Source organism: Cryptomeria japonica, chromosome 8, assembly GCF_030272615.1.
Source record: "Cryptomeria japonica chromosome 8, Sugi_1.0, whole genome shotgun sequence".
Classification (NCBI taxonomy): domain Eukaryota; kingdom Viridiplantae; phylum Streptophyta; class Pinopsida; order Cupressales; family Cupressaceae; genus Cryptomeria; species Cryptomeria japonica.
Window position 1 is genome coordinate 502,366,718 of NC_081412.1, and position 72,089 is coordinate 502,438,806.

A 72,089-nucleotide genomic window follows, 5' to 3' on the forward strand; every position below is an offset into this window, starting at 1 on the left:
TAAACATCAAAACTACCAATAATCTCCCCCTTTGGCATTGATGGCAACATTTAGGAAAATAAAAATTTTGACATCTAAGTGTTTTACAACAAAATCATGCCATTAGCAAAATTGCTCCCCCTAAGCATATACACTATCCCTTTAACAATACAATGTATAGCACTTTTGCATATAGAGCATAAACATTGAGATATTCAGAGCATATAATCAAAATTTTGATTACCAGATACTTCTCCAAATAGAATTCTTCTCCCCCTTTGCCAACAATGACAAAGTACAGCTGAACAACCCTATTTTCATTTGATATTAAAAATAATAAAAGTTTATGACAACAAGGAATGATACTTGTCAAAAATAGATTTAAAGTCCTGCAAGAATTATTTCATCAACAAAGACCATGACTCAAGTAGGGAGGTGGCTACTTCTTGCTCTGTTTGCATCTGGGAGACCTGTTCTTCCATGGCATCAATTGTGCTCATCTATTGTGTAACTGTTAAGGCATCCAGGTTCAGATAGCACTTCTGAAGAATTTGCAATTGTGGGAGTAGAACCAGTTGTAGCTCCTACAAATCTCTAGACTGAGTGCTGATCTCGTGCTCCATTTTTGTTGACTGGATGTGAAACCAGTGAACAGTTTGCCCATAAGTTGTAAAGGAATCACAAGGTGGCTTGAATGTGCTCAAGTAGGACTGCAAGTCCGTTTCAAGTTTTTGCTTTTGAGCTAGCACATCATCATAGAACAGATGGGGTTGGCAGATCTTGCTGAGTAGCAGATTCCCCTCATCTAGAGCGTCCCTTATATCCTTTTGTTCTTTCTTCAATTCAATCCAGAGCTCATTCAACTTCTTCACCAGAGCTATATTAAGAGCTTTTTGATGCTCCTTCTTGACATTAGCCTATGCTGCCTCTTCAAGGCTCTGCACCTGATCATCCACTACTGTGCATAGGAGCTTGAGTTTAGCTAGTGATGAATCAGTGTTGGGAAGATTTGTACCGGGTATTAAACCAGTAAGCGTATCCATAACCACTTGAATTACATCCTGCTCCTTCTTCCATCGAATGATTTCAAGGCGCTCTTGAGCTACCTTGATGCTCTGCATTAGCTCTATTTCACTTGCAGACTAGAGATTGATAGGACTGGAGAGATCGCCTAGTTTGGCTTGACTCCCAGTTGCCTTCGGAGTCTCCATCTGGGTGCTCTTCTCCGCTTCTCCTGCCTTGTCCTCTTCTGCTTTCTTCTTCTCCGCTTCCTTATCCTCCTTTTCCTTCTTCCTTTTCTCTGCTTCTCTCCTCTTTTTCTCTTCTTTTTCTTCCTCTTCCTTCTTTTTCTTCTCTGCTTCCTTCTTCTTCTCCTGTTCCTTATCTTCTTCTTCCTTCTTTTTCTTTTCATCTTCTTGCTTCTTTTTCTCTTCTTCATCCTTCTTCTTCTCCTCTTCATCTTTCTTCTTCTTCTCTTCTTCATCCCTTTTCCGCTTCTCTTCTTCATCCTTTTTCTTCTGCTCTACCTCTTCCTTTGCTGCTTCCTGTCTGTCCTTGACTTGCTTATCAACCTATTTAGCCTGTTGCTTCTATCCTATTGCATCAAATGGTGTTTCCTGAGTAACATCCTCAACGTCCAGAGCATCGACATCAATGGTGTCGATCAGTTAAACAACCGGATTTCCTTCATCATCAAATACTTCATCCGGTTTGGATATAACCAGTTCTTTTTTAGCTTGTCGGTTGGCTAGACGTGCTTTGTGAGTCTGGACAATGGTTCTCATATATAGATGAGTGTCTTTCTCGACATCATCAACTCTACCTTCTAACAGCCAGAGTCTTCTTCTTCTAGCGAAGAAGAGTCCTTTATTTTGGTCAATAACATCAAACAATTCAGAATTTGACAGGTCGGGAAAGTATTGTGCAAAAACTTTCTCCCTAATTTCCTGTTCCTTTTCTATGGCAATGTGCCATCTATTGTCTAATGACATATATAAAGAATCCGGTGTCTGAGACTTAATCTCTGCGGGCGACCGGTCATTAACACATAAATACTAAATTATTTCCTTTTCAACCGCTTCCTTTTTATCATCATTAAAGTCACCAAAACACTCAATTAAGTCATTTAGCACTTTTCTCCTAACATTATTTATTGTTTTTTGACAATGTGTCAAAGGTTTATAGGAAGATATATCTATATTTACCGGTGTAGATGATGTCGGTTCATTCTTTGTCTTCCTCTTTGCTTGACGTGTTTTCTTTGACTTTTCCTCAGACACGGTTTCTTCTGAGTCTGGAGAGGTATTCCATGTCTTCCTCTTTCTCTCAAACACTTTAGTCGGTGTTGCTTCTGGTTTCTTCTTGGCTGGTGACTGCTTGGTCACTTTTGGAGTTGCAGTAGTAACCAGTGCTGATGCTGCAGGCACTGCCTTTGCCTTCTTTACTGCCGGTTCCTTTTCTTTAATTACTGGTGTTTCCTCAACTGATGCTATCCTCTCTAGGTAGGTGCCGGTTCTCTTTGCCTTAGGATCTAGCGGTGAGGCAATAAGGGTAGAGGCACACCCTTCCAGCATATCATACATTACCTCATAGCCCATTGGCTCCACTTCTTCCTGTCTAGGCTCAATAGCCTCCATTATGTATTTATCTACTTGGATGGTGAAGTAGATATCATCTTCATATTTCTTGATGACGTCACCTGATATCCTCACTCTTTGGCTCATTTTCCTTCTGAACTCATCAAAATACTTATTCAGAACATCAGGGTAGCCGATTCCAATTACTTCAATGCTTTCCTTGATTTGCTTGGTCACCGGTTGGTCACCAGACCATTGGACATCTCCTACTCCTAGAAAGTAGCCTTGGAAATAGAAGAACAACCTAACCAATAGTTGTCCAAACTTGAACCTAAGTGCATTATCCTGTTTGATCGACTTTAGATTCAACAAGAGTTGTCTCTGCATACCGGTGCATAGATCAAATGATGCATCCTCCTTTATCATCCGGTAAGTGGCATTTACCACTACAACAGATACAGTGTTAATTCTGCTAGCTGAGAATGTCTGGTATCCAATCACCATGCATGCATACTTCACCAGATCATCCTTGATAGAATTTACTGTCATGCCTCGTGAGTCGCTCATTGAACCGGTGAGCTTGGACATTTCAGTTTTGCTTACCGTCTTCAGGGCTGGCACTTCCCCTGTGTTGTAGAATCTGGTGACTACATGAATTGCATGCGGCATGATATCGTATGTTCTCTCCAAGTACATCTTATCACCATGGACTCTGCTCAGAATGATCCTTATATGATCCTCTATGAAATCCTCCAGGAAGTAAACAACATTGTGGAGCTTTTTCTTCTCCAAAATATTAAACTCTGGTTTGATCTTCTTATCTTTTCCACAAAATAAACCTAACTAAGTGTGGATAGCAAGAGACCCTAGGTCTTCAATCTTGTAGTCTATGTAGTCAGAAATTCTCTCTTCTACTATCACACTAGCCGAAACTTGTGATAGGGCATTATACTTGGACTTCCATTGAATAAAACTTGCAGACTTGACAGATGCACTAGAACTGGTATGAGATGCAGAAGCCATGATAGAAATCTTAAGAACTCGAGAAATACCTTTTGAAACACTTGAAATTAGGGCTTGCCGATTCTCCTTCACTTCACACTCCGTCAGTTGCTGAATCACCGCTTTGTGTTCTCCACTTGACCGTTTCTAGTTTGAATTTGAATATCCTTCGTGGTTTCTCAATTTCTCAAAATCTATGCTCAAATCGCCTTTTCATCACTCTTCTCTTTGAAAAACTTTTCTTCACTCGAAAACTAATAGTGAGAAATGATTTGAAAAATGCTTTTAAACATAGTTCTCACCTACCGTCATTAATGCTCCTCCATTAGGGCGTAAACCCTAATTTTCCTTTTTATCATTTCCGGTCTTCTACCAAATAACAAGTATAACATACCGGTTAAGGTCTTTTATCGATTTAAACTGGGGGTTCGAAACATTTCGCCGTTTGCTCCCCCTAAGCTTTTCTGAAGCTTAGTTTGTCAGTTCTGTGATTTCCACACTAGGTGCAGAAACCGGTTCCTCTTGTAGCACCACTGGTTTCTCCTTCCAGATTTTGTTCATGTTCACTTGAATAGTGTCAACATTAATGTTTCCTTCTGGAGTGACCAATATATCATCAGATATGTTCTTTCTTGATCTACAGAATCTCGTAATGTGACCCAGTTTGTTGCAGTGATAGCAGACCAATCCAGGTGCTCTCCAAGGTCCATTGTTCATGTTTCCATTCTTCCTTCTGCATGTTGCAGCAGTGTGACCATGACCATGACAGATCATACAATTTTCTCTCCATCCGGTTGCCTCTTGATAACCACCACTTCTTGGCTAATGATTGAAGGCATTAAACCGGTTGTGATTCCGGTTCACAAAAGGTTCAGGACCAACTCCTTGGGTCCTCTAAGGATATCTTCCAGTGTTATTCATAACAGACTAGCATTCATATGCTCTATGCCCATACTTGTTGCATGCATAACAGTTACCATCAAATCTATAGGATCTAGGCTTATCGTTTAGGAAATAAGGAAAATTGTTGTAAGCCTTACTCCTACACACATTTGCAGTATGTCCTTCTTTAAGACAGTTAAAGCAAACAAGTTTAAACTTCCGCTTACCTTTATCCTTTGATGTTGATTGTTTATTTGATGTTCCAGCATTTGTAGCAAAGGTCTCACCTTCCTCATGACCAGAATAACCAAGTCCATTGGTATTCTTGACCGGTTTGGCAGATTCAAACTTTTTCTCTAGCTTGACAGTACTCTTGTTGAACTTAGCAAGTATTTCCTTTGACTCAGAGAGTTCTTTGGAAATAGCAGCATTTGTTTTCAACAGGTTTTCATTCTCAGAGATGGCAGTGTTCAGTTCTTCTTGCATGTCTTCCTTTTCCACTTTGGTTGCATGGAGTTGAGCATTTAGGGCACTCATCTCTTGTTTCAGCTTGGAGATCTCATGATCTCTTTCTTTCACTAGATCTTCAGCTTTCCTTCGATTCTCAAGCTCTTGAAACATATGGATAGTCAGTCCTTCCAACTCCTTTCTCAGGTTTGAGTTTGATTCATTCAACTTATTTACTTCAGCAATTAGGGCTTCCATGTCTGCTTCATCTGAAGAACTATTTTCAGATAGCTCCATCAGCTTTTCTGCATGTTCTCTTCTTTTTGCTTGAGATGCCTTGTATTTGACCATAAGATCATCATAGGCTTGCTCAGACTGAGTGAGCCGGTGGGTAAGTTCCCTCAAAGTGTATTCCCCCATATCTCTTTCCAAGTGGTTAAACTTATAGAAAGGTTGGCTCTGATACCAATTGATGAATACTAAGAGGGGGGGGTGAATTAGTATGCCAAAAATCTTTGCACTTAAACACTTTGCAAGACTGATAGTAAACCAGTAAAACAATTTAGCAGACAAACCGGTTAACAAATATGCAAACTAGATAGCTAATAATGCATTCACCCACAGAAGCACAAACACCATAACACGAGATTTTGATGTGGAAACCCAAATGGGAAAAGCCACGGTGAGATGGAACTCACAAGTAACTATCTCTAGAATAGGAACTAGACTGGTTAAGGTCTTACAATGTTCTTTACCAGAACAGATCCTGTTAGGAATCTCAATCTTTGTTAGGAGATAAGTCCGATTAAAGACTACCTTGCTAGAGGATTTTAGATCCACAGATGTGAACCACCTTGTTAAAGGATTTATAAAAGGCTTTTGGGCCTACCCGGTTAAGGGCTACAGACTTGTCAAAGATGTGAGTAATCAATAAGTGTTTGATCTAGCTAGTTGCACAGACTGCTTGGTTAGATCCTTGGTAGCTCGTTCCTAATGCACTCCGGCATTACTTCAGTCTTCTACACATTCATATTCTCTCCAACACCTCAATTACCTTAAACCCTAGAAACAACATAAACTTTCACTATATCCACATCAACAACCTAAAACCCTAGACATGATGTCCTTATAAAGGAATCTGATTTCATGTCGGTCCAATAGGATTACATTACAATTTCCTAGGTTCAATGAACCTGGACATACTTGGTACCACGACACAAAAAGCATCGTTAATGTGTTGGCACCATCAAACAATCAGTGGATGGTAACTCATCACAAAATGCTGGTTGGTAACTCATCACAAAGTATTACTGGTTCATACAAAATGTCGGTTGCCGGTTTGACAAAAATGAAGACTGGTAAAAATGTGTTATGCCACTTTAATCCCTCGAACCGCTTGGAGTCAACATGCTACTTCAGACCGGGAAACACATTCTACAAAACATCAATAGTCTAAAGACTATAATACAACATACCGGTTGGAACAAATATTGGTTGTGCTCTAACTCATACATATAAAGAGGATCTCAATGCAAGTGTGTGTCCATCAATGACAATCACAACATAAACATCAAAACTGCCAACAAGATGTTCTTTTTTGTGGATTCAGCTACTCCATTACCTTGCGGGTAATAGTTGGATGAAAATTTCAATATCACTTTATATTGGTATGACCATTGCATCAATTGTGCGGAAGTAAAAGCAGGACCATTATCACATAACAGAGCGAACGACATACCAAACCTAGTGACGATATGCTCTTCAAAAAAATTCAGGATTACGTCAGTAGTAGCATTGCGGCAGGCTATGGCTTCCATCCACCGGGTACAATAATATGTTGTTGTAAGAATAAACTTATGTCCTGCAGATGAATTTGGGTTAATAACTCCTACAAAATCTAGGGCCCATTGGGCAAAAGGTCTTACCTCAAACACTGGTTGGAGAGGCATAGAAGGATGTCTTTCTCTAGAGGCTATAGTTTTACACGTATGGCAATGTCGAACATGTTCATGAGTATCCTTAAATATGCTAGGCCAATAGTATCCAGCCTTCAGAATTTGATGTGCAGTGGCATCAGCTGACCCATGACCAGTACCATATTTCCCATGAAATTATTCAATCATATTATGAGCTTCTTGATGATCAAGGCACCAAAGGTAAATACCCTCATAATTTTTTTTGTAGAGTGTTGAATCCTTGATCATATAATTAGCACTCTTGAGCCTTAATGCTCATCTTTGCGTAGTTGTCAATCCCTTAGGACACCTATTATTTAATAATACAAATACCAAATCTATGTACCAAGGATCCTTAGTGAATGACTTCAATGTATATTGTTGGTACTGGATTTGAGGGATGTCGGTCGCTATGGCTTGGGATAATCCTTGGCCTTGGACTAATTTCATTGGATGCATCTCTAAGTCAAATTCTTGTAATATTTCCATCCATTTCCCTCGTCATTCTCCAAGTTCAGACTGCATGAGTAGTGACTTTACTGCTTGGTTAAGAACGATCACATAGATTTTACTCCTCAGGATGTAATGTCTAAACTTCTTGACTGCTCTTACTAATGCAAAGGCCTATTTTTCAAGAGTAGAATATCTAACCTCAGCGCTTTTGAAAGAAGAACTCATAAATGCAATAGGCTTTTCGTCTCCTGCTTGCCTCTGCATCAAAATAGCTACTCTTGAGTGTAGCGAAGCAAAAGAATATATGTAAAATGACAGTGTGTAATCTGGGCTAGTTAGTACAGGGGCTTCAGCGATGGATTTCTTGATCTGGGCGAAAGCCTCTTTTGCTTCAGTTGTCCACTCAACCTTAGCATCTTTCTTCATCATTTCATTCAAAGGCTTGACTATTTCTAAAAACTCAGTAATAAATTTTCTCACAAAATTGATCTTTCCGAAGAAAGATCTATCTCTTTTTTACTATCGGGCATTTGTATTTTTAATAATGCTCCTACTCGATCTGGGTCTATAGAGATCCCCCTCTCAGAAATTACATGGCCAAGTAACTTTCCTTCAACCACTCCAAACACACATTTCTTGGGATTAAGGGAAATCCCATATCTCCTACACCTCTCTAACACCTTTATGAGGTGGTCTGGGTGATCTTCTCTGATCTTAGAAAATATCATCAAATCATCCATATAAATAATAATGCATTTTCCAATCATTTCTTTGAATGTTGTGTCCATCGCTCGCTGGAAGGTTGCCCCAAGATTAATCAATCCAAATGGAATTCTTTTATACGCATATGTTCCCCACTTCATTGTAAATGTCGTCTTCATACGATCTTCATAATTTACCAACACCTGGTTATATCCTGAATAACCATCTAAAAACGACATCATTTGTGAACCATTCACAATTTGTAATACTTCATCCAAAGAAGGGAGTGGGTAATTATCTTTCTCATAAGCTTTGTTGAAATTGTGAAAATCCATACAAAGCCGTATTTCTCCATTCTTTTTCCGTACTGGTACCAAATTAGCAACCCAAGTAGAATGTCATACTGGAAAAATTATCTTAGCAGAAAGTAACTTTTGCACTTCCTTGAAGATCAAAGGTTCTATCAATGCATTGACCAGACGTTGTTTTTGCCTAAACGGTTTTATGTTAGGCTTTAGGGGAATCACATGGATGATAATCATTGTATCGAATGTCTTTAAATGTTCATACCCCTATGCTATTACATCGATGAATTCTTTCAAGATCTGTATCAACTTTTCTCTTTCACCTTGAGTGCAAATCTTCCCAATATAAACAATTTTGTCTTGTCCTTCAGGACCAATATTATGAGGCTCATATTTTCCAGCCTCCGAGTCGGTTGTTAATCTCTCTTTTACTCTCGGGTCCAAATCAAAAAGTCTCTCCAAGGTGACCATCCCTTTGGAAATAACATTGGTTGGTAAATCCAAAATATCAACGTTACCTTCGTTATTGAAATCATCTGATTTATCTTCCTCATCAATAATTTGATCTTCAAAAGCCCCCGAATTGGCGAGAAAAGCTAAGATATGGGCATCATCCAGGAAAACTTGGAAATGTTTGATATTATCAGGCACCGTAGGTGTAGAGATTAATTCGACCAAAAAAATCTTTAAAGGGGATTGGCTTACTGGTTCTAATGTACTAGCAGCTACAGCTAGCGCATCGGGTATTCCGTTTACTTTCCTAGGTACCAGTTGAATGTCAAAAGCCTCAAAATCTTCAATCAGATCCCACACTCTATTCCGATATGCCGCTAACCTCTTGTTATGGCACGCGTATTGGCTTCACACTTGTTTAACCACCAACTCTGAATCTCCTTGCACCTTTAAACACTTTGCTCCTTTCTTATGAGTGAAAAGTAATCCTCTAATTAAAGCTTCATACTCTATTACGTTATTAGTACAAGGGAATTGAAGTCGATAATAAGCTAAAAGGGTTTTCCCTTTTGGGTTGGTTAACTCTACGCCTGCTTCGCTGCCTTGTTTGGATCTTGACCCATCAAACTTTAAAAACCATATTTCATCTTTTGGTTTCTTCACATTTTTCACCTTTGGGTCAATGTTGAGGTTAGATCTTAGAGAGAATTGTTTCTTGTCAAGCTCAAGACTTAGTGACAATTGAGTTTGTTCAATCCCTAGTTGTATAAGCACTTTAATTGTATTCGAAACAACCTCCTCTTCAGATTGAGGTTGAAATTTGGATTGTGTTTCTTCCTTCTTAAGCTCTAGAGGAACATCTCCCTCTTCATCTTTAACAACCTTAACCACAAGAACTTCATGGTTGTATTCTTTAGGTAAGGTAATCTTGTCTACGGGCTTGATTTTCTGAGACTTTAATTCGACACCTTGAAATTCCCCCATATTGTTGGTATGATAATATTCTTCGAACGGAACCGGATTCATCAACTTTGTGATCTCATTCTGACATGGGATACATGAAACTTCTGAGTGTTCCTCATGGTGTATCCGACACCACTTCGATAGTAGCAACTCTTGTATCTTCATAGTATTTCCTAATAAGCACATTCCTTGTTGTACTGTTGTAATGAACTCTTTCACCCGCCTTCTATATGCGGTCTTGTCAATTTGAGATGGTTGAAGCGGGGTGGGTGCAAAGAAAGTAAGAATCTCATTGACTCTGTAAACCCCTGGGCTTACCTCAGCAAATGCCACTTCATTAAGAGCACCATAATCCGTGACCAATTTCTTCAATTTAGGCTCACTATCAATTCGGATCTGGTTGCTCACCCCTTTCCAAGGAAGCCATAAATACGTAAAACAAGTTGAGAAATATCCTCCTAATGTCTTGGACCAATCTCTACTGAGAAGCATCCCATATACTTCTAGAATATCCACCACTTGAATGTCAATATAACGAGATATTCGAGGATCAGCGCCTAACTAGATATATACATCTTTCAATTCTCCAATGACATTAACCTCTGTTTTGTCTAATTGTACTACCTTACTATTCACACGTATTGGTTGAAGTCCAAGTTGTTGGCATATAGAGTAAGGCATCACATTTCCTGAAGCTCTTGAGTCCACCAAATAGTTATGTAAATTCTTCCCACATATCTTCAAACTTAGTAAAAATGGTGGATTTTCTATTGCATCATTACTAACGTTAGCATTAACTTCATTAAAATCGGCCATCTTAACCTCATTACTCTGTGATTCTAACATTTCCAACTTCCTAAGGAGAGCCTTCTTCTATTCAGGGCAATATCTCAATACTTCCATTAAGGACATAGTAGTGGCAGCCCTTTCCATCTCTTTAGTAACATCAAATGATCCTTTCAGAACATAATCTTGCCCCTGAACTTGGTTAGGGCATGTTCCTTGGAAAGCTTGAGGTGGACGAGGATTGTTGCTCGCATTAGCATCCCGAGGTACAAACCCGCCCGTTGGGGGAGGTGGCTCTGTTAACGAAGCCTTGCCTTGACTTCTAAGATTATAATTGTTCCTGGTCTGAAAGGCCTGAGCATCGTATACGCATGGTTCACCATCAACTTCAGCTTGAAACTCTTTACACAGGAAAGTATCAACCAGCATGGTAGTATTAACCTTATTCGGTTCATCATTGGAACAATCTTTGGGCTAAGAGTCAGCTTGAGAAATTCTTATGATTTTCTCGAAGTGTGCACAATTAACCTCAGAATGGGAAGCTATGTCATGCAACCTGCACCAATTTGTTAGTAGATTCATATCAGCAAGGTTAACACTTTGTGTGTGGTTTGGGTTATCCCGTGCATCCGGGTGGTCATGGTTCACCCCACCATTATTCGGACCCGTATTCCACTGCCTATTATAAGGTTTATTATTGTACCTTTGATTTTGGTTCTGGTTATTGTAGTTTCACTGATTATTATATGATTGAGATTGATTATACCCTCCTGGTGGATTCATCTTTAGCTGGCTCAAGTATGAAGTAACCTGCAAGATCATTTTCTTCAATACCTCTACTTCAGCATATATATGGGATCCTTGATTCTCAGGTGCCGTAGTTGGAAGTTGGTTTGAATGCATATTGTCAAATTGTTGATTTCCGGCTTGCGGCTGACTAGCATACTGTGTTTGAGTGGGAATGGTATTGGTACCATTTTGCCAAGTCGATGCTTGAGCTGTGAACTATTGACTTGCCTGTGGTTGGGGTGCATAAATTGGCACGGGTTTCATTGTTGGGGCACCTATAGGTAGAGATGAGGGTACACCTAGGAGTTGATTGTAATTTCCTTGATTCACCCCTATGGGTAAATTATATTTGATCCCTCTCGGGGTTTGATTCAACTCCTGGTTCATGCTAATTGCTAATGTGAAGACTTTAACTAAGGTATCCCTTTGATCTTGAGGAACACTCTTTTTAATGAACATAGCAGTCCAAGGATCAATAGCTCTCAGATATGAGCCGATGGCTACATTAGGTGCTACCTGGTAAGGGGCTTGCAACCTCTTGAATGCCCTTTGGAAGTTAGTATTAAAAGTTGTTAATGGCTCATTTGGCAATATCTTAAGACAAGCAAACTGATGGTATAATGACCCGGGGTCTACGTACACTCGGAATTGATCAATAAAGGCCTTCTCCAAAAGATCCCAACCTGTGATGGAGTTTGTAGGTAAGGTTAAGTATCAATTGTATTCATTCTCCCCAAGTGAATATGGGAAGAGTCTACATACTACATCTTGGTGTTCAATATGATTACGAACAACCGCATCTTTGAATGCTTCAATATGTTCATCAATCGTTCGTCCGCCTAGATAGTAAAATTTGCTGCAAAATTTGTCAGGGTTTCTAGGTAGGTCATGTATACCCCCTAGTATGGTTCCTAGCGGTGTAGTGTCTTGGTTGAAGTAAGCCATCGAAGGTAATAATGGTGAATGTTGAGTTACGAAAGGTGCAACGATAGGCTGAGGACTGGGGATCAGTTGATCTCTTGCATTGGGTATGGATGACTGTACTGGTGAGGATGTTGAGGGTTGTTTCTTAGCTTTGTTCTTCTTCCTCCTAGTGGTAGGTCCTAATTCAATTAAGTTAGACAGTGAAGAACCATTCCTCAGGACACAGTGGAATCTCTCAGGAGAAAAAGATTATATACGATCCAGCTTAGTACCTTAATTATCTGGTTGAAGAGGTGGTTGTAGATTTTCTTGTATTGTCCCAAGAAAAGTCATATAGTTGAGTAAGAATGTCATCTTGTTGGTTGTTGAGGTCAGGTTGGGTAAAGGGTATCAATCCATCTCCTGGAAATACCAAATGCGGTTCACCTACGAGGGGTTTAGTCTATGGCCCTCCTTCTAGCACCAGTTTCTGTTGACGTGCATTTTAACACACCCACCAACAGTCAGGTAGTTTATGCAAACACTCACCACCTCTCCTAAAAAGTAACAGGTTCGGAAGAACTCACTACCCCAAGGTCTCTGTAGTTGGGTCTCGACGGTAATGGATAACTCAATGGCTGATGTGGTTATACCTGTAAAGGGGCCTGCTGGTTAGAACTAAATCTCGCTGGTTTACGAACAATTGCACTTCCTCTTTTTTTTTGTATTTTATGATTTAAGACTCTCTGGGGAAATAAAATGCGAAGCAGAAGGGAAACAAGAAAATAACAATAAAGATCAATACAATGACAACTCAATAAACTATTCAATTAGTTCCCTGCAATTTGAGCAATTATCAGATATTATCCAAGTTAGCATTCAACAACGGACTTCCATAAAACCTGCAAAATCATCAATTTCACAAATCTGTGGACATAGAATCATCAAAAATATGGCCTATCACAACAATTCCCATACACCACTAACGTGCGCAATATGGTTCATATCATAATAGACAAAAAGATTACCACGTTGCTAACTCAAAATAATAGACGTTACCAATTACACAGAACAATTTGGTAGAATATAGAAGTAAATCAGGCAATCTACAAGCTGCTTTTCATATTAATCTCCATGAATGTATAGCAAAAATAACTCAAACTTCTTAACAATCTGCAAAAATCTCTAAAAATCTCTAAGTGGACCACAAATCATCAATTTGGGGACCCTTACAAATGAATTGAACTTCTCAATTTATAGAAGTTTTTTAGCCTATTATTTACGAAATAACTCTATCCTAAATTAAGAACTAAAATTAGGAGTCACAGTTAACTTGCAAGTTTCTACCTGGACACTCCACTTAACAACTACGAAATGGACGCTGCATAAGCACTATGAAGACCATGCTGGGTGAGCCACGTTTTCGTAATCATGCAGGATTTCTTTCAAAATTGGGACTTGAGTGGGAGGAGCAGTTTTTAAAATCAAGAAAAAGCTTTTCTATCTTTAGCAATTGTGTGCCTAGCTTTTTTTTATTTCTTGATAAATGCCTTATAATTTTCAATTATACATGCAACTACTTGGACTGGCGGATTGGCTACATGCTTAATTCTAAATTTATACTTCTTCAAAGTCTCCTCTGCATGTACTTCTTGTTCCTCTAACTCTTTTAATGTATTTGCCACCTCCTGACCCTAAGTAATCAGCTGTGTGTATCTATCCATAAGGGCAGCATCGAACTGGGCAGCAGGTCCTAATTTTTGTGCCTCATATGCATACCATTGATTCAAAACTTGTTGTTGGTCCATTATTATAGTATCAGCTATTCCAAGGCCAAAAGGCCCTAGTACATTCATTACAAAATCATCATATGACAAAATCTCTCTGAGAAGAGGGTCCCGAATATTAGTCATCTCCTTGACATATTGCTGATACATCTCTACTTTGAACTCCAAAATGTATATGTAGGATTGTAGATTCTCACAACTATCCCCTCATAAGAGTTCTTCTTGTACTATCAGCTCTTCTCCTAACCTTAGTATCCTTTTCAAAATTCGGAGCTGTTTATTAAAGGCATTCTCCTTCCACTCCCATTGTGTGGAACAGGTTGCCAAAGCTCCACCTGCCTGTACCGCTTTACGGTATATTTCCATCATGGCCTGTAGAAACAACCTAATTTTGGCTACATTCATTTGAGTCCAAGACTTAGCGGCCATAGCTACTCATCTCACCTCCAATAGTGTCTTTACATCTTCTTCTGGCAAGGATGAGGTTGAAGGTAGGTCATCTGTCCTACAGGAGTCCAAAGGTTTACACATTTCTACCAAGAGGTGTTTATACTGCCCAAGCTGCGCTTTAAGTTCTACATTTGAGCTATGCTCCTTTTCCACATGCCCTCTAACAATGCTTGTGGCTAGTTCCAAGGTATCTAACTCTCCCCACTTGGTCTTCTTACCTAGGTTTATCTGTGATACTTGGTATTTGGGAGAAGCGATGGAAACGTCACATCTGCAATCACTTCACCAGAACTAGTTTTCGACAGGTGGTGAACCGTCTTCAACTTCTTAATCTTTGGTGATTCCTCAGTGATTGCTTGTTGTAGAGTAACCTTCGAAAGCTCTGCTTTTCTCTTTTTCTTTTCAAAGGTAAACTCTAACCATTCTGGTATATCTTCAGCTTTATCACCTTGATGTGATACAATCTCAGTAGTTATAACATGAACCTCTGCCTACTCCTCTACCTGCTCCTCTGCTTCAGCTCCCGTTTGGCCAGGAACCTGGAATGATGAAATTCTGTAGGCTAAGTTAGCTTGGAGAGCTTTTTGTTTGTTTAACTCTCCTAGCTTACCACTAACTTCCTCATTGAATGCCATTTCTTCATTCCCTAGCTCCATCTCTGCTTGCCCGACTTCTATATCCTTAAGCAAGTCTTCTTGGTCTTGAGGAGTTAGAATCAACCTTTCATTCAGGATGTCCTTTGCTTCACCTCCTTCTTGTTCACTACCTAGAGGTTGTTGTTGGTCGAGATCCTCTTCCTCCTGGTCAGAGTCAAACTCAACGTTTCTAATTTTCACTTTCTCAATAGTGGATGTAAAATCTTGCACCTTGGGCTGCCCTGTAGATACATTAAGAAATTGTGGTGTGGGAGCAGTGGTGCATGAAGCACTTGTTGTACCTGTGGAAGGTGGCTAAACAGGTACCTCCTTGGTGGCCTCTAGGTTCTCTTCCTTTTCTTGAGTATCTTCTCCTTCAGAGTGGCCTATAGCAATCCTTGGTGGGAGAACTCTGGCAAGTGGGACAGTGCCTAGCCCATCAGTCACCCCTAATTCTGCAGCCTTCTTTAGTAGTTCAGACTCCTTCATCTTTTCTTGGAGTTTCTTCAGCAAGTCCTCAGTGCTTTCTTGAGGCTTGTCTTCCTCACCTGAGTCAGTGGAGGTATTTTGTCTTGAAACCGACCTTGTTTTTCGGGCATACTCTTTATGGCCTCTTGACTGTGGTACCCCTGAGGTGGATTCCTTTTGCTTTTTTTTTGATGCACTGGGTCTAACCATCTGGCTTAACCATTGTTTAGTCCTATTGATGACCACCTGGGAGACCTTCTCCATATCTATATCTTCGTTTGCAGACCATTTTACTGGGGAGAGGGGCCTCTTGTCTATTCCCGATTCTTTATAAATTGGATCGAGTAACTCTCCATCATCCCTCAGGTCTTTAGGGAGGTTAGTCTCGATACCAAAGTCTCTAACCTACGGCACAGACAACTTGTTATAATTCTTCTCCCTGACTTCAAAATTGTCCTGCAAGTTGGCCCAAAAGTCTTCCAAGTTGGGCCTATGCCCCTCATATGCCTTAGGCATAGCTTGCTTAAGATTCCCATAGGGATCATAAAATTCCCTAGTATGATTATATTCTTTCAGGTTCAAATCTTGAAGCTCTTGCTCGGCCAACTTTTCCACTTGTATTTTAGAACAGGTGAAGTACACAATGGAGACCAAGAAGTCAACACCTGTTTTGTGTTTAGAAGATAACAGTGATTGGAGACCAAGAAGTTGTCTCACATACTCCAGCAGGATTACCCTATTGTTGCAATAACGAGGCAGCAACATTGGATTCCCTGTGAATCCACTAACTCTGATGTAAGTGGAACATGGGTTTTGGATGAACCAACATGCCCACTCCCAGATAATAGCCATGGCTTCTGGGCTTATCCGATATCCTACGTCTCCAGTAAACTTAATGATTATAGGGAAGATGAAGGCATCATTAACCCTCTTGAAGTGTGTCTTTGGATTTGTTAGAGTGAGCTGGGAATAATATTCCCATATCTTCTTCTGTCCCTCCTTCTCTCTTGACTACCCTTCTACCTATAGGCCTGGAAACTTTCTGGCTCTGGCAGCTACCCAAATGACATAGGATGTGAAAAAGAACTTTTGGGTGTGCTGCACCTCCTTCATCTACTTACAAATGTTATCCGAATGGATTTGTGGCCAATCAAAGTATTGCTTTCCTACCAATATGGTACTCATAAATTGGAACATCCAAGGGTGGAAATGCTTGCAGTCAGGCTTGCCTAAGGCCTTGCTAAGCATAATAATCAAGTCCCTTTGAGGCTCTTTGAAGTCTGCCCTCAGGACCTCTATAGCTTTGAGCCCTGTTTTCCTCTCCTCTTCCAACCAGTTAGTATTCATGTGTCTTTTGTTGGCTGACACCTTCTCGTTCCATGTTTTCAAGGCCTCTTCTTTCATGAGTAAGAATGTCTCTTCCCTAGTTGGGATTCTGAAGATGAACCCTAGCATATCCGGTGACAAGTCAATAATTGTCTTTCCATGTGCATCCATACACTTGCTTGTCCCTGGATTATAGAATGGAGCGATGGTTATTATAAACTCTGGTGCTTGAAGCGACTGCGGGAATACAGTAGCTTCCACAAGACCCGACCCCTTGATCCTTTGGTGGAGAGCATCTAGGTTAGGTCTATCCAATTGGGTTCCAATATCCCCAATCTCTATGTGTCCTACTTCTATATCCGTGACCCATTTAATTTGATCGTCCAGCTTCGAAACATGGACTTGTCCTTGATATTGGTACTTCATGGTGGCTGGAAGTCTGTCATTTTCTTTACCTCTCTTGTTGGCGGATGAGTCCATATAAGCACTGTAACCTGTAGGCAAAACACAAATTTTAGTCCTCAATATTAAACGTAAATCTTGATCCACTTTGGGACTTTGGGGTCCCGGGGTAAGCACAAAGGAAGAAAGGGCTCGGAACTCTAGGGTTCTGAGCTCCAGATTTGGGACGATCTGGAACTCCGGGGATCCAGAGTTTTGGGGTGGAATGGAAGGCAAAATGAAACCCGGAACTCCAGGGTTCCGGGGTGGAAGGCTAGGTTAAACCCGGAACCCCGGGGATTAGGGGATCCGAGGTGGAAAGCTAGGGCACGCCCAAAAACAACAAACACAAAAGAACAAAAAAAGAACAAAAATGCGAAAAGATGCCTAATCTAGAAAAACACAAGGAGAGAAAACTAATTCACCAACCTGGTGAATCAAAAATCAAACGGATGCCAAGAAAGAGAGCTTGGGAGTCTGGAGGTTCGCGACTTGGAGCTAGGGAGGAGAAACTCTGAATGCACAAATGAACTCAAAAAGTTCATTATCTCCTATTGTATAGCCTCCCAAAGACCCTTCCATAGGAAAACCATAAACACGACCCTTGGACTCCGTGGTTTCGGGGTTCCGAAGTTGACAGAGAGGAACCAAAACCACCTCGGGACTCTGGGACTCCGGAGTTCCGAGGTCAAAAGACCCAAGACCTCGAGACTCCGGGACTCCGAAGTTCCAAGGTCAAAACAACAAGGAACCTCGGGACTCCGGGATTCCGAAGTTCTAAGGTCGGAACAAAAAAGAACCTCGAGATTCCGAGATTCTGGAGTTCCGAGGCAAAACTCAAAAGAACCTCAGGACTCCGATGTTCCAAGGTCAAAAAGGCCCAAGACCTCAGAACTTCGGAGTCCTGGAGTTCCAAGGTCAGAACAACAAAGAACCTCGGGACTCCGGGATTTCGGAGTTTCGAGGTGAAACTCAAAAGGGACCTCAGGACTCCGGGATTCCGGAGTTCCAAGGTCGACACCAAAAAAGGGAAGAAAGAAACTAAAAAGGGGGTCCATATTTTGACTCAATGAAACCAAATGGGGAAACAGATATGCTAGGCATAACAGTACACACCCAATAACTAATCAGAATACGGTCACTGAGTCTCACGCAATGGATTCTCAACGCCGTATTAGCCGACGCCAAACGCTAATGGGGGCACAAAATGACAAGTATCTTGGGAGAGTTACTATCTCTCTTGCACAAAGATTATCCCCCCTTTCAGAGGTGAACCGGGTAGCTTCTAATTTTTGTTCGAATAAACTCAATTAAGAGGTCTGTCAGCCTTGAAAACTAAGGTTTAATATACCTGAAGGTACAGAGGAGAGCTATTTTTGAGCACTGTCGTTGACTTGATTTTCATCAAATCATGTTTATTTTATAGTGGGTTGGAGTACTTGGCGTTTAGTCATTCCCACTTGGGTCGTTCCCCTCTCACTGGTCGTAATGGCTTTAAGAGTTATTAGCTCCTCGGGAGGGCAGGCCCGCTAAAGATGTACAAATCTCAAACTTAAAGAAAATGCCTCAAGGGTTTGGATTTCTGATTGTCTATGCAAACAAGAGCATACTCCCCTACCTCTCAGAATTTACTTAAAACATGAAATACAAATTTGTTCTTTAACCAGATAGCAAGTTAGGTGCCTAAAAATGAATTTAATGAATACACAATGTTTGCTCGAATCTCCTCAAGCAACCTGCAAAGACAACGAATCAATAGTCATATTGTCTTTGTGCGACAAGCATATTCTTCAACAAGTGTTTTGCAAAAACTTATTAGGCTATGAAAATTTCTCGGATAAACAAATAACCAACCAGGGTCAGCGTCAGTATAATCAATTTGGATAGAAAACCAGAAGAATGAAATTTGCTTATTAACTAGGAAAATACAGAATCGTACGACAATTTTAACCAGACCGTACAATAAATCGTACCAAATCGTATGACACATGTGGTTTATTGTTTGAGTGTATGGGAAATGTCATACGACAATTCACAGAAACTGTGCAGACGAAAATCTGAAAAAAAAACAAAAAAAAAACAGTTAGCCTTGGAGGCCAAAAAAAAGTAGCCTTCTGCCCCACGGTGGGCGCTAGATATGTGTGTGTGAAAAAGTGAAAATAGGTCTGATAGCTGCAGGCACAACACTTCAATGAAGTCATTACATGTATGGTTAGTAAATCAATAAATAATAAACCATAACAAAGCGACTAAGTGCCTTCTAAAAGATGCGAGTATAAGATTGCTCTCAGATTTTTATAAGCAATACCAGTGACTAGACTACACCAAGACGAAGGATTTAATCTATATGGGCATGATATTTAAGTTATATGGATGCAAGATGGATGAATAATTCAAGCAATATGGATTCAAGCAATAATGAATAAACTAAATATGGAAAAAGCTAAATTAAGATGCAATAATCTCAAAAAAAGAAAGCACAATATCTCCAATGACTCCAGAGCAAAATCAACATAATAATAATAATCTCCAAGGCGTTTCTCAAATATCTCTGGGGTGATTTGAATGAGAGCTGAAAGCTGAATTTATAGAAATTCACAAGAGAGATCAAGAAAAAGCACAATTTAGAATTAATTGAAATAATTGAGAAATCAGACTCAGTTAACCTTGAGATAGATTCCAATTATAGTTTAATTGAAATGCATTCAGATAAGAAGTTCAAGTTGCATTAGAAATAAGAATTAATTAATTCCATGCATTTGTGATAAAATTAGATAATTTTATGATTTATTCAAGAAAAGAGTCTTTTCAATGCAACTGAACTTCTTTTTCTCAAAAGCTAGGAGTTCCAATTTTAGAGAATGATTAATAATTCAATTAATTGTTTTTCTGATTTCAAGTTCACAATTTAGAAAAAGAAATAATATCTCAAGTTTGATTTCTCTCTCAATTTAATTCTTTTATTTTATTTTCAATTTAACTCTTGCTTTGTGATTAATTCCTCTTTTGTAATAATTTTTTTTTTTTTTTGCATGATTACATGGCAAATTTATTAATTAATTAAATATGTTAGGATATTTAATAAATTAAAATAGGATAATTGATCAAAATGATATTCTTGGAATGATTGAATTAATTAAATAAATATTATTTTAATATTAAATAATTCATTTGCCATGTGACATTTGATGATTAAAAAATTAATTAATTGTGTGCTCAAGATTGATTTAATTACCTTTGGTTAAGACCTTAGTGATGTTGTCGAGATTAGGGGCCCATTGTTTAGATGACCAATTTTAGGGTATTACAGTAATAACCAAGTTCAATTAGAAAAACAACTCCAGAGTTATCCTTTGTTCCTAGCTTTTTGTCAATATGAGCCAATTGTCTACTCACTTCAATGAGTATGTACCTGTTAAGGGCATATCTAGGTAATTTGAATGGTTCACCCTCAAAACCACCCACTCGGAGATAGGTAAATCAGGGAAACTAAATGAAAAAGCTTCCATATATATGCTAATCAATTCCATGGCTTTAGCCGACATTCTTTTATTAAGATCACCTTGCAATTCAAAGTCCAACCTCCCTACGAAGACATCATTCCATCTAGTGAAATGCTCTACATATTTTTGTTGTTGCAGTAAAGGGTAATAGTCATAGACTTTCATGCCATCCACCCAAGGCTGATTATGTAGTCCTTGCCAATCTCTAGTATAGGCCAGTATGTAGAACAAATATGAAGACATGTAGAAGCTAGACATACCCACAAAATTGCTCAAACCCTCATGGAGTCTTTCTGCAATCACTTGTGCCCAGTCAAGCTATTTTTCACCTGCCAATAACACCTGGATATAGAAATACATCCAATCCTCCCAATAAAAGGAGTGTGAGTTCCCCTTGAGCCTGTTCAACAAGATAACAATATCTCATACTTTTGTAATGAAGTGTTCTTTGGTAAGGGGCTTTGGTAACCGAGACCCACCCTTTTGCACCTTTAGAAGCCAATTTCTTGCGATAACACTTCTATATGTGTTTTTCTTTTCAGAGAAAAATGCATATGAAGTTCCAATTGACCAGTCCTCGTATGGCTCCCTATGTGGGATCCCCATTGCAGCCATTATTGTCTCTCTGCTAATCTCCACCAACAAATCGCCGCTACTAGTTCTAATGCATTTGTTATGAGCATCATATCTGTTCATGCATGCTATTACCAAATCTGCATAGGGAGCAGCGGTTGGAAAGGCTGTAGCTTCAATCAGACCACTTCTTACTATCTTCTCCATCATTGAACCAGCTTCAGGGTTTCTGGCCCTTTCTAAGAAATCTCCCAGGTTAGCCTGAGCCAAAGAGGTGTCGTCCAACTCTGGAAGTATGCTAACTAAGCATGATGTTCGACCGAGTTTTGGAAGTATGGTCCTCATTGAGGCCACTTTTAAATTAAACAACAATTCCTAAACTGGACAAAATTCTATTCCAAAACAAAAGATCTCTCCTACTCTGACCGACCTTTTGAGCTAAAAACACAGTAGAAGGAGATTATCAAAACTCACCTATAACCACCATGAAATATGTGAAACCCTCGATAGAATGGAACTAAAATTACCTTCAGCGTCTCCCGCTCTTTCAATAATAGCAGCTACAACTTCTACAATTTTGAGAATTCACAAGTCTTTTTTAAAACAAACAGGAAAACAACCAAGAAAGATCTACACATGCCTCATAATGATTTATTCAAACATGTGAGGTAATAGTGATATGATAGGAACCTGACACTTTCTTAATTACCTATCAATTCCGCACAAACGGTTTTTACTTTTCATGATTTCTTTCTAAATATGGAATTTTTAACTATGAGATGCCAAGAATATTTCCTTTTGCCACGCCACCTTCAATTTCATTGAAGTCTTTAAAGCCAACTTGGAATGAACCTTTTGAACCTTGAACCAACTCATGAAGATTTCAATGGTTCAAGTTCAATTCGATGAGACAGAACAAAGAATTCTCAACCTGCAGCTCAAAACAACACCGGGAACGAGCAAAGACCTTTATTAAACAAAAAGGGAAATGTTCTGATTAATTAAAAAAGCAGGTTTTCAGGACCTGAAACCTTTAACATAAGATATTAAGATAAGACACCAAAAAGATCAGTGCTTAAGAACCGCATACAAAAAGACTGGCAAAAAGCCAGTGAACCAAAAGGACAACAAAACTAACAACAACAAAGAAACTATGAAGGCGCTACACAAAAAATTTCTTCAACAAGTCCTCTGCCTTTGTCACCAGCTCGTCGTAAGTAGCCTCGATAGCTTTAAGGTCTTCCAGATCCTTGTTAGGTTTTTGTCCTTCTTTTTGCCTCTGGTGCGGGTTCTGGGGCCTTGAGCTTCGCCTGTTCATTCCGTTTCCGGGTCAATGTCCAGGATTTCCTTTTCATCATTCAGTTTGCTGATGAGAGTGTTGGTGTTGTTGGCTAAAATCTTCAGGATGCTAAGGCTCTGTTCAACAATGTTCTTCAGGCACTCCTCAATTTTACCAATTTTGCTGACAGTTTTCGTGAGAGTGTGGTTGTTAGTGTCAGCAAGATTCTTTCTTTCCAGCAAATCCTTCTCAATTTTTTTGAACCTGGGGTTGAAAGCATCTCTTATGTCTTCAGCTTTGGTGATGGTACTTTTCAGGTCCTCTATGAAGTTGGCCATGGTCTTCCCTTCCCCTGTATTGATGGTTTCCAAGATCAAGATTCTGTTACAGAGTTTTTTTATTTTTGTCCACAACTTTCTTGTAACCATTGATGAGCCACTCCATAGTTTCCATGAAACCTTGCAAACCCTCGAGGGGAGGGTTAAAGGGGGGGTCAACTTTTCCAGGGGTTTCCTTTTCCTCTTTAGGGGTGTGCTGGATGGTTGTGTCAACAACCCTAAGAGCCTCTTTCATGGTCTCCTTTTCTAGATTCTTATCATCTTCCAGGGCCCTTACCTGCTTGTGGGCTTTTGGTTCCTTAATAGTCTCCTCTTTCTTCTTGTGCATTTTCCTTGCCTAGGTGTGATCTTTAGTCTTCTTCTTCAGCCACCCTTGAGGGTAATCCTCCTCAGAGTTGTCCAAAGTATCCTCTTCCGAAGAAATGTTAATCAGGGGTCTACCTTTAGGTTTTTTGCCCTTAGAGGATGAGGGTTTGGTTTTGATGTATTTCCTCTTCTTCCCACTTTCATAATCCGAGACATCCATGTTGTCCTCAGTATCAATCGAAGGGTCACTTTCAAACTCCTCTTTCTCTGAGAAGGCAGGGTCAGACCCCTCATCCTTAGAATCCGCAGAGGGTTGCCTCCAAGCAATTCGGTTGGCCTTAAGATGGTCGTAGATTAGTACCATAAGGCCTTGGTGCATGGTCGTATCACCCCGTGGGTTCTCTTTGTAGTCCTTGAGGGACGCATTCATCGAACATAGCAGAAAATAAGAGGAGTTAACCTTATCATTGTGCCTAAAGTGATTCAGTAGAACAAAGTGATAACCATAAACTTTAGTGAACCTATCGTCTAGAGTGATGTATCGCATTAAAACAAAGAGGACTTCCCGCCAGGGTTTGGCAAAAGCCCTGGGCGGGTAGTAGGTTTTGCTCAACTTTACCAGTCGTTTCTTCTCTTTCTTGGTGTCTGGGTATCTTTCAATAGCTTCCCTACTGACTTTCCTATCTCTTTAGAAGTTGCACCCTTCTCTTGTGAGGCCCATAGCTTGAGCAATTAAATCTTCATCAATTTCTACAGTTTGGTCTCCCATTTTCAGCATGCCCTTTTTCTAATTTTTACAGAAAAAACTTGTGACCATGTCGTCTTGACCGTGGAGTCTCTCCATGAATTTGGAGAAGCCACCCTTCTATAGAATACCCCAAACCTCTTCCTTTTGTTTCCATTCTTTACAGCTACTTGGTTCATATCGCCTCCTGTTACCACCCATATTGTCGTTGTTCAACACCAAGTTTTGAAACTTGTAGAGCAGATTAGCTGGTGAGCTTTTTAGAACTATCAAAGTCACCCAAAAAGCATGGGAACTTATGGAATTGGTAATATAATAAATGAATCTCTCATTATTATAATGACTCGAAGTACTCAAGCCAGTTCTTTTCATAATTATCATGTCTATCAAGTATCTTAGGAGTACTTCTATAAGAATCATAGCAAATGATTTGCCTGACATCTTCAGGGAGTCCTTGTTCTCCCATCCACATGGTAATTCCTTCCTTGTTAACCGCCGCAGTGGCAGCCCAGTCAGCAAAGCCATTGGCCTCCTGGTAAATGTGGGATATGTAGATTTTTTTAAAGGTACTCATAAGGTCTCTAGCAGAGATGATAATGTTGTTGATCGACCATGAAGGTTTTGAGACCCCCTTAAGACAGTTAATAATATTGTTTGAGTCCCCTTCAATCCAGAGGTGGGGACAATTCCATTTTTTTGCTAGGAGGATACCTTGGAGAGCAGCCATAGCTTTCACTTTATGATTAGTTTGAATTCCAATAGGGATAGCAACCATTTCCTTACACATTCCTTTGTCATCTCTTAGAACAACTCTACAACCTGAAGGACCCGAGTTACCTTTGGCAGCATTGTCAAAATTAACTTTGAACCAACCATGAGGGGGGGTTTGCCATTTAGCTTCAAGCCTTTTGGTATGATTGAGGTTTGGACTGTCGGTACTCTTCATGTGCCAAACCCTTAAAATATTTGCTTCCAGTGTATTGTTCGAAAAACAAGGACCCTCAATGATCTCTATATTTTCCTGAATCACCCATTGGATTTTCTGGAACACAATATCCTGGTTGAGGGAAATATCTTTCCATAGTCCCCATAGGATGTGAGGAAGTGAGAGCTGCGATAAATATATCAAAAAAGAATTAGTCCATTTTATGTTCCAGGAGGAAAACAGATCTGTGGTGGTGTTGGGAAACACCCAGGCAATGCTAAAACTATTGAGAAATCTTTCCCATATTGAGGCTGAGAAGGGGAAGTGAATGGCAAGGTGGTCCACAGACTCTTCTTCCTGAAGGCATAGAGCACATCTATTAGGGATGGTAAAGCCTCTGCATTTTAGGTTGTCAAGGGTCAAGATTTTATTATGGAGGACGGTCCAGAAGAAGAAATTGATCTTGGGGGTAAGGCCTCTAATCCAGACTTTAGACCAGAAGGGATTACCTAAAGGATCAAGGGACAGAACACAATACATAGAGGAAACAGTAAGGGTACCTTTAGGATCATGTTTCCAGATCAGGGAGTCAACCTCTTTGTTCAACCAAACCGCAGACAAATGGATCTTGAGCTTAGAGAGGCTTGGGTGGATGCTTTCAATATTCTGCCATTCGTTACCAGTCCAGTACTCAGCAACTAAGGAGCCAAAAGATCTTATACAAGAGGGAGCATAGGGGGCCCATTCATTGATTTCTATTAAAGGTCTATCAAAAAGCCAGGGATCCTCCTAGAATTTAACTTTCCTACCATTTCCAACTTTCCAGATCACTCCTTTAGCTATACTTTCTTTACATTTAGAGGCATAATTCCATATGTGGGAGCCATTAATACTAATATCCGAATTGATAAATGAAGAAAGGGAAGAGGACTAAAGAGTGTACTTACTTCGCCAAATTTTACACCATTCAGTATCAAGATGAAACATTCTCCAGACTTGTTTAGACAGAAGAGCTTCATTTAGTGTCTGGATCCTCCTCAGGCCCAGACCGCCATGGCTCTTCGATTTACAGACCTGGTCACAAGCCACCAAGGACATTCTTTTCTTGTCCTCAACCCCAGACCAAAGGAATCTTCTTTGGATTTTCTCAATAGCATCAACATACTTAACTAGAATTCTGAAAAGGCTAAGAGCATATATTGGAATACTTAGAAGAGAAGCTTTAAGAAGTTGGAGCTTTCCAGCCTGACTTAGGAGGGCACCTTTCCATCCAGCTAACTTTTTCTGGAATTTGTCCACTACAGAACTCTAGAAGGAGTCAGGAGGAGCAATGCCCATAGGGAGACCAAGGTAGTTTGCAGGAAGATCAACAATCCTGCACTCCAGGATTCTACTGATTCTCTATTGTCTTCTCTCCAGGATATTGATGAAAAAAACTTCACTTTTAGTCCAAATGATAAGGTGACCCGACGCAGAGGCAAACTTACAAAGAGTACTCTTCAAAGTTTTAGCTTCAGAAATACTATATTCCCCCATGATAATAGTATCATCGACAAATTGTTGATGAGAACAAACAAGATCCACAGAGGAAGGGTGGAGACCCTTAAAGGAGCCTTGCAAAACCAAATTTTCCATACTCCTTCCAAAACATTCTGCCATAATAATGAAGAGGATGGGGGAAATAGGATCCCTCTGCCTAGGACCTCTAGAGGCTTGGAAAAAAGGAGAAAGTGAACCATTGATAATAACAACAAAAGAAGCAGAGGTGATAAGTTGGGTGATGAGATCCAAAACTCTGGGTGAGAAACCAAAAGACATGAGAACCTTCAAGAGGAAAGACCAGTCAACCCTATCATAGGCTTTGGAGAGATCAAGCTTAAGGATGAGACCTTGCTTCTTAGCTTTAACAAGAGAGTGGATGTTCTCATGGACAGTAATAATAGAGTCAAGAATTTGATGACTAGGGACAAAACTATTTTGCTGGTGATTAATAAGAGCGGGAAGGACAGAAAGCAATCTGGAAGTAAGAACCTTAGAGATAATCTTATAAAAGGAATTGCAAAGACTGATAGGTCTAAATTTGTCCATAGAGTTAGCACCTTGAGATTTGGGAATGAGAGCCAGAAATGTACCATTGATTTCTTTCAAAAGTTTCCTAGCCCCAAAAAATTCCTTAACTCCATTGGTAACATATTTCAAGACAATGTCCCATAAATCTTGAAAAAAGAACATTGGAAAACCATTCGGGCCTGACGCTTTGTTACCATCAAAAGAGAAGACAACATTTTTGATTTCCTGATTAGAAGGAATGGAAGAAAGGGAGGCATTCTTATGATCATCAATGAGACAAGGGATGTTAAGAAGAAAACAAGATTGAGCTTCAGCATCCAATCTATTGTCCCTCATTAGCAGTTCCGAAAAAAACCTTTTAGCTTCCTTTCTAATTTCCTCCTCCTTGATAATCTCCCCTTTATCCACCACGAGTTTGGTAACCCCGTTAACTGCTTTATGCTTGATAGTTGACATATGGAATAATCTTGTGTTCCTATCTCCTTCCTTAAGCCAGATGTTGTTACTACTTACTAAGTTGCCATTAGTTTTATGTCCAAAGTCATTCTATATACTCTAGTCGGTTACTACTACCGAAATATTCAGTCGGTAAGCACAAAGCAGTTGGTTATAGAAGAAAGTAGTCACAGACCCTAGTATACACCGAGTTGTCTACCGAGTAACACTCTATGTCTACCGAGCAGCAAAAATGATATACCGAGTGAACACACACCGAGTGAAACGTGTTACCAGATTCATTGAACCTAGACACACACGGGAAACATGTTACAAGATCGAGGAACAAAAAACCGTTATCACATTGGAAATTGCACTTAAAGATTTTGTATGATCTTGAGGTCATCTATCCAATGAAATATTTTGTATGGTTATTCATTCGATAAATCATGTTTGTAAGATCGAAGCAATGAACAGATCACCGACATAAGAGATCTATTTATACAACATGCATTAAGGATCAAATATAAGGGATATATGAAGCAAGACATGTGTGATAGATAAGGAAGCACTGAGTATTGTGACTATTAGAGACACAGAGGTCACCGAGAAGGATTTCAGAGAACAATCAAGGAACAGAGTAAACAGAAGGGTTTACCGAGTTACTTTATGGATTACCGAGGTATGCTATAAGCAAGGTAATCTCATTTTGAGCACATAGAATCTGCTATAACATTTCAGATGTGAAGTTGCAGATATTTGTAAAGATTTTATTGTAATATTTTGAGTTGTAAGAGAAACCTTTAACAGAGTAAAAGACTCTAACAAAGTCTATAAATTGTAAAGCCTTTAACCAAGTGCAACATTTAGTATAAGTGTTGTAAAATCCTTTAGCAAGGTAGATCTAACGATCTTGATACTCCTAAAAGGGTAAGTTATCAGAAATAGCTGAACATGTAGCTCTAATCGAGCAACCTTTATTATTGCAGTAGTGAAGTTGTGGGTGCCATCCCCACCGCAGTTTTTCTCTCTAACCAAGAGTTTCTGCGTAACCAAAATATATGTGTTATGGAGTGAATCATGTATGATTGTTATTTATTTGTTTTAGCTTTATGTTATGTTACAATAGTTTTTGGTTTATGCATAATAGTAAAGTTATTGTTCAAGAAAGGTTTTGAAGTATTGATTCACCCCTCCCCTCTCAGTACATTAGATTTCCATATTAGGCCTAACAATTGGTATCAAAGCTTCAATCTTGGAAAAGGGAATAACAACCTAAAGAGAAAGATCTTATCAATGGAAGGCTACAGACAATCTCGGAGAATTGTAAATCTTCAAAATGAATTAGATCATGCTAATCAAGTGATTGCAGACATGCAAAGACAAATGCAAAAATCTCAGAAAGTCAGAAGAAGATCATTTGATGATTTACAGGACTCTCAAGAGTTAGTGGAACAAATTGAAACATCATCTTAGAACAGTATATCTGAAGAGACTGAAGAAATGATTGAAGAACTGAAGGAAAAGAACAAAGCACTGACTGATCAGCTAAAAGCAATGAAAAGAGAACATGAACATTTCAGCACACAGATGACTGAAAATCTGGATGCATTGAGGACAGCTGAGGATAAAGTAAGAGATTTAGAAAAAGAAAAACAACAGCTTGAAGTATTAGTATTTGAAAAGAATGATGAAATCACAAGGTTGACTGGGATTCAACAAAATCTGTCAAATCAATTGAGTTATGCACATCATGAAGCAAATCTGAAAGATGATGAGTATCAAGCATTGAAACTTGAAGTATCAAGATTGACCGATGAACTTGAAATGGAGAAGAAATCCAAAAAAACAATGAAAAAGAGTTATGAAGCATCAAAGATGTTGGATGAGCAACTGAATACAAAAAGACCCAACAAAGTTGCAGGACTCGGTTACAAAGGAAAAGACTCTATCGAAAAGGGAATCCACACTACCGAGAGAGGAGAATCATCAAAGCAAGCTGGAAAAAAAAAGAACATCAAAGGAAAGAAGCCTATTTGCAACTATTGTGGAAAACAAGGACATACTGCTAATATGTGCCAAATCAGAAAAGGTAAGCAACCAAATGTCACAAGGTCTAAAGGTTATTGTCACAATTACAATAACTATGGTCACACATCTAACCAATGTAGGACAAAGTCTGCTAGCAATTATCAGAAGGCAAAATTCAAAGGGTTTTGTAAAAACTGCAATAGATATGGACATAGTACCGAGAAGTGTTGGTTTAAGCAAAAGAACTATATGTGGTCTACACACCGAGCAAATACTAGAGGCTACCGAACTCACACAGATCCTAACCGACAGTATTCTGCACTACCATGGGATTACAATACATGGATATGGTGTGAATGTTGTGGAAGATATGGACATATAAGTGCCAACTGCTTTATAAGGTTTGGAATGAACAACCGAAGATCATGGAGAAATCCTGGTATGACATGTTTTCATTGTCACAAAGTTGGACACTTGGCTAGAGATTGCAGAGATCAACCTAGAGGAGACACTAAGGAAATAAAAGGCAAATTACAGATGATTTGGAAAAAGAAGGAAATTGTGTCAAATGAAGAAAGCACCTTATCTATCGATTTAGGTACACCTATTCCAAATTAATCAGTAAAGGTATGAAGGGATTGCATTCTCTCAAGGTTAAATCTTTACAGTTCCTATTTTATCATGTACTTAATTCAAAATCTGCATATCTAAAGATGCATTAGGAAATTTGAAAATGTTTATCAAGTCTTTTGGAAGCCTGTCTAGTCCGTAAATACAGGAAGTCTGGCTACTCGATAAAAGCATAAAAAGGAAGTGGTACCGAGTGCATTTAATGCATTCTACCCTAACTGCATGGAGCCTGATAAGGTATATTGTGTACTTAAAGCCTTTGTGTGGTCATTTTACACTTACCAAGTTTTCAAGAAAGCAAAGCAAAGCGATTCAAAGGCGATCAAACCTCCTCCGAAGTGAAATTCAAGGTATTTACATCAATCACAATGCATTGTCAAGCTAGTTTACCGATCATATCAGTTGTGAATATATGTTTTACATTTGTTAAGTGGAAAGCGTCTACCATTTAAAAGTTTTCAAACCCTAAGGATCTTTTGTTAGTAATTATCCGGAATCTGCAATGGCACCTAAGATCCAGAAGCTCATTGTTGTTGAGAACATTGAAAAGCCCTCACTAAAATACTCTCTAACTCCCAAAGTAGCATCTGAACTGGATGATAAAAGTGCATTTTCACTCATTTCGGATAGGGTTTTACTAGTTGAGGATGTCAGATTCTTCACTAAGTGTCATGTTGAGGAACTAGGTCGTGTTGAGATCAAGGACACATATGATGAATTGTGTACCAATGGGAAATTGGATAGCAAGTATGAACATATTAAAATCAAGGGATTGACCGAAGCCCTAACCTATCCCCGTGTCTTCAAACCCCAATGGGTTAAGTTTGTTCTGAGCAGAGTTCATGATGATTTCATGTGGTTAGAGGAGAAACCATTCAAAATCACCAAGGAAATCATTCATTTGATCACCGGTTACCCTATTTTTGATCATGCCCGAGCTCAGAAAATAATATCACAAAAGGAATTGATCACTTTAACCGGAGTTGAATCTGATTGCAGAGGACTGAAATTGAACAATGTGATAGATGCAAAGTTGAAGTTTGCCATTAGAGTAATAGGTTATTGTTTCTTTCAATCGGCAAGGGAAAACAGTGTACCCTATGCAGCAGTCGATTTAGCATATAAAATTGTGAAGAAAGGAATGAAAATTGATCTATGTGAAGTATTGTTGAAAAACCTGTTCAAGAATCTAAACACCATAAGGAAGCTGAAGAAGAATAACTCGGCTAACACACTGAAGTTTGGATCACTTTTGGTATGCATGTTTTTCTATTTTGAGAAATTCTTTCCATCAGTCGGTAATGTAGTTTGGGAGCTACACCGACCAATCACCCATCAAATCAATGACTTCATCAAATGGCTAGGTGATAACTTTAATGATATTATGGATGATTACTTTAGTAAGTTTCAAGAAAATATGCATAACAGGTATATAATTGCACCCTAGTTAGTAGAGAAATTCAAGGATGACGTATGCTTTGAAGTGGACACCGACTACTGCTATGTCAATGTTGTGGAACCAAGAACTCAATCTTTGCCACCTATGGGTTATGAGATTGATTTTGACATCACACAACAGCAGATAGATGCTTTTCTTACATTACCAAGGCATGCTACTGAGATGAGATACGGTACATATGAAGAAGTTAAAGAGAAAGTTAAGATGAGTATTATAGTACCCAAGGATACAAGGAAAGCAACAAAAATGATCAAGGCATTATCGGAGAAATTTGGAGAAGGTTCTTCCTCCACACCTGTCAAGGGCACTCTAGTCATCACCAAGGAGGAATCTGAAGCCCAAGAGGCAGCTAATAACATTGAGCACCAAGTTGCCTAAAGGGAAAGTTTTGAAAAGGAAGAAACAGGATACATCAAAGGTATCACCGACTCCTTCAGTAAAACGCCCAAACACAAGATCATCTGCAGCATCACCGAGTAAGAAACCAAAGAATGTTGCCGCACCAAAGGTAACAAAAACTTACAAGAAATCTACTCGGAGACTCATTTTGACTAAAGAGTCTAGTGACACCGAATCTGAAGACAAAAGTAAATTTCAGATTGTCAAGAGTAAAAAGGAAGATGTACATAGTGTTGATAATTTTTGTGCTAATCTAAAGCAATATGGTGGATTTGGATCATTTAGATATGTTAAGTATTGTAGACACCTAAAAATGGTCAACGCTTGCGGAGTCATACTTTAACAATTGCGCATTGCCTCATTTTAGGTTTTTGCATTGCATTAACATTTCTCCTATGATTCGCACTTGGTCTTTATCATTTGTGAACATCGAGTCACTCTTCCACATTCTTCATTCATCTCGCTCTCGAATTTGGTCTTGTCGACAACAATCTTCAATCATGATTTTGGTCGATCTTTGTCCTTGTCAATCTTGTCATATTGCGATTGATTCGTCATCGATCCTTGTCCTTTTCAATCATGTCAATTTGGTCAATTTGTCATTGATTTTTGTCAACCAATCTTAATCAAATCATTTATCAACACTGGTCATTTATCAATTCAAAATCATGATCGAATCGATATCAACTATCCTTTGTCAAGACCTAATTGTCATCCTTGCGTTTCTAATTCATCCTCCAAGGTTTTATGATTTATTCATTTAATCTTATTTGTCATTTCTTCCTCTAGGATTTCTAAATTATTTATTAATCCTAAGTCTTCTCATTACAATTAAATGTTCATTTAATTGGCTAATTATTCCTCTTTGTGAATTAATTAATAAATGACAAATTATTAATTAATTTACCTAATTTCTAATTTCATTATTTCCTAATTTCTAAATTTTCATCAATTTCATTATTTACTAATTCCTAATTTCCACCTATATTTTCTAATTTTCTAATTCAAATTCCACCTAATTATCTTGTCTGTAGTTCTCCCTATTTTTGTCATACTCTTGACATAGAAATTTGTCATAGAGTCTTGTCTTGACATAGCAACTTGTCATAGAGTCTTGTCTTGACATAGCAATTTGTCATAGAACTTGTCTTGACATGGAAATTTGTCATAAAATTGTCACAAGCCTCTTTACATAGCAACATGTCATAGCTTTGCTATTCTTGATTGGAATTTCTATTCGAATCATTGTCATGCTAATTTGTCCATTTCTCCAATTTCTCTATAAATTGGATGATTTTCTTGAATCAAAGGCCTTAATAATCCGAATTTCTATCAAAACTACCGAACTTACGCTTCTAGTACTCTTGAGTATTTTTGCTTTCAATTGTGTGAGCACTTGTAGGTGAGATCCACAAAACTATTGAAGAGGAAAGAACAACAATGGAGCCGCATGGAAGAAGTATTCAACTCTACATCTGGTTTGCATAATTTTACTCTTGAATGCTTTGTTTCCATACCTCTATTGAATGTGCTTTAGAATTAGGTTCATTTCAATGAGTTTTCTTATGATTGAGCTATCATGTTTAATGTTTTGATCTACTTATCTTGTTTTGATGATTCCTAATTTCTACGCTACAAGTATGAATCCAGATCTGATGCAAAAAAGAGACAAATAGAAGAAGTTATCATTTGCACACTTCTGAAATTTTGATTGGTCCCATTGGAAGTAACTAATTATCTTCCAAAAGAATTGTATTTGCATATTGATAATAGGTGGAAATATGCCATGGACTCGAAAAAGAAGATGAGAGAAAGAAGTCTGGTACATCTCTTTCCAGACATGTCGGTAGATGAGATCAATGAACATCTGAAAAACTACCACACAAACTTCCTAGTCAAGCAAAGAGCCTTGAAATTGATGAATGGCCTTTATCTGGATGTAGAGAATGAGACCAAGGAAAAGTGGTAGGAAATCTTTCGAATCAAGAATGCTGGTGAGCAAGTTGAAGTTGAAATAGTTGATGTCACCGAGCAAGATCCTGATATCACCGAGCAAGACCCTACTGACACTATACAAATTGATGAGGATATCATGGACACCAAGGAACAAGAACAGGAAATGATAGAAGGGAATGCATATGCCAAACTGGTATCCAGTGAGTCAGTTTTGGAACAAGTTCAGCCCTATCCTCCGGTCACTCAGCCTGTTTCAACCGAGGCCCCTCAGGATATTGAACAAGGAACAGAGGGTCACAAGTCTACAGAAGGAGAAGCTACTTCTCAAGCTCCTTCTAGCACTGAAAATGTTACAACTGAGACCTCGAGTAAGGATTCACCGAAGGCTACATCAGAGGTTCAAGAAATTGACAAAAGTGTTGCCTCTACCGAGTAACCTATCGAGAGTCAACAAGCCTCCCAAGCCATTGTGTTAGTTCAACCGGTGAAAGCTAAAGAAAAGAAAATGAAAAAGCATAGTTTCAAATTAGATTTGTCAAAACCAATAGTGTTGCCAAATGTAGACATATCCAAATTAAAAGGGTGAGCACTCATTAAATTCAGTGAACTATGCAAAGCCAAAGCAGAATAGGAAAAAAAAATGGCTATTCAAAAGAAAAACAAAGTACTTCAGAAGGTGAAAGCACTATTAACAGATATGCTACCTGAAGCTACAGTGTCAAAAGATTCAGCCATCCATATTCAGCTAGATGAACTCCTAACTAAAATAGAGACATCTGGAGTAGACGCATCTGAATATTTGAGCAAATTGAAGGACAAAGAGCTCACTGCTAAAGTGATTGAAGAGGTACAGAAAGCCATTGCTATTGGCAAAGTAAAACTTGTCAAATTTATTGTTGAGTTGTCCCCTTAACTCAAGCACATTCTTTATTTATTTCAGAACCTCTGTACATTCTCTTTATTCATAAAAGATATCAAAAATAAAACATAAGTGATTGAGAAAGAGATCACCGATCTCTCAAATAAGTTGACCACTGAGTCAAATTCTATTAAGCATTTCTATACAAAGTTACAAAAGCTCATGGCTCAAAAATTGGAACTTAGGAATGAAGAGCACAAAATAAGGATGGACATTATGACTCTTCAAACCTTGTTCATTCCACACTTGTCCTCCGTCCAAGAGCAGATCAACAAGGCTACCTCCTTATCCACTAAGCCAGAGGGAAGCACCTTAGATGGACTAATTTCACTATTAGCTGACATTACAACTCAGAATTCACTCATGGATAGTGTCAAGGATGCCCTCTCTGTCACTCTTACCAATGCAAGGACAAAGTACAAATTCATTTTTGACCAGTTGCCTCCACCGAATGGTAACTAAGTTTTGATGTTTGTCAAAAAGGGGGAGTGTAGTATATAGGGGGAGTATACCGAGCAGTGAACCGAGCAGTGACAACCGAGCACTTAATACAGAATATTGATCACAATGCATGCATAATCAAAGTTTTGTACAGTATGTTGATAAGGGGAGTATATCTAAATATACTGTCTGATTAGTCAAATTTTGTAAGTATATAGATTTTTGAGTTATGACTTTGAAAGAAGTTTTGTCAAACATCTCAACTAATGTCAAAAGGGGAGATTGTTACTACTTACTAAGTTGCCATTAGTTTTATGTCCAAAGTCATTCTATATACTCTAGTCGGTTACTACTACCAAAATATTCAGTCGGTAAGCGCAGAGCAGTCGGTTATAGAAGAAAGTAGTCACAGAGCCTAGTATACACCGAGTTGTCTACCGAGTAACACTCTATGTCTACCGAGCAGCAAAAATGATATACTGAGTGAACACACACCGAGTGAAACGTGTTACCAGATTCATTGAACCTAGACACACATGGGAAACATGTTACAAGATCGAGGAACAAAGAACCGTTATCACATTGGAAATTGCTCTTAAAGATTTTGTATGATCTTGAGGTCATCTATCCAATGAAATATTTTGTATGGTTATTCATTCGATAAATCATGTTTGTAAGATCGAAGCAATGAACAGATCACCGACATAAGAGATCTATTTATACAACATGAATTAAGGATCAAATATAAGGGATATATGGAGCAAGACATGTGTGATAGATAAGGAAGCACTGAGTATTGTGACTGTTAGAGACACAGAGGTCATCGAGAAGGATTTCAGAGAACAGTCAAGGAACAGAGTAAATAGAAGGGTTTACCGAGTTACTTTATGGATTACCGAGGTATGCTATAAGCAAGGTAATCTCATTTTGAGCACATAGAATCTGCTATAACATTTCAGATGTGAAGTTGCAGATATTTGTAAAGATTTTATTGTAATATTTTGAGTTGTAAGAGAAACCTTTAACAGGGTAAAAGACTCTAACAAAGTCTATAAATTGTAAAGCCTTTAACCAGGTGCAACATTTAGAATAAGTGTTGTAAAATCCTTTGGCAAGGTAGATCTAACGATCTTGATACTCCTAACAAGGTAAGCTATCAGAAATAGTTGAACATGTAGCTCTAACTGAGCAACCTTTATTATTGCAGTAGTGAAGTTGTGGGTTCCATCCCCACCATAGTTTTTCTCTCTAACCAAGAGTTTCTGCGTAACCAAAATATATGTGTTATGGAGTGAATCATGTATGATTGTTATTTATTTGTTTTAGCTTTATCTTATGTTACAGCAGTTTTTGGTTTATGCATAATAGTAGAGTTATTGTTCAAGAAAATTTTTGAAGTACTGATTCACCCCTCCCCTCTTAGTACATTAGCTTTCCATATTGGGCCTAACAGATGCATCTTGATCTCTACTTCCAAAAGGATTCCTCTTTGGCAATGATATCATGATATTTTTTGAGAGTCTCATTTTCATCAGCAATGGACACAGTTCTGAAACCATCTTTCTGGATTTGATTTTGTATTTCTTTAAGGTCTTCCTGGACTTTTCTTTTGGCCTAAAAAATGTTCCCAAAGCTGGATTTATTCTAGATTCTTATGTTGTCCTTAACACTCTTAAGCTTCTTAACAACTCTATACATAGCAGTTCCCTCAACTTGAATGCTCCACCATTTCTGGATATTACTTTTGATGTCTGGGTGGAGGGTCCACATTTTTTCAAATCTGAAGGGGAAGTTTCTCCTTCTGTTGATGGAGTTAGCAATAAAGGTGATGGGAAAATGATCTGAACCAACCCAAATGTGGGCTGACAAAGAACATAAATGATGACTAAATGAGTCATCAGAAATGAGAGCCCTATCAAGACGAACTTGGATAAGATCAGTACCAGTTTTCCTGTTAGTCCAAGTATAATTACATCCCTGTATTTCCAAGTCATTGAGGGCCTGAGAGAATGAAATCCATAAGGGCCAACCTGCTTTCCAGCTGAGGGGGGCTTCCTCCATATTTTTCCTCCTCTCTCAAAGGAGTATTGAAGTCTCCCATAACCAGCGAGCTAAGATTCCTGAAGCTGTCCCTAGCTTGAATAAGTTTTTTCCTAAAGGAATTTCTATCCTTCAAGGTGTTGGGAGCATAAATGTTGGTGAGGACCCATGAAGTACCATCTTTTAGGTGCTCAAATTTGATACAAGAGAAATTATTGTCCTGGATGATAACATGCCCTTTGACAGAATTAAGATTCCAAATGGTAGCTATACCTCCTGAAGCACCTTTAGAGTTGTCACCACTGACATTTCCATTTTTGAAAAACTTCAATGATTCAACTTTTTCTTTACTCATTTTGGTTTCTTGAATTAGAAATATATCAGGTTTACTATCCCTTATCATGTTCCTGATAATGTCATGCTTATGGGGGTTATTAAGTCCCCTAATATTCCAAGATATAATCTTCATAGTTACTTACCAATTCCTAACTCCTTAAGAGTCTTCTGGGTTCCATCTGCAATGTTCTTGTTGGCCTCCTTGTTTCTGACTGTGTAATTAGAGGGATGACCTGGGGAGGAGGAGATATACCCGACATCCACTTGAGCTATTCTACTAGATTTCCTTAGAAGAGAAGTTGAGGGAGTAGTTCATTTCTTATTCCTTTGCTATGGTATTTTCCACTCAGTGTCTATCTCAGGAGCCGCTACTGGGTTGCTTAGGATTTTAGAAATTTCTTTTTCGTTTCCCCAATTAGGGGGTCTAGAAGCATTTAAATCATTTAAATCACTGTTAGCTGATTTTGAACTCCAATCTGAGTCCAAGAGGTTCAGGCCCAAAATTGAACATTTTTGGGCTTCTTGTATCTCAAGACTAGGCATGAGCAGAGAGGAATCAGTCTTTTCTTCTTGGGAGATTTGGATTTCTCCTTCCTCTAGTTGATCATTTCTCTCTTGCAGTTCATTTCCTTCACAAGTATCAACCACCACTTCATCTATATCATTTTGGTAATCAGTCTGATCTTTCTACTCCCTTGTTTGATAAGTAATTGAAAGGTTGACAATGGTTGAATAATTTCTCAGAGCTTCCTGGGTTGTAGGACTGGAGATAGAGGCTAAGGGCACTTCCTTCTTCTCCACCAAGGGATTAAAACGATTTGAGTTTTCTTCTACTTTCTAAGTTTTTAACTTGCCATAACATTTTTTCTGGTGCCCTTTGGTTCTTAGAATGAGGCTTAGGCTGCTTGGATTCTGCCTTGGGTTTGATGGGATAGGACTTCGCCCAGTGCCCTTCTTTTTTACAATGGAAGCAGGCAAAGGGAATAGATTCATATTCAATATGTTGCCTCCATGTTCCCAGCTTTGATACTAAATCTGTCTGTTCCGATATATCTGCATCATGGGCTATCCCTACGCAAAACCTAGCATGAGTGAGTCTCCTTTTTGAAGCTGTTACTGGGTCTATAGAAAGCAGTTCACCAAAAGAGTTTGCAATTCCAGAGAAGATACTTTCTGCCCAATATTCTAGAGGCAAGCCTGACAGCTTTACCCAAACTGGAACTTGTGTCAAGAGAGAGTCATTCATATTCAGTTGATTTCCATTTACAAAGAACCAAGGTTGTCTTTCCTACCAACCAGGGACTTCCACAAAGAATCATAAGTTTGTCTTCTTCGCAAGAGAAAGAAAAGGACATAAGGCCTTTGGGTAAGGCCGAAATTTCAACATTACCCTTAAGGGCCCGTTTTCATTTGACATAGGCCCTAACAACTTCAATGTTAGGACGCGGTCCCATAAATTTGCCTACCAAGGAGTTCGACATACTATTTATATTATAATCCAAAACCAGATCAGGGATAGAGATAGCGAACTTACCTCCTAAAGGATCAGATATATTCTTCATAGGAGGAAATAAGGATTTACCAGTTGGTCTAGTTCCAAAAAGGGAAGACCATTTTTTTAATTCTTTTCCGCTCTCCCCGGAGCCATCACGTGGGATGGGCCCCCCACTGGTCCCTTCCCCCAAGGGCCCAGAGGAACCCACTATCTTCTCTGGCAGAGTACCACCAGTCTGCTGATTAGCAACAGCTTCTGGAAAGTTCAGAGGCTTATCCTTCTCTCCTATGGGACCAGCTACAATCTGGCTGCTCCCATCATTGGAACCAGAGTTCCCGCCTTGCAGAGAATTTAAATTTTGAATTCCCCCATTGCCACTTCACCTAGTTTTTTAACAAAAAGGGAAATGTTGAACCTTGAACCTTGAACCAATTTATAAACAATTCAAAGTTCAGGTTCAAAACCGACTTAACACATTCACATTTGCTCGTTGAATAACATTACATAGTCGCAACTCACGCAAAAGGGTTGGTTGAACCTTGAACCAAAAAAAAAAAGGTTCAAGGGTTCACAGTTCAATAAAAATTACAACAATATGCTTGCCTTACCATAATAAAAAGCTGTGGAAAGCATTACTTAGAGCGTGCATTGAACCTTGAACCTTTGAACTATGAAAAGTTTCAATGACTTTGGTTCAAAGAAAGGAAACATAAGGCTGAAAGAGGAAAGAAACACCAAAAGGGATCTTCGAGTGTAAAATTTAATGAAAAATTGAGGGAATGCTAACATTGGCTCTGACTGGGGATTGGGAGGACAAGGGACCTAGACATGAACTCTAGGATCTCTGGTTTCACAAATAAGTCTTATTCAAAAAGGACCGAAACAACACAAAAACGGAACAAAAACAACAAACTAAACAAACCAAAAATTATGTACAAGATTCACGAGGGACTCTCATTTACAACTGATATAACTTCAAATCCTGCCCATTATATGCCAGGAGAAGAATAGATCCATCTTGATATGCTAATTTGAAAGAGTTAGGGCCTTTTACCTCCTGAATTACAAATGGTCCTTTCCATAAAGATTCAAACTTCGCATGTGCCCCTTTTGGTTCCCTTCTTTTGTCCCAAAGAAAAACCTGATCACCCAGCATGAATTTTCGTGGCCTGGTTCACCTGTCAAATATTTTCTTGAGCCTCATTTGATGTTTTATGATCTGATCAACTATCTTTTCTCTTTCTTCATCAATCCTCATCAGATGCATAAACCTTTTCTCCAGGGAATCCTGAAAAATATACATCTTCAATGACAATCTTTAACTTGGAATCTGAAAGTTCTAAGGGAAGTGCCACCTAAGTGCCTACGTCGTATATCAATTCAAAAGGTGACATTCCTATGGCTCTTTTCAGAGATGTACGATCTTCCCAAAGAGCTTCATACAATCTTTTGTGTCAGTCTTTAAAGCTTTCACTCACCAATTTCTTCATAATATTAATGAGATTTATATTACTCGACTCCGCGTGGCTGTTACCCTAAGGATAATAATCTAAGGAGTGAGCGAGAGATATCCCATGACCACAACAAAACAAAGAAATCTCAGCAGAAGAGAAGTTAGTTGCATTATCAACCACAATTTTCTGAGGAACTCCAAATCGAACCAGAATATTTTCTTTAAGAAAATTACAAACAATCTTAGAAGTTGTCTCCATATTGGAATAGCTTCAACCCATTTGGTAAAATAATCAGTGGTTGTCAATATGTGTGTATGCCCTGCACTTGAGGTAGGCATCAAGGGACCTATAAAATCCAAACCCCACTGTTTGAATGGTTCATCCATAACTAATGGTCAAAGAGGTAAGGCTGCAAGTTGTGGTTTACCTGTGAATAATTTACACTTTTCACACCTAGCTACCCATGTGTATACATCTTTGAACATACCTAGCCAGTAATAACAATTTCTCAAGATCTTGTAATCCGTTACTGTTGATGAGAAATGACCACCATAGGCTTTATCATGTAAGGTCTTCAATAATGACTCTTGAAGTGACTTATCCACATAGCACAAGAAAGTTCCATCCAACCCCTTTTGGTACAACACATCATCAAAAATGATATATTTGGTGGCCTTTAGTCTTAGGTTCCATTTTTCTCTTGTAGAAAGATGCGCAGGACAGTCCCCATAAGTTAAGTAATATGCAACATCTGCAAACCAAGAATCTTGAAGCCCAACAAACAAGACTAAGGGCAACTCCTCAGTCATTTCATTCTTACTTTCAATAATCAACTTACACAGGCCTTGTCCCCTTACTAATTTTGTTGGTTTAATGTCCAAGTTAAACTCCTAAATTTAGATACCCATGAGGCTCTATTATTCATTCATATATCATGTTGTGTCAAAATGCTCTTTACTGCAAAATGCGACACATAAATAATTGTGTGAGAATGAAGAATATAGTACCTAAACTGTTTTATAGCTTTCACGACTGCATACGCTTGCTTTTCCATCAAGGAATATTTCAATTCATGTTTCTTTAGGGGAACACTCATGAATGGTATTGGAACTTCTTCATTATCTTCATTCTTTTTTAGCAAAATTCCTAGCATAGTATGCTTAGAAGCATCGCATAAATAATAAAATCCTTCTTAAAATCTAGATTAACCATAACAGGTGTCTGGGCAATGGCCTCCTTTATTGATTCAAATGCTTTCTTCCCCTCTTCATTCCATTTAAATGCTTTCTTTTCACTCATCATGTTTACAATGTACCAAGTGGTTTCTGCAAAATCCGTAACAAATCTCCTCAGAAAATTTATGTGTCCAAAGAAAGATCTAACTGCTTTTCTATTTGATGGCAGACTTAACTGTTGAATTGCCTTTACCCTCTCAGGTTCTACTCTCACTCCTTCTTTAGAGACAATATGACCAAGCAATTTACCTTCTATCACCCCGAATACTGACTTTTTCGGATTCAATGACACTCCATGTTCACGACATCTTTGCAACACTTGCCTCAAATCTTTCAGGTGATGCTTTCTTCTCTTTGAGAAGATAGTTAAATCATCAACGTATAAAAAAATTATCTTATCTTTCAAATGACCAAAAGATAAGTCCATAGCCCTCTGAAAGGTTGCCCCTGCATTGATCAAACCAAATAGCATCCTATTATAAGCGAAACTACCCCAGGGAGTAACGAAGGCAGTTTTATGCTGGTCACTTTCTGAAATACCGATCTGATTATAACCAGAAAAGCCATCAAGCATGGACATCATTTATGAACCTGAAACCGTTTGTAAAATATGATCCATAGCAGGTAACGGGTAATTATCTTTGAGACTGGCCTGATTCAAGTTCTTAAAGTCCACACAAATCCTTATTTCCCCATTTTTCTTCCGGACTAGGACAATGTTGGCTATCCATGTAGAATGGTGAATAGGGTATATAATCTCGGCCTTCAGCATTTTATCTACTTCCTGAAATATTGCTTCAGCTACTTTAGGATTAAAATTTCTAAGCTTTTGCCGGAAAGGACTCACGCCAGGTTTCAAAGGAATGTGATGTTGAAATTTTCCCTCCCTGAATTTTTTTAGGTCATCGTAACACCAAGAAAAGACATATTTGTATTCTAATAGGAGAGAAATGAACCTCTCTTTCTCTACAGATGTGCAACATTTTCCTAGATTTATATAGTTGGGATCTTCCTTAGTGCCAATGTTAATCCTTTCATAACCTCCAACATCTTGAACTATAGGAATTTGTTCATCTTTTCTTTTCTTATAAGCATCATGGCGATCAAAGAGATGTTCTAAAGAGACCAACCCTTTAGGAATCTTATTTCCTTTTAACTACATAACCCCATCTATTAGCTCTTTGGACTGCTCTGGTGAAAACTCTTTGCATTCTGCATCTGACCCTTCAAAGAATGTACTAGCAAATGTTTCTACACACTGCATGAAATTGTTAATTTGTTTATCATTTTCGAAGACCTGCCAAAACTTAGAATTATCAGGTACACTAGGCCGATATATCAACTCAACTCGATAAGTATCATTGGTAAATTCAGGGTGAGGGATCAATAAAGAAGTTGATACTACTAAAGAATATGCTTTGGAGTTTTGTTCTTTGGGAATGGCCTCAATAGAAAATGCATCAAAATCTTTAATTTCATCCCAGACTCTATTTCAATAATGCTTCAATCTCTCATTTTTTACATTGAACAATCCTCTAACCTGTTTCACAATCAACTCCGCATCTCCCTTGACTTGGAGAAGCTTTACTCCCAATTTATTTTCTTCAACTAATCCAAACAATAAAGCTTCATACTCAACCGTATTGTTTGTGTTCTTGAATTCTAGTTTGAAAGAAAAAGGAATGTGAATACCATAGGGAGGAATAAGAACTACCCCTGCACTAGAGCCTGACGCCGCACAATTCCCATCAAACTCCATCAACCATAAATTTTCTTTTGCCTCTAGTTGTGACACATTTTTTGTAGCTTCATTATCAGATAAAATCATGTAATTTTCGAATTGGCACTCATGATACAAAATTTGAGCCTTTGGGTCATTAGAGGGAAAAACGGTGAACTTAGATTTAGGTTCAGGCTGCAAAATGACTCATTGTTTTCCTATAGGAATAGTGGCTTGAGACCAATCCATCTTTATCTCACCTCCTAAGTCTCTACAAAATGTACGACTTAGCAACATGCCATAGCTGGCAGGGATATCAACTATTAGAATAGTTAGCTTGATTCTTTTATTCGGGTGAGCTGCAAGGACTAAGCATCTTTGATTTGTCCTAATAGGGGTATTTGTTTGGAGTCCATCGAATAACATCTGCCAAAGGTTTTTGTCAAGGATAACCCCAACGCTTTGGCTATTGCAGATGACATGATATTATCTGATGTACCTGAGTCTATAATACAATTGTTTAGTTTATGACCATTTATAAACAATGATATATAAAAAGGCTCAGGTTTTGGCTCGAGTACAGACAAAGTATCATATGTTTGGAGGGCAGTTATTTTAGGGGTCATTTCATGAACAACAAGATAAGCGAACACATCACTTTGGGAAGACAATGTTACATTTACTGACTGTTGTGTTCCATTGGCTTGTAATACATTACTTCCTTTTATAAACTGAATAAGTCTATCCAATTCTTTGGGATTTAATTTAAGATGCTCAGCTGGTGTAATTTGGATCCAGGAAGATTTACAAAAGTCTACAATATCAAATGAACCTTCCATTTCTATAGATTTTACCAATTGAGGTTATTAACGTTTATGATCATTATTATGAAATCTGGAAACAATTTCCTTACCTTTATAATTCACAGTAGAGGATAAAGAAACGCCTTGAGGTTTTACATCTGTTGATTCCTTGTGAGCACAACACATGAAGGATCCTCTAAAGTAACCAAAATGTCACCCCCTCTTTCTGAATTTGACTCGTATTCTAGGAAGTGGATTTTAGAGTCGCCAAGTTGCCTACAAGATTCTTCTTCACTCAATTCATTTAAAATCTCTTGAGAAATAATTAGCTGTGCATAACGCACCATTTCAGGACAAGAATTGCCATCATGCTCATCTGTAAGATGAAAAACACACATACTCCCCTTTGGTGGTGGGGCTTCAATTGCCAATCTTTATTGGGTAGGGGGTAATTGTAAAGATTTTTTCCCAATCCCCAAAGACCGATTTGTATTCTTCCTAGGCATGTATTGATAAGGTGATGAATAAGATGTACTGGCTTTAGGTAGTTGTCTTTTAAGAGTTATTACATCATTCATCAATCTCTGGATTACAGGGTCTGAAGAAGTAGAGGGTTGAGCATTGGGTATTTGTACTTCTCTCTTCCATTTTCCTGCAGTGATCAAATCATCCTCCAACTTGACAACAAGTGTTTTGACATCACTTAGGGTTGTAACTCTTTGCTTGCAGATCAGGAAACCTATCTCTGAAGGCATGGAATTTATAAAAAAACATTTCAGATTGTCGTCTGAGGGTTTCTAATTGATAGGAATTTTATGTACAATCTTATCAAATTTTGCTACAAAATCCCTCATGGATTCTGGAATCTCTTTTTTTAACTGAGCCAAAAGAGAGTGTTCATCCTCTGCTACTTTGAACCTTGCCTCTAACCTTGTTTTCAGGCCCTACCAATTTGTTATTACATTGTTTGGCAAGTGATAGAACCAATTTGTAGCTGCTCCAGTTAGTGTTTGTACAAATAGCCTCACTGCAACATCCTCATGTTGAACAACTATTATACCCCAAGCAACATTGAACGCATTCAAGTGTTCATCAACCGTGGTCTTCCCATAACCACTAAATTTTGGTAAGTGATCTCTCGCTCCTTTGGGTAGGGGATTCAAATTTAAACCAAAGTTCAGTGGACCTACTACAACTCCCCAAGGATTATTTGCTACCATTGGAAGGATGATATTGAGAGGGGTCGGGTTGATTATACTGGGTAAAAATATGCCATGCAAGGTTAGAGCCTGACAAACCGAGGATATAGGAAATGAAGGAGACAAAGAAGGAGGTCTACTTCTTGCTCATCTCTGATGTGGAAAGGTGGGCTGAAAATTTAGGTTCTGTAATTCTTGAAAAACAGAGTCAACTATCCCTTCCCGCCTTTGAGACCTAGTATATCTTCTCGACTCCAATCTACCTAGAATGCAAAACTTTGATGGCACCCAAAAAGATTCTTAAAAATTGACAATCCAATTCTTGATACCTTATAACTAGGCAACCAATCTTGTGATTCGACTCCCCAGCAGAGTCGCCAAAAATCTGTTGGTTAACAGATTTGTCCTTTCTTTAATTTATATATGTATATGACAATATTGACTTGTGTACACCCGTTGTGAAAGGAAAACAAATGAACCAACAATTGGGTGAACTGAATTAAGGTTTATCCTCTTCATTAGAGGGCAGCTCCTTGTGAGATTTACAATGAATTTTTATGAAGTTAATTAAGAAATGAATATACTTTTCACCAGAAAAGCACAAAAAGGCATACACATTCATTCATCAACACAAAAGAATGCTACAAAGATCTATTTTCAAGTGTAGAGCTCATAGACTTCTACTTCTGCATATGTTCATTCAGTAAACTTGAAATAAAGTAAACTCAATGCAGTGTAAATATTGATCGATTCTCACTCATGCCTCATAGGAGAAGGGGGATCAATGTCATTCAAACAACAATGAAGATTACTTGTAAATGATGAAAAATCAGTGAATTCACAAATACAGAAAGAACTGGTAATGAAATGATATATTTCACACATCAGCATATATCTCAACAGAGATCGCTAATCCTTCAAACACAGAGATTTTAAAGATTGCATCCAAAATAGCATTTCATTCAAATACCAAAAATATGAATTCTGAGAAATTCAAGGAAAATCAAATCTTTTCCTCCAAGTCAAAGTTTTTCAACCCTTTACAAAGCTTCATTTTTTAACATCTATAGCCTCTAGGCCAATAGTTTGTTATGAAATAACCCTAAATCTTTTAACTCTAACCTAGAGTCAAAGAAACTGTCTAATTTTAACTTTATAAAACTAAATAAACAAAAGCCATAGATAGGATGACAGCTCATCCGTTAGCCAATCAGGACTCTGTTGTGGAAGAGGCAACTGCCGATTTGTCCTGCTTTTCCGCCACGCACATTACACCACTTGAGATGCGCTGCTGAAAAGTTCAAGATAACTTGAAAGTATGGAAATCCAATATGTTGGATGTGTTGCTTCCAAACCTCCTTATCCATATTCACCTACAACACTTTAGCTTTATGTGCATCCAAGTGATCAGAGCAAACTGTGAGCATCGACTCTATTCTAGCCACTTTTGAAAAATCATTTGTGGTTAAAGGTTTTGTTTCCCTGATGAGTTATACCCTCTCTTTGAAGATCTTTGTCATGTCTACAACTGCTTCAATTGTCTGGGCATCTTTTTTCATGAGCTAGATATCAATGCACTTTAGATATTTCTGCATTGTGTCAACCCTTTAAGTAACCTTGCAGATTCCTCATGGCCTTGTTTGATGATAGAATTTCTCCACTTGACATTTTTCCTTGACACATAAAACACATTATCATCCAAATTTTCAACAATTTTCTCAGTTAAGAACTTCATCACACCAAACTTCTACATGTCATTCATTTGTGCTAACACCGCCACCCACTTAGTCCTTTCCTTCTCCCAGGCAACAACTTCTAGCTCGAACTCTTTACTCACGGTTTCAGCATCTCCATACATATTAACCAAGCTGGTAATATAATTTGAACTTTGTTGTACTATAAAATTGAGCCATTCATCAAATATCTTTGCTACCATGCAGCTCCTTTGAACCTGATCTAATAGCTTTTGGTTCACCGATGATCTGGGGTCAAAGGATAGTGTCATCTGGGACAGGGGTTGAGGACTTCGATGGTGTATGGCATTGATGTATTCTGCCATTTGAGTGATGACCTATTTTAGCTCCTTTTTATCTTTCTCATCCTTCCAAGACCTAGATATCATCCTCTTTGTAGAGGATTCCAGGTGTTTAGCGTCTACCAGCCTCGAAGCAACTCTCGAATCAATTTTCTTTACTATAAAATCATCTTCAATGGCCTTCTCTGAATCTTTGCCTGAGATGGGTTTTGCTCCTTCAGCCATCCAATGACTTGTTTCCTCGTCCACTTCCACCATTGCCTGTGTTTTGAGCTTCTTTGGTTTAGATACCTTCCTGAGGCACTTGCTCACCATATCCTCCATGGGAATTGTGATAGGGACAACATTATGTTTCTTCCCAATTGACGCTCCTAGCCATCGGGGAGTGCTAGGAGTTTCTTTAGAAGGTGGAGGTGTCTGAGCATCCAGGGAGTCAATTACAGTAGAGTACTCATTGGGTTTGGCTCTCCTTTTGATTCTTTTCCTGTATCTTCATCTTGCATTGGAGGGTTATTCAATACCCGCTAATCCATTATCACTTCGGTTTCTTCACCTGAATCCAAGTCTACGACAATTTGGTTCACCATTGATTCTTTGCTCTTCTTCTTGCTCCTCGAGCGAGTAACTCAGACTGTTGAAGATTTCAACGGGGACCTCTTTGACCTTCTCGATTGAACCTCTCCAATAATTGGCCTTGTGTCACCTACAATATCAACAACCTTGTTAGAGGTATAAATATGAAGCTGAGTGGTAGCATGCAGACCAACTGTTAGTTCATGGGAAGGCATGATTGATCCTTTTCTAAATTTTTGATCCCTTAGCCATTTTTTTGTTCTCCTTATGGCATTAAAGGTCCTAGCCTGAATTTTTTCTTCTTCTCTCTTGTCTCAGTCAATCTCCTGTCCTTGAATCTTCTCATTGAATTCGGGATCTAAGATATCTTCCCCTGTTTCTTCCTTCACACCAGTCACATTAATGGGTAATTTCATGGTAATCACTTGTTGTAAATTGAACCTCGACCATAATCTCTTTCTTACTTCCAACTCATCACTACCATTTTCCCAGTAGTCCTCTAGCTGGGGCTCATGAAAGAAATGATCATGCATATTCAGGTTTTCCACAGCATACCCCCTGCTGTCAAACTTTCGTCTGGCAACGTAAGGCTGCAAATTCATTTCCTTAATTTCTAACTCAAAATTCAAAGCATCAGACATTGATTTACAACTATAATAACCAAGTTCAATTGGAAAAACAACTCCAAAGTTATCCTTTGTTCCTAGCTTTTTGTCAATATGAGCCAATTGTCTACTCACTTCAATGAGTATGTAGTTGTCAAAGGTATATCTAGGTAATTTGAATGGTTCACCCTTAAAACCACCCACTCAGAGATAGGTAAATTTGGGAAATTGAATGAAAAAGCTTCCATATATGCTAATCAATTCCATGGCTTCAGTCGACGTTCTTTTATTAACATCACCTTGCAATTCAAAGTCTGACCTCCCTGCGAAGACATCATTCCATCTAGTGAAATGCTCTGCATATTTTTGTTGTTGTAGTAAAGGGTAATAGTCATAGACTTTCATTCCATCCACCCAAGGTTGATTATGCAATCCTTGCCAATCTCTAGTATAGGCCAGTATGTAGAACAAATATGAAGACATGTAGAAGCTAGACATACCCACAAAATTATTCAAACCCTCATGGAGTCTTTCTGTAATCACTTGTGCCCAGTCAAGGTATTTTTCACCTGCCAATAACACCTGGATATAGAAATACATCCAATCCTCCCAATAAAAGGAGTGTGAGTTCCCCTTGATCTTGTTCAACAATATAACAATATTTCATACTTCTGTAATGAAGTGTTCTCTGGTAAGGGGCTTTGGTAACCGAGACCCACCCTTTTGCACCTTTAGAAGCCAATTTATTGCAATAACACTTCTATATGTGCTTTTTATTTTTAGAGAAAAAGGCATATGAAGTCCCAATTGACCAGTCCTCGTATGGCTCCTTATGTGGGATCCCCATTACAGCCATTACTATCTCTCTGCTAATCTCCACCAACAACTCGCCGCTACTAGTTCTAATGAATCTATTATGAGCATCATATCTATTGTGTTGGCATTATGTGAACCGATATGAGGACATAATGATATTGTATGTTGTCATTGATGTCAGTATGTGATATGAAGTGAACCGACATATGTGATATGTGAGACGAGAGAACCGGCATATGTGTGAACCGGTATATATGCCAAAGTGAAGCGGTATATTTGTTCAAGGTGAAACGACATGTAGTTATGGGAACCGGCACATGGAAGCATTGTATGACTATCGATTGGTAGGTAGTTTCCACTTCAGGATTTCCGGTTGGAGTACCTCAAGCCTGTGTGACTCAATCGGTGATCTTTGTGTGATGAGTTAGTAGTATAATGGAGAACAGATCGTGTTGCCACGTAAGCCCTATGCGCGTGAAGGATTTTGCATGAAGAAGACTATCCCTATCTACCTTGGGAATGTGCGAAGTTTGTTAAACGGTGATAACACGTGATGGGTTATCAGTCGCCATGAAATCGGTGGATAATGGACGATGGAGAATTGTCTTGAGATCGATTCAAGATTGTTGCATTTAATGTAGTATGATTCAACAGGATTGAACCGTTTGAATTGCTTAACCTAACAGGTTTAGGGTTTAGGGTTTTTGCTACTGACCTGCCTATTTCCTATAAGGTCAATGTTGTGTTTCTTTCTAAAGTTGTTGGCAAAAGTTGTATGTGTGTATCCAAGGGAAGTGATACGTGATTCTTGCCAGACCAAAGGAGAGAAGAGATACCTGCAAAGTGAATGTGCATAAGGTGAAGAGGAGCCAAAATGGATCTGCATTAGCATTGAGTGCTATTACCAGATCATTGTAATTCCTGTTGATTTTTAACCACTTCAACAGTTGTGAAATCCCTTAACAGGGTAGCCTTAACCAGCTTGATACAAATCCTTTAACAGGGTAGCTCGAAGTTATTGAGTTCTGGGAAGCTATAGAGCTCTGGAGATCCTTTAGCTATTGAGTTCTTGAAATCCTCTAACAAGGTAACCCTAACCGGGTTTAACCCTTAACCGGGTATTGTAGCCATCCCTTAATCGGGTGATCCCTAACAGGATCGGTTCCTAGCAGAACCTATTGTAATGTCTTTGACCGGACAAGGCTCCTAACAGAGCGGACTTCTAAAGAGGTCAAAAAGCAACTTGTGGGTATTCATCCCCACCGTGGCTTTTCCTAGTTGGGTTTCCACATGAAAAATATGTGTGTCTTGTGATGCTTTGTTATTGCCTGTTAAGCATATGATGGTTCTGTGTTTTATGCCTGTCTATAAAACATATTGAACTAACTATTGTGAAGATCTGATGATAGTTTACCTGATCATGCATGAGGGTGTAATGGTACTATAGTATTGAGCTAAGAGGAAAGCTAAGAGAGTAACCGGTTTATGATTGTTTTAGTTGTTCTGGGTCTTACCGATTGCACTCTGTTTCAACCAGTGTCACTATTTGCCAGTCATTTGGAGTATTTGTTGTCAAACTAGTTTTGGACTGTATTTTTGTCTGTACTGATTCACCCCCCCCCCCTCTCAGTACCAGTTTGGTACTATTTGTTCATCATTGAGTTATCAATTCGTATCAGAGCATCCTCTGGGTCCTCTGTGTTATAAGCTTAACTGCTTGAGGTAAAAATCCCAGACAAATGATGAAGAGGGAAGGTCCAAAGTTTAACAGGGAAAATTTCAGTATATGGAAAGACATGATGAAGATATTCATCAGAAGCATGGGTGCTCAACACTGGAGTTATGTTGAGAACGTTTATGTGGTCCCTATCGGTACTCTCACTGATGACCAAAAGAGAGAGATACAAGAAAATGGGCAAGTCATGGAAGCCCTTATTAGTAGTCTATCTGACATTGAGTTTATTGATGTTCAGGACAAGATAAATCCCAAAGAGGTATGGGATGCTCTTGAAAATATCTATGGTGGTGATGGACATGTAAAACAGGCTAAGGAAGAAAGCCTGAGAGGGAAGTTTGAAGATATGCGGATGGTTGAAGGTGAGACCATTCAGCAATATGGAATAAGAATCAAAACAGTTGTTGGAGAAATTAAGAGTGCAGGTGGTAAAATAGAAGACTCCACTGTGGTAAGCAAAGTCCTGAGATCCCTATTGTCGGTCTATGCAACAAAGGTTGCTACTATTTAGGAGCTGAGATCAATAGACAAGACTAAGGTATCCTTGGACTCCATCATAGCAAAGTTGACAGCCTATGAGATAAATAGTTTTATGGTAGTGTTCAAAAGATTGAATCAGCTTTCAGAGCTTCTGTTGTACCATCTAGGAAAGGAAAAGAAGCAAGCACTAGTGATGAACCAAGACAGAGCAGAGTAATGGATGATGAGGAGTTTCTGATGGAATTTGAAGCTCTACTTGCCAGGAAGCTTCCCAAAGGAACTGGTAAATACAAAGGTAAGCTACCTTTGAAATGCTTTTCTTGTAATTGAATAGGACATATTGCTATAAACTGTCCTAATGGCGATATCAAGGACAAACCGAAAAGGTTCAGGAAATTCAAAGGAGGAAATCGGAGAAACTATTTTGTGGCAGTTGATGAAGGTGTCATAGATGAAGAATCAGAGGATGAAGAAAATGAAGATATTGTGTTTGTTGCTATCAAAGAAGATGTGTCAGACAAGAAGGCTCTTGTCTCCCGGTTTGATAATTCCAATGAGTGGATCATTGACAGTGGTTGTTCTCACCATATGACTGATGATCGGAGCAAGTTTCTATCCTTGGAGGAGTATGATGGTGGTGTGGTTCACTTTGGCAATGATGCACCATGCATGGTCAAAGGCAGAGGGTCCATCTCTCTTAATGGAAAGAGTAGTGCTGACAATGTGTACTAGGTTGATGGTCTTAGACACAACCTTTTGAGTGTTGCCCAGCTAAATGATAGTGGCCTCACTCTAGAATTCAAGAATGGAGTTTGCAGAATCAAGGGAAAAGATGGTGAATTGGTGGCCACTGGCATGCAGACCAAAGGTAACCTATTTCAGCTGAATGCAAATATAAGCACATGTCTTATGGCCAAATTTGATGATAGCTGGATATGGCATAGGAGGCTCTGCCATGTAAACTTTGATAACATTGTGAAGGCTAGTAAGATCAAGGTAGTTAGAGGGTTGTCGGTGCTAAGCAAACTGGATAATACCTTGTGCAGAGAGTGTTAATTGGGGAAAATGTCTTCCTCAACCTTTAAAGATAAATCTTTCACTGCTGACAACTTGCTTGATCTTGTGCATACTAATTTGTGTGGTCCTACGAAAACTAGAAGTGTGCAGGGTGATAGGTACTTCATGATTCTCATGGATGACTGCTCAAGAATGATGTGGGTCACATTCTTGAAAGACAAGTCTGAAGCCTTTGTGAAGTTCAAAGCTTTCAGAGCATTAGTGGAGAAGGAAAGTGATAAAAGGATCAAGTGTCTCAAAACTGATCAAGGAGGGGAATTCACCTCCGGTGAATTCAAAAAGTATTGTGAAGAATTTGGCATCAAGAGGCAACTGTCTGCTCCCCAGACTCCACAGCAGAATGGCATAGCAAAGAGAAATAACCGGATTGTGGCTGAAGTAGCTAAAACCATGTTGATCCAAGGAAAGGTAGCTCACACCTTTTGGAGAGAAGCAGTGAGCACTACAGTCTACACAATGAACTAGGTACTCATCAAGAAAGGTAAGGATAAGACTCCTTATGAGTACTGGACTGGTAAGACACCTGTGGTTAGCTACTTTAAAGTATTTGGTAGCAAATGTTACATCAAGAGGAGTGAACATCAAGGCAAATTTGAAGCTAAATGTGATGAGGGAATATTCCTAGGATATTCCACCAAGAGTAAAGCTCTCAAGTGTTACAACAATAGGACTCAAAGAATTATGGAAAGTATCAATGTAAGAGTTGATGAATCCTCTGAGAAAACTAAGGAAACCGGTAGTGAGCAAGCTGTAAATGAACCGGTTGCAACCTTCTGGGAATCGGTTGTCAGTCAACCAAGTACCAGTAACAGTGTTCTTGAACTGGTGAATGCTGATACTGATGAAGATGAGAATGAAGAGGAAAAGCAAGAAGAACCAGTCAAGACTATTCCTCGATATGTCAAGCTGAATCATGATCCTAAGCAAATCATAGGAGATAAGGATGCAGGAATGCTTACAAGAAGGAAGATCAGAGAGAACTCATGTATGATCTCTAAATTTGAGCCTAAATCATTCAAAGAGGCTCATAAAGATGAAGACTGGATCAAGGCAATGGAAGAGGAACTTGACTAGATAGAGAAAAATGGTACATGGTCCTTGGTACCCAGACCGGAGCATAAAAATGTCATTGGTACCAAATGGGTTTTCAGAATCAAGCTTAATGAGGATGGCACAATGATTAGAAACAAATCTAGGTTAGTGTGCAAAGGATATACCCAAGAAGAAGGAGAAGACTATGGATAAACCTTTGCTCCTATAGCTAGATTGGAAGGAGTTCGTATGCTTCTTGCATATGCAACTTTTAAAGGATTCAAGGTATATCAAATGGATGTAAAATCTACATTCCTAAATGGTGTACTTGAAGAGGAGGTGTATATAGAGCAACCGGATGGGTTTTCTCTATCTGAAGACAGTGATATGGTGTGCAAGCTACATAAAGCCTTATATGGTCTAAAGCAGGCACCTAGAGCATGGTATGAATGTCTACATTCCCATCTTGTGAAGATTGGATTTGACAGAACAAGTGAAGATAGCAATATCTACTTGAAGTCTGAAGGAGATTAGATCCTGATCTGTGAGGTTTTTGTTGATGACATTATCTTTGGTGGAGATGACAAGATGAGTCATGAGTTTGCTGATGAGATGAAGACAGAGTTTGAGATGTCACTCATAGGGGAGATTAAGTTCTTCATTGGACTATAGATCCAATAGATGAAAGATGGAATCTTTATCACTCAGTCCAAATATGTCAAAGAGGTGTTGAAGACCTTTGGCATGGAAGATAGCAAACTGGTTGGTACACCGATGGTGACCAGTTGCAAATTGTCAAAAGAGGATGATTCTGCACTGGTTGATGAGAAGGAATACCGATCAATGATTGGTAAGTTGCATTATGTAGTGCATAGCAGACCGGATATTGCACATGTGGTTGGCATTACTGCAAGGTTCCAGAAAAGTCCAAGAGAATCCCACTTGGTTGCAGTCAAGCAGATTCTTAGGTATCTGAAGGGAACAGTTGACTATGGATTGTGGTACCCATACAGCAATGATTTCATTCTAAAAGTATTCACAGATGCTGATTGGGTAGGTAATGTGGATGACCAGAAAAGCACAACCGGTGGTGCATTCTTTCTCGGTGGTAGACTGGTCTCATGGATGAGTAAAAAGTAGAGTTGTATCTCTCAGTCTACAGCGGAAGCAGAGTATGTTGCAGCTTTCATGAACTGCACTCAGACAATCTGGATGAAGCATGTTTTAAATGGCTTCAAAATCCGTGTATCTGAACCGGTAAGTATATTCTATGATATCACAAGTGTAAGGAAGTTAAGTAGCGGAAACAACTTCCTACACTAACCTTGAGAGGAGGGTAATGCAAAACTTTTTCAGATCATTACAACAGTTACAGAAAATAGAAATAGATATAATAGCATTCATACCACAACACAATGATTTACGTGGGGAAAACCCTTTCGGGAGAAAAACCCCACCCTCCAAAAGCAGCTCAATATTTTATTCAGCAATCAAAAACAGATTACAAAATACTCGCAGAGCAAGCTCTTCACAGGAGTATCACTAATCAGAGATTCAGAGGCAACTCAATAGCCATAGGACTCTTACACACAACCTCTATCTCACACACCTCATAAATAGGAGATACAATACAAGAAACCGTCAAACGGTATTACAAAACCATGGGCTAAAACCACCCAATAAAGTGTAGCCGACCTTATCTCCCTTCTAGATGCCCTATGACATGTTAAAGCACACATCAACATGTGTCGCTCCCTTTTACCGCTCATTTATGTATCCGATACAAATTATTTTTCCTATTTCAGGAGTACAAACTTCCGGAGGCCATAACTTGAGAACCGGGTGTCCGATTGACGAACCGTTTGAAGCGTCGGAAAGCTCACGAAGTGCTCTATCACCTCGTAACCGGCTTCGCCGGTTACGGCCACTTTTCAGGGCATTTCGGAGCCTCTAAAGTCCCCAAAATTAAGTTTAAATATTTTATTGCACCCCTCCAAGACGAAAACTTTAATATCTTCAAAACTAGCTGTGACCTTGTGATGCAACTTTACCGGAATACTTATCTAACCAACCAGAAGCTTCAGGGAGAGTTTCGCACCATTTCGTGCTCAAATGAAAACTTACTATAAATAGTAACCTCACATAAATGCAAGGTTGAGACACCATTTTTCTCAACAACAAGTGCTATCAATATTTCAAAGATCCAGTTTTAAATTCTAGAACCAAGCATTTTGAGCTTAAGTATCATTTATTGAGGGAAAAGGTTCAGAATAAAGAGATTGCACTGGAACATGTTTCCAGTAAGGAGCAGTTAGCAGACATATTAACCAAGCCTCTCCCAAAGGCTACATTTGTGCATTTAAGAGGTGAATTGGGGGTACTGCCCCTTCAGGAGGTGAACTAAAAGTATTTATTCCACATCAGTCAGGTATTGTATAGTCAATTTTTTGTTGATTGATGTGTTGAAGGATGCTACTCCTCAGGGGGAGTAGCATAATGGAATAGGGATGCTTGTGCCTCCACTTTGGCATTGTTGTCAAAGGGGGAGAAGAAGTGAATCGGAGAAGATATCTGCAGAAAATGGGGGAGAAGATGTGAAGCGGAGAGATATCTTTGTATATTGCCATCAATGCCAAAGGGGGAGATTGGTGGCATTATGTGAACCGGTACGAGAACATAATGATATTGTATGTTGTCATTGATGTTAATATGTGATATGAAGTGAACCGACATATGTGATATGTGAGAAGAGAGAATCGACATATGTGTGAACCGGTATATATGCCAAAGTGAAGCGGTATATTTGTTCAAGGTGAACCAGCATGTCAAGGTGAACCGGCATGTAGTTATCGGAACCGGCACATGGAAGCATTGTATGACTACCGGTTGGTAGGTAGTTTCCACTTCAAGATTTCCGGTTGGAGTACCTCAAGCCTGTGTGACTCAATCAATGATCTTTTTGTGATGAGTTAGCAGTATAACGGAGAACAGATCATGTTGCCACTTAAGCCCTATGCACGTGAAGGATCTTGCATGAAGAAGACTATCCCTATCTACCTTGGGAATGTGCGAAGTTTGTTAAACGGTGATAACGCGTGATGGGTTATCAGCCGCCATGAAATCGGTGGATAATGGACGATGGAGAATATCTTGAGATCGATTCAAGATTGTTGCATTTAATGTAGTATGATTCAACGATCAAGATTGAACCGTTTGAATTGCTTAACCTAACAGGTTTAGGGTTTAGGGTTTTTGCTACTGACCTGTTTGTTTCCTATAGGGTCGATGTTGTGTTTCTTTCTAAAGTTGTTGGCAAAAGTTGTATGTGTGTATCCAAGGGAAGTGATACGTGATTCTTGCCAGACCAAAGGAGAGAAGAGATACCTGCAAAGTGAATGTGCATAAGGTGAAGAGGAGCCAAAATGGATCTACATTAGCATTGAGTGTTGTTACCAGATCATTGTAATTCCTGTTGATCTTTAACCACTTCAATAGTTGTGAAATCTCTTAACAGGGTAGCCTTAACCGGCTTGATACAAATCCTTTAACAGGGTAACTCGAAGTTATTGAGTTCTGGGAAGCTATAGAGCTCTAGAGATCCTTTAGCTATTAAGTTCTTGAAATCCTCTAACAAGGTAACCCTAACCGGTTTTAACCCTTAACCGGGTATTGTAGCCATCCCTTAACCGGGTGATCCCTACCAGGATCGGTTCCTAGCAGAACCTATTGTAATGTCTTTAACCAGACAAGGCTCCTAACAGAGCGGACTTCTAAAGAGTTCAAAAAGCAGCTTGTGGGTATTCATCCCCACCGTGGTTTTTCCCAGTTGGCTTTCCACGTGAAAAATATGTGTGTCTTGTGATGCTTTGTTATTGCCTGTTAAGCATATGATGGTTCTGTGTTTTATGCTTGTCTATAAAACATATTGAACTAACTATTGTGAAGATCTGATGATAGTTTACCTGATCATGCATGAGGGTGTAATGGTACTATAGTATTGAGCTAAGAGGAAAGCTAAGAGAGAAACCGGTTTATGATTGTTTTAGTTGTTCTGGGTCTTACCGGTTGCACTCTGTTTCAACCAGTGTCACTGTTTGCCAGTCATTTGGAGTATTTATTGTCAAACCAGTTTTGGACTATATTTTTGTCTATACTGATTCACCCCCCCCCCTCTCAGTACCGGTTTGGTACTATTCATTCATCATTGAGTTATCATATTCATGCATGCTATTACCAAATCTGGATAGGGAGCAGCGATTGGAAAGGTTGTAGCTTCAATCAAACCACTTCTTACTATCTTCTCCATCATTGAACTAGCTTCAGGGTTTTTGGCCCTTTCTAAGAAATCTCCCAGGTTAGCCTGAGTCAAAGAGGTGTCGTCCAACTCTAGAATTATGCTCACTAAGCATGATGTTTGATCGAGTTTTTGAAGTACGTGCCTCATTTAAGCCACTTTTACATTAAACAACAATTCCTAAACATGACAAAATTCTATTCCAAAACAAAAGCTCTCTCCTACTCTAACCGACCTTCTGAGCTAAAAACACAGTAGAAGGAGATTAGCAAAACTCACTTGTAACCACCATGAAATCTGTGAAACCCTCAGCAAAGTGGAGCTAAAATTACCTTCAGTGTCTCCATCTCCTTCAATAATAGTAGCTACAACTTCTATAATTTTGAGAATTCACAACTCTTTTTTAAAACAAATGGGAAAACAGTTGAGAAAGATCTGCACACGCCTCATAAATATTCATTCGAATGTGTGAGGTAACAATGATATGAGAAGAACCTGACACTTTCTTAATTATCTATCAATTCTGCACAAACGGTTTTTACTTTTCATGATTTCTTTCTAAATTTGGAATTTTAAGCTATGAGATGCTAGGAATATTCCTCTTTGTCGCGCCACCTTCAATGTCATCAAAGTCTTTATAGCCAACTTGGAATGAATCTTTTGAACCTTGAACCAACTCGCGAGGAGTTCAATGGTTCAAGTTCAATTTGATGAGACAGAACAAAAAATTCTCAACCTACGGCTCAAAACAACACCAGGAACAAGCAAAGACCTTTATCAAACAAAAAGGGAAAGTTTGAACCTTGAACCTTGAACCTTGAACCAATTTTTAAACAGTTCAAAGTTCAGGTTCAAAACTGACTTAACACGTTCACACTTGCTCATTGAATAACATTACATAGCCATGACTAACGCAAAAGGGCCGGTTGAACCTTGAACCAAAAAAAAAAAGGTTCAAGGGTTCACAGTTCAATACAAATTACAACAATGCGCTTGCCTTACCATAATACAAAGCCATGAAAACCATTACTTAGAGTGCATGTTGAACCTTGAACCTTTGAACTATGAAAAGGTTCAATGACTTTGGTTCAAAGAAAGGAAACATAAGGCCGAAAGAGGAAAGAAACACCAAACATGATCTTCGAGTGTGAAATTTAATGAAAAATTGAGGGGATGTTAACAATAGTCAATTGCAAGTGGATGAGGATGTCATTGTGGTAGCTATGGGTATGGTGAAAGATGGTATGAAATTTTATAGAGATAGAAGTGTGTCTGACAAGGTCGTGGATAGGTTTGTTGTCACATATGGAGAAAGAAGGAAATTGGTCAAGGCGGACAACCCCTACTATTCCCCTAAGCACATTTGTAGGCTGTGGAGGTTTGTGTTGTTTGCTACCATCAGATACATTCCTCTGGACGAGAGATTCACAAGGGCTTATGGGCATCACTTCGTGCTGCTCAACCACTTCCGCCATGGTGTTAAGGTTAGTTTGTCGTACTATCTCGCATGCTCGATGGATCATACTATTCATGAAACGCAGAAGGATTCTCAAAGAGATCATGCCCTGTACCAGGGTTTAATGGTTTTAGTTTATAAGATGTTGAAAGGGAAAATTATTGAGAAACCCATTAGTAAAGGCAAACAAATTAGGGATGATGAAACTGAAAGTAAGGATACTGGGTTCAATCTTTATTCTGAAACTGAGGGTGAGTCTGAAGATTTTAGCAACAAGGGGAAGACCAAGGGAAAGAGCAAGGGGACTACTATGGATTCTGGCCTCTCGGACTCTGAGGAGGAGTCTTTTGATGATAAAATCATAATGAGTAAGAAGAGAAAGGGAATGGTTAAGCAAACCCAGAGAAGCAAGAAGACCAGTAAGGGGATAAATAAGGTGAAAAGGAAGATTATTGTCTCTTCTGATGAGGACTCTGAGGTTGAAAAAATGGACAAGAACAAGGGTAAGGAGGAAGATGAAATGCAGGAAGCTAACTATGGGGAGAACCTGAACACTCAGAGAAAGCATAATAAAGATCAAGAGAACAATAGGGGCAATCAAAATGTCTACCAAGGTGCCATAGGTATTGATAACATCAAGGGTTTCTATGAGGTCATAAGCAAAATGGCGAAAGAAATTGGCGACTTGAAGACTGATCTCAACATGATCAAAAGGGCAACCATAGGTGAGAAGCCTCTCTCTGAAAATGTCAAACAATTAATGGTGGCCATTAATAAGGCTGAAGCTATTGAGGCAATGGTCAACAAAATTTTGGAAATAGAAAAGAAGGTGAAGGAGCTAGAAGGAATTAGAGATGATAAAGGTCTGGGAATTAACTTGAACGACCTAGTCAATAGAGTGGATAAGATGGAGTTAACTGTGAAGAATATTGTTGAGCAAAATTTCCAGATCCTTAAGGTCACTGTTGATCATGTTAACATGTTGATAAACAAATTTGAACAGATCAAAGGAAAGGAAGATGAGAAGGAAAAGACAAAGAAGGCAGATCATGAAAAGAAAACAAGGGCCAACACCCGAAAATAGGTGGGCATCAAGGAAAAAGAGCTCGATGATATGAAGAACTCTGCGGTCAATATGAAGCAGATGGTGGTTCATGCGGAAGAACTCATAAGAAACATCTAGTTGTCTCGGTGTTGTCTCTGTGTTGTCTCGATGCTGTCTTTGTGTTGTCCTTTGGCTATCTTGTGTTGTTCTCTTTGTCTGTGATCCCTTTTTGTTTTTCTAGGATTTGATCTTTGTATGGGTGTCCAAGCACTGTTATTTCTAGTCACTTTAATGCTTTTTATTTTTCCTGCTTTGTAATCAAGGTTTTGGGTTCCTTCCAAAAACCTGTTTTTAATTAATCAAAACAATATTCAATTGCAGGACTTACATCAACTTTTACTCTACTGTTTAAAATTAACAGATTATGTATTTAGCACCCTTTACAGATATTTCAAGGAATGTTGCAACCCGATATACACATGACAACATCAAAGCATGCAATTCTTGTATGTATGTTGAGCAATGCATGTCTTTAGAAAATATGTTACTTTGACTGGACTTTCTCTCACAATGTTTTGTTGCCTTGACCTTTTTATTACCATTTTCTTTTCTAGCTGTCAAAATTTCATGTCATCTACTCACATATATCATTTTATTTCCATAATTAGTGCATATCCAACAAACCATAGCACATATCTCATGATGAAACCTTAACATGTTACAAGTATTTTTTATTCTTATGCATATAAATAGTTAATATTCTTATATATATGTCTCTATATATGCACACATATTCTCTCAAAAAAAAAATTGCGTTGGAAAATATCATTATATTTTCTTCACTCGATTTGTAGGTATTCTCTTAACTTACACATACGTGTTCTATTATATTTTATTATTCGCTTTACACACTTCATGATTTACATTTGGTTTGTTTAAGTCAATACATTCAAATTCGGCTGATATTGACAAGCAACTGCCTTCAATGACAACATAGTATTCTATACTTCTATAATGGCAATTGCCTTCAAGATTAATTGTTCCTTCAAAATCAAACAATTTCTAGGTTTGGGAGTTCTGATTAACTTTTCCTGCATTTAATGAATTCATTTCCACCTGATTTACGTTACAAAATCTGAAAATAGTTTAGTTAAATTCCTATTTATGTTGCAATAGTCCCTTTCCTTAACTTCTCTGTTGCCATTTCCATTTGCAAGCATGCAAGTTTTCTAGATCCTTCTCGCATGTTATTATTTTTTCTTGCTCTATTCACATCATGCCAACAACAACAAAAATGTCACGATCAATCCACCAATTGTGGCATGCATTCTCTTAACTTGTCCATACACATAAACTACACTTTTCTATTTGTTTGTCACACTTGGTCATTTGCATTTGGTTTCTTTCCTTCACATCATCTTTAGTCTCCCTTAACAATGACCCTCACCTTGAACACTACCCGTTCCTTCAAAATTTAAAATAGCCATCCTAAGTAAGTACAGATTAATTTATCCACCACATGGTCAATTCAATTCTACTCTATTTACATCCCTAAATTTCAAAATATTCCCTTACGTTTATACCTTTCTTGGCATTTTCCTTTACAGCTAGTAGAATTTTATCTTTCCTCTGTATATATCATTATATGTCCATTTTCCATTCATGTCGATCAAATTAGACCAAAACCACAACATTTGACAGGTATTTACTTAGCTTATACACACACATTACATTAAGGCTTCCTACTTATTTCTCACACTTTGTGATTTCAATTTAGTTTCTTTCATTCACGACATGTTCCTTTTGGTTTAAAATGCTTTATCTAGTTTTATACTACAACTTTAAGACTTTGAACTTTTATATTCTCTCGTCGTATTTACAATACTTTATTCTAATTTAAGAATTTTATAGCTTTGTCTAGCGTCAAACATTGTTCCTTCACAACAAATGTGCACAGAATCTTTGTACAACACAATCATAGTGCTTCCTCAACTACCCGGTTTTGTTTGCAACTTTACTCATGCACATTCAATAATGACCTGGCACTTTTTATATTGTAATTTCAATACTTTCAACTTTTATATTCTTTCACCCTATTTACAACACTTTGTAGTGACTTGAGTATTTTATAATTTTGCCTACCATTAGATGTTGTCCCTTCACAACTGATCTGCACAAATTCTTCATACACCATAGCCATGACACTCTCTTAGCTACACTATGTTGCCACTAAGACTTATGTTTGACTTTTAGCAAGGTTTTCTTTTACCTGTACAATTAAATTTGATTTCTACTTACTTTACGTTACGATTCTCATCATATTAAAATTACATAATATAGTTGGGTATATGCATGAAGTTGTGGTACCAAAAAGGTGCCACACTTCAAAAAAAAATGAAAAATGTTCATAAGGCGCACGCCTTATGAGAGAATGTGGGCTTGGATCACGGGTCAAGGGTCAAGGGTCCCATATAACCGTGTTTTAGTGCAGCTCATTTGGCTAGCGTCAAATATGGCGCTAGCCAAATGACTTCCATTGAAATTTTTTAACCTTTGATAAATTTATACTCTATACCCTATAATCTATACTCCATACCCTATAGTTTGATAGCCACAACCATAAAAATTAAACCATTTCAAACATATAACAAATACCCTACATCGTATGACCAAATATGTTAAATCCTCGACCCTATACAATAACCATAGACCTTATAACCCAATATGCTAAACCATATGAGGTTGTTATGGGTCATATGGTGTCCTAAGGGGTCATATGGTGTCCTATGACCCCTTGGGACACCATATGACCCCTTAGGACACCATATGACCCCTTAGGGCACAATGTGAACCCTAACAACACGTAGGGGGTTATGTGGTATCCTAAGGGGTCATAGGACACTATATGACCCGTTAGAAGACCATATGACCCCTTAGGACACCATATGACCCATAACAACACTATATGGTGTTTTATGGGGTCACATGGTGTCGTAAGGGGTCATATGGTATCTTAAGGGGTCATAGGACACTATATGACCTGTTAGGACACCATATGGCCCCTTAGGACACGATATGGTGTCGTTATGGGTTGTATGGTGTCCTGAGGGGTTAGGACACCATATAACCCCTTAGGACACCATACGACCCATAATGACACCATATTGTGTCCTAAGGGGTCATATGGTGTCCTAAGGGGTCATATGGTGTCGTAACAGGTCATATAGTGTCCTACCACTTAGGATACCAAGTAACCCCTTACATGTCGTTAGGGTTCACATTGTGTCCTAAGGGGTCATATGGTGTCCTATGACCCCTTAGGACACCATATGGTGTCGTTATAGGTCGTATGGTGTCGTAAGGGGTCATATGGTATCCTATGACCCCTTAAGACACCATATGACCCCTTAGGACACAATATGGTGTCGTTATGGGTCGTATGGTGTCCTAAGGGGTCATATGGTGTCCTATGACCCCTTAGGACACCATATGACCCCTTAGGACTCAATATGGTGTTGTTATGGGTCATATGGTGTCCTAAGGGTTCATATGGTGTCTTATGGGGCTATAGGACACCATATGACCCCTTAGGTGTCGTTAGGGATCATGTTGTGTCTTAATGGGTCATATGGTGTGTTATGACCCCTTAAGACACCATATGACCCCTTAGGACACCATATGACCCATAATGACACCATATGGTGTCCTAAGGGGTCATATAGTGTCCTCAGGGGTCATAGGAAACCATATGACCCCTTAGGACACAATATGAACCCTAACGACACGTAAGGGGTTATATGGTATCCTAAGGGAGCATAAGACACTATATGACCCGTTAGGACACCATACGACCCCTTAGGACACCATATGACCCCTTAGGACACAATATGGTGTCGTTATGGGTTGTATGGTGTCGTAAGGGGTCATATGGTATCCTATGACCCCTTAGCACACCATATGACCCCTTAGGACACAATATGGTGTCGTTATGGGTCGTATAGTGTCCTAAGGGGTCATATGGTGTCCTATGACCCCTTAGGACACCATATGACCCCTTAGGACACAATATGGTGTCGTTATGGGTCGTATGGTGTCCTAAGGGGTCATATGGTGTCCTATGGGGCCATTGGACACCATATGACCCCTTAGGTGTCGTTAGGGATCATATTGTGTCTTAACAAGTCATATGGTGTGTTATGACCCCTTAAGACATCATATGACCCCTTAGGACACCATACGACCCATAACGACACCATATGGTGTCCTAAGGGGTCATATGGTGTCCTATGGGGCCATAGGACACCATATGACCCCTTAAGTGTCGTTAGGGATCATATTGTGTCTTAACAAGTCATATGGTGTGTTATGACCCCTTAAGACATCATATGACCCCTTAGGACACCATACGACCCATAACGACACCATATGGTGTCCTAAGGGCTCATATAGTGTCCTAAGGGGTCATATGACACCATATGACCCCTTAGGACACAATGTGAACCCTAACGACACGTAAGGGGTTATATGGTATCCTAAGGGCTCATAGGACACTATATGACCCGTTAGGACACCATATGAATCCTTAGGACACCATATGACCCCTTAGGACACAATATGGTGTCGTTATGGGTTGTATGGTGCCCTAAGGGGTCATATGGTGTCCTACAGGGTCATATGACCCCTTAGGTGTCATTAGAGATCATATTATGTCTTAATGGGTCATGTGGTGTGTTATGACCCCTTAAGACACCATATGACCCCTTAGGACACCATACTACCCATAATGACACCATATGGTGTCCTAAGGGGTCATATAGTGTCCTAAGGAGTCATAGAACACCATATGACCTCTTAGGACACAATGTGAACCCTAACGACACATATGGGGTTATATGGTGTCCTAAGGGGTCATAACACACTATATGACCCGTTAGGACACCATATGACCCCTTAGGACACCATATGACCCATAACGATACTATATGGTGTTCTGAGGGGTCACATAGTGTTGTAAGGGGTCATATGGTATCATATGACCCCTTAGGACACAATATGGTGTCGTTATGGGTTGTATGGTGTCCTATGGGGTCATATGGTGTCCTATGGGGTCACAGGACACCATATGACCCCTTAGGACACCATATGGTGTTGTTATGGGTCGTACGGTGTCCTAAGGGGTCATATGGTGTTCTATGGGGCCATAGGACCACCCCTTATGTGTCGTTAGGGATCATATTATGTCTTAACGGGTCATATGGTGTGTTGTGACTGTTACAAGCTAGGGTTGCCGTTGCACAAAAATATCGACCTATCAATGCCCGATACAACCACTAGACTTATAGAATCCAAATGAGGCTATTAAACCATGTCACGAATCCCTGCAAGGGACGCTGGCCCACTGCCAACAATCTCCCTCCCAACGTCACTCACTGCGACCTGCGTGATTCAATTTTGTGACCAAGCTCTGATACCACTTGTTACAAGCTAGGGTTGTCGTTGCACCAAAAGATCGGCCTATCAATGCTCGATACAACCACTAGACTTATAGAATCCACAAGAGGCTGTTAAACCATGTCGCGAATCCCCATTATGGACTCTAAGCCACTACCAACAATGACCCCATAAGACACCATATGACCCCTTATGACACTATACGACCCATAATGACACCATATGGTGTCCTAAGGGGTCATATAGTTTCCTAAGGGGTCATAGGACACCATATGAACCCTTAGGACACAATGTGAACCCTAATGACACGTAAGGGGTTATATGGTGTCCTAAGGCATCATAGGACATTATATGACCCATTAGGATACCATATGATCCCTTAGGACACCATATGACCCATAATGACACTATACGGTGTTCTAAGGGGTCACATGGTGTCCTAAGGGGTCATCTGATGTCCCAGGACCCCTTAGGATGCCATATGACCCCTTAGGATACAATATGGTGTCGTTATGGGTCGTATGGTGTCGTAAGGGGTCATATGGTATCCTAGGACCCCTTAGGACACAATATGGTGTCGTTATGGGTCGTATAGTGCCCTAAGGGGTCATATGGTGTCCTATGACCCCTTAGGACACCATATGATCCCTTAGGACATAATATGGTGTCGTTATGGTGTCCTAAGGGGTCATATAGTGTCCTATGGGGCCATAGGACACCATATGACCCCTTAGGTGCCGTTAGGGATCATATTGTGTCTTAACGGGTCATATGGTGCGTTATGACCCCTCAAGACACCATATGACCCCTTATGACACCATATGACCCATAATGACACCATATGGTGTTCTAAGGGGTCATATAGTGTCCTAAGGGGTCATAGGACACCATATGACCCCTTAGGACACAATGTGAACCCTAACGACATGTAAGGGGTTATATGGTATCCTAAGGGGTCACAGGACACTATATGACCTGTAAGGGCACCATATGACCCCTTAAGACACCATATGACCCATAACGACACTATATGGTGTTCTAAGGGGTCACATGGTATCGTAAGGGGTCATATGGTGTCCTATGACCCCTCAGGACATAATATGGTGTTGTTGTTGGTTGTATGGTGTCCTATGGGGTCATAGGACACCATATGACCCCTTAGGTGTCGTTAGGGATCATATTGTGTTTTAATGGGTCATATGGTGTGCTATGATCCCTTAAGACACCATATGACCCCTTAGACAATGTGAACCCTAACAACATGTGAGGGGTCATATGGTGTCCTAAGGGGTCATATGACACTATATGACCCCTCAGGACACCGTATGACCCATAACAACACTATATGGTGTTCTAAGGGGTCACATGGTGTCGTAAGGGGTCATATGGTGTCCTATGACCCCTTAGGATACCATATGACCCCTTAGGACACAATATGGTGTCGTTATGGGTCGTATGGTGTCCTAAGGGGTCATATGGTGTCCCATGGGGTCATAGGACACCATATGACCCCTTAGGTGTCGTTAGGATCATATTGTGTCTTAACGGGTCATATGGTGTGTTATGACCCCTTAAGACACAATATGACCCCTTAGGACACCTTATGTTGTCATTATAGGTCATATGGTGTCCTATGGGATCATAAGACACCTAATGATTGCTTAGGACACCATACGACCCATAATGACACCATATGGTGTCCGAAGGGGTCATATAGTGTCCTAATGGGTCATAGGACACCATATGACCCCTTAGGACACAATGTGAACCCTAATGACACGTAAGGGGTTATGTGGTATCCCAAGGGGTCATAGGACACTATATGACCCGTTAGGATACCATGTGACCCCTTAGGACACCATATGACCCATCGTTCACTATATGGTGTTCTAAGGGGTCACATGGTGTCCTAAGGGGTTATCTAGTATCCTATTACCCCTTAAGACACCATATGACCCCTTAAGACACAATATGGTGTCGTTATGGGTTGTATGGTGTTGTAAGGGGTCATATGGTGTTCTATGACTGCTTAGGACACCATATGACCCCTTAGGACACTATATGGTGTCGTTATGGGTCGTATGGTGTCCTAAGGGGTCATAGGACACCATATGACCCCTTAGGTGTCGTTAGGGATCATATTGTGTCTTAACGGGTCATATGGTGTGTTATGACCCCTTAAGACACCATATGACCCCTTAGGACACCTTATGTTGTCATTATGGGTCGTATGGTGTCTTAAGGGGTCATATGGTGTCCTAAGGGATCATCGCACACCATAAGACCATACTGACCCCATATGGTGTACTAGGGGCTCATATGGTGTCTTAAGGGGTCATAGGACACCATACAAACCATATTGACACCATATGGTGTACTAAGGGGTCATATGGTGTCCTAAGGGGTCATAGGACACCATATAACCCCTTAGGACTCAATATGACCCCTAATGATACCTAAGGGGTCATATGGTGTCCTATGACCCATTAAGACACCATATGGTGTCATTATGGGTTGTATGGTGTCCTAAGGGGTCATATGGTGTCCTATGACCACTTAGGACATAATATGGTGTCGTTATGGGTCCTACAGTAACCTAAGAGGTCATATGGTGTCCCATGACCCCTTAGGACACCATATGACCCCTTAGGTGTTGTTAGGGGTCATATTGTGTCCTAAGGGGTCATATGGTGTCCTATGACCCCTTAGGATCTAGAGAGAGGAGGGAGTGAGGAAGAAACTGAGGGAAAGAGGCGAGAGAGGGAATTAGATGGGTGTAAGGATGAAAAGGGAGATAGCTCGAGGGATAGGAGAATAAGGGAATTGTGAGAGCTAGATAGGGGAGGGACAAAGAAGAGTATGTATCTATAAGAATTAAGAGCCGGAGAAGAGGTAAGGGGAGAGAGAGAATATGAGATCTAGTTCATAGAGAGAGATGGAACTATGAGGGAAGGGAGATAAAGAAGGGAGAGGTGAGATGGGGGTTTCTATGTATACATTTGGCGCTCTCCTTATTTGGTGCGCGCCAAATGTGGAATATGGACCACATTTGGCGCATGCCAAATGGAAAAATCCATTCATCACATTCGGCGCATGCCAAATAGGGCAAGCGCCATATTTGGCGCACACCAAATGGCCTGATTTGGGAAACACCAAACCTATGGGTTGGATTTGGCTTGGGCATCCAACCCAAAGGTTTGGACAACCATTTCAGGCTAGAGACGTGTTTTTTATCAGAACATTGAAAATTTTGACATATTTTTGGTCGTGCTCTCCGTCAGGTTTGTACGTGTTTCAATGAAGTTAAAAAAAAATACCATTGTAAACTTGAGCTCCCTCTTAGCTATCCAACAATGTAATTTATTTCAAATTTTGATTTCATTAAGTCTTTCATCTATAATTTCTTTTGTCAGCGTGTCTGTTTTTTGTCAAAAACCAACATGCACTATTTTGGGTATAGATTTTTGCACATTCATCAGATTTTGAAAAAACTTACATTTTTAAAAACTAGACTCCATTCTACACAATTTTAAAAAAAAGTTTTTATTTTTGATTAGTTTTCAATGATTTTAGGGGGGAGCACGCTCAAATTTTTGTTTTTAGGATGTGTCCACTTCAAAAATTAGTAAAAAATCAGATACTCATTAAAATATTAGCTGAAAAATCTAGCATAAACTACAAGGTGTTAGCTAATTTCTCATCGAAACGATTTTAAAAATTCAAAAAAAAAGTTAACATTTTATGGGGGCCACAACAGACGCTACGTTATGTTTTTTGCATAAAAATAGGACCACTTTTTGTGGCCCCCCTTTTTGAAGCCCTTAATCTCCACCATTTTCGAAAAAAAATAGTAGTTTAGAAAGTAGACTCGAAGCACTCTGACTCTTGTTCTTGTTGCATCTTCAAATTTGGAGTGTAACTATCTTCAATTTGTTGTTGAAGTTCAGACTTTGCTGATTTCAGAAAAAAAAAAAGAAAAAAAGAAAAAAAGTGGCATCTTAAGACCCCCTTTTGGCACCACAACTTGGTGCTCATACCCAACCAACTATTGATGAAATCATACTTGTAACGATTATATCCAATGATGGTTCTCAAATCAGCAATTAAATTCATCCACAAACTTTCCCAACAGGTAACGTCATTTCCTTTAAATAGGTAATGGTTTACTCTTGCTGTTATAAAGACCTCTCACTACATTGGTTCTATGATAGTTGTTGTTCTCCATTACTATTATTGGTACATAGCCATTATGCACACATTGACAAATTGGTCGCCTCTGACATCTACTTTTAGGTACAATAATTCTTCCTTCTCTTATGTTATGTCAACTTGAGTAATTAAAGTATATATGCACACACTAAATACACCAAATTTAATTAATCTTCTCTAAATCACTTTTACTTCTATACATTCATATGCCTAAACAATTGTGTATGTTGCTAACTTGAGCGTTTGCATCATTCTAGGTTGCATCTCTCACTCTTCCTCCACAAATAATCTTGATATGTTGATAATACAATATAGCCTTTTCAGTTTCCCAGGTACACTGCTATGTTTACAACTTCAATTTCCCACACATAATAATGACCTTTCATTTCCTTTTATTGTTGTCTCCTTTTCAATACCTATGTTCCCTTTTCTATGTTTCATTCATCGTGTATAAATTAACTATTCACTAAAATGCAGGCACAATGTTACATTGTGATAGCCATAACACAATGCTATCATCTTCAGTCCACCACAAATTCTTGCACAAAAAAACCAAGGTGGATTTTCACACAATTAACTTTAACTTACATTCTACTCTCTCCATTCAATGCAACATTTGTTTATTGAATTCTAATTGTTGATTTTGTATACTCATTCCTTGTTCAGGTTGCTATTCTACAAAAGCAATATTCAATTCTTATATACAACACCGTCACTTTCGCAAACAACCTTTGCAAGATGCATCAACAAAAAAAAATGTTGCTGAGTGTTGCTACAGTCACTAATATTTCACTTCGAAATGTATATTGACATCAACAAATTAAACAATCCCCTTAAGTATATCTAATTAAACAATACAATTTCCATTCTCTTATGTTCCCTAGAATGAATTGCGACATACTTTCTGTTATGATTAACCATGCTAAGTTATTATACTTTTAGCCAGATTTCAATCTCCTCAGTTAAGTATTATTTTAAAATGATGTTGATTTTAAAACACCATTTCTTTGTATGCAAGTACTCAAGCTATTATTAATTTAGCTTGGTTTCAATCTCTCAAATGTTTCTCCACTAAACAAGAGTCACAATTCACTATTTATGATACCACATTTTTATAAGCAACTTTTATAATGGTCTCATTATTCAGATCTATCTTTTCTTTTTCTTTTCTATTTATAAATGTTTATATTTAAACTAACATTAATTTCATATAAATATTATCCTCATCCAACATATTAAGCACAAAGCTTAACACATTTTCTCATTTTCATATATACTTAATTTCCTAATAGTATATATTATTTCTTGCCTATGTGCAAAACTCAAATCAGAATTTTTAATCAACATTTTAAAAAGTTCATGCATTTATCTAAAATAGTCATATCTCTTACAAAAAATATTATAATTTATTTTCCCGCCTTTACTTTCCTTAAAAGGTCTTAACTAATATGCAATGGCTTGCTCTATGCAACACATACAAAGTAATAAAAAACTAATGAAAGCCACCTCTATTTTAAACTCACAAAACCTACTTCAAACTTTACTAATGAAAAAAACACGTTTCTACAACCAACATCTAGATAACTAATAAAATATCACTTGAACAAAATGAGCATTTTAATTTATTCAAGAATGGATAATTAAAGATAATAAAAAAAGAGATAACTAAAAAAAGATTCAAAAGCAAA